Here is a 72089-nt window from a genome sequence, read left to right as displayed (position 1 = left end):
GCCTGTTTTTAAAGCCTGTTATGTCTGCTGCTTTAATGCAATGGCCAGAGGTAAGCAGGGAAAAGGAGGGCCACCGCAACTCGAGGGCCACTGCCTTGTGATTGCCCCCCAGGCTGAAAAGTGCCAGCCAGCCCCTGCTTGGGGCTCAGGCTGCTTGCCTGATTTGCAAGTGAATGAGGTAGAAGACAGATGCCCTTGAGCCGCAGTTGCAAAATACTTTTCCAGCAGGAGATTGGGTGAAAGACAAAGTAAATGAACTGGAGGCACTCTCAGATATTCAATCTAAAACCACCTCTACTTGTTCTGTCCTCACTATTTGTCCAGCAGTACTCTGGCCTACAAAATTACGCAGATCGGTCTGTCGCCTGTGTGCACTTGAAGAAGGTGTTTCATTTGGGTGCATAGTAGGCACAGATTGACCACATCCTCTCCCTGCAACAGCTACTCCACCACCACCAGCAGCACCACGACCATGTCCCCTACACTGTGTGCAGAATTATTAGGCAAGTTGTATTTTGATCACATGATACTTTTTATACATGTTGTCCTACTCCAAGCTGTTCAGGCTTGAGAGCCAACTACCAATTAAGTAAATCAGGTGATGTGCATCTCTGTAATGAGGAGGGGTGTTGTCTAATGACATCAAAGCCCTATATAAGGTGTGCTTAATTATTAGACAACTTCCTTTCTTTTGGCAAAATAGGTCAGAAGAGAGATTTGACGGGCTCTGAAAAGCCCAAAATTGTGAGTTGTCTTGCAGAGGGATGCAGCAGTCTTGAAATTGCCAAGCTTTTGAAGCTTGATCACCGAACAATCAAGCGTTTCATGGCAAATAGTCAACAGGGTCGCAAGAAGCGTGTTGTGCAAAAAAGGCGCAGAATAACTGCCCATGAATTGAGGAAATCGTGAAGCTGCCAAGATGCCATTTGCCACCAGTTTTGCCATATTTCAGAGCTGCAACGTTACTGGAGTAACAAAAAGCACAAGGTGTGCGATACTCGGGGAGGGACATGGCCAAGGTAAGGAAGGCTGAAAAACGACCACCTTTGAACAAGAAACATAAGATAAAATGTCAAGACTGGGCCAAGAAATATCTTAAGACTGACTTTTCAAAGGCTTTATGGACTCATGAAATGAGAGTGACTCTTGATGGGCCAGATGGATGGGCCAGAGGCTGGATCAGTAAAGGGCAGAGAGCTCCACTCCGACTCAGACGCCAGCAAGGTGGAGGTGGGGTACTGAAAAGGGCTGGTATCATCAAAGATGAACTTGTGGGACCTTTTCGGGTTGAGGATGGAATGAAGCTCAACTCCCAGACCTGCTGCAAGTTTCTGGAAGACAACTTCTTCAAGCAGTGGTACAAGAAGAAGTCAGTATCGTTCAAGAAAAACATGATTTTCATGCAGGACAATGCTCCATCACATGCCTCCAACTATGCCACAGCGTGGCTGGCCAAAGAAGAAAAAATAATGACATTGCCCCCTTGCTCATCTGATCTGAACCCCATAGAGAACCTGTGGTCCCTCATAAAATTTGAGATCTACAGGGAGGGAAAACAGTACACCTCTCGGAACAGTGTCTGGGAGGCTGTGGTGGTTGCTGCATGCAATGTTGATCATAAACAGATCAAGCAACTGACAGAATCTATGGATGGAAGGCTGTTGAGTGTCATTATAAAGAAAGGTGGCTATATTGGTCACTAATTTTTTGGAGTTTTGTTTTTGCATGTCAGAAATGTTTATTTCTAAATTTTGTGCAGTGATATTGGTTTAACTGGTGAAAATAAACAAGTGTTAGAGCCCAGGGACAGCAGGAGGAGCAGAGTGTAGGCCGAAGCCTGCACTGGAGGCAGTTTAATATCTGTTGTGTCTGCGTGGCGTTTGCAGGACACGTTGCCGGCTACACAGCAGGGGAACAGCTGTCATTACTGAACCCCACTGACACAGTGGCAAGTGTTTTCTCTGTGCAGCCAGCACTTCCGAGCACCAACTGGCAGTGTTAGAGCCCAGGGTGAGCAGGAGGAGCAGAGGAGCAGAGTATAGGCTGAAGCCTGCACTCTAGGCAGTTTAATATCTGTTGTGTCTGCGTGGCATTTGCAGGACACGTTGCCAGCTACACAGCAGGGGAACAGCTGGCATTACTGAACCCCACTGACACAGTGGCGGGTGTTTTTCTCTGTGCAGCCAGCACTTCTGAGCACCAACTGGCGGTGTTAGAGCCCAGGGTCAGCAGGAGGAGCAGAGGAGCAGAGTGTAGGCCGAAGCCTGCACTGGAGGCAGCTTAGTGTCCGTTGTGTCTGCGTGGCGTTTGCAGGACACATTGCCGGCTACACAGCAAGGGAACAGCTGGCATTACTGAACCCCACTGACACAGTGGTGGGTGTTTTTCTCTGTGCAGCCAGCACTTCCGAGCACCAACTGGCGGTGTTCGAGCCCAGGGAATCAAGGAGGAGCAGAGTGTAGGCCGAAGCCTGCACTGGAGGCAGTTTATATCTGTTGTGTCTGTGTGGCGTTTGGAGGACACGTTGCAGGCTACACAGCAGGGGAACAGCCGGCAGTGCATATCTTCACCTCTCACTCCCCTCCTTCCGGCTTCTTCAGACTGTGCGGCGTCACGGCCGTGGCATGCTATTAGGGATCAGCTGACGGCGCACAGTCTGAAGAAGGCGGAGGGAGATGAGTGAGAGCCTGAGGTGAAGATATGCACTGCGCAAGCCCATGGATTCCAGGCCCGCAGTATGATTAAATCAGAAGAGACTGCGAGGCAGGATCTCGGGCAGCGCAGCCGCACAGGCGCAGGCAGCCTGACAACAAATGATGTCAGAAGACGGGCGGCGCTAAATGCGCATGGCCAAGTGATAACATAACAGCGCAGGCTACAGGACAGATTCAAACAATGCTGAGGAGGTGGCGCACGGCGCCAAGGGGGTAGGAATGATGGCTGTGCTGCGTCCCATTACGAAGGAAAGTCCCACCTCCGGGACAGTTTCACGGTGTGAGGGGACACATTTCATAAGTGTTAGGTTCAGCGTGTGCAAGTAGCACAAAGAAAAGAGGCACCTTTTCCTTGTGCAGCATTGCTGCTGCACAAGGTGGCTTTTTCAGTAACAAAAGCCTGGGGGGACAGGTTCCCTTAAATTTCAGTAGTTGTGTCAGTGTGGCGGTCGCAGGACACATTGCCGCAACACAGCAGGGGAGCAGCTGGCGTTAACACAAATAACAGAGGAGCAACTGTTGACTGTGCAGACAGCACTTCCGGGCAGCAACTGGCGGTGTTGGAGCCCAGGGAATCAAGGAGGAGCAGAGTGTAGGCTGAAGCATGATTGGAAGAAGTTGAAAGGGAACCTTTAACCCCCCCAAGGCGTTTGTAGCTGAAAGAGCCATCTTGTGCAGCACTAAGGATGCAAAAGGAAAAGGTGGCTCTTTTAATTATGCTCCTTGCAAACGCAGAACTAAACACTTATAAAATGTGTCCCCTGATACCGTGAGACCGTCCCGGAGGTGGGACTTTCCTTTGTAATGGGACGCAGCACAGCTGTTATTCCTACCCCCTTGGTGCCATGCGCCACCTCCTCAGCATTGTTTGAATCTGTCCCGTAGCCTGCGCTGTTATGTTATCCCTTGGTCATGCGCACTTAGCGCTGCCCGTCTTCTGACATCATTTGGTGTCAGGCTGGCTGCTCCTGTGTGGCCGCTCTGCCCAAGATCCCACCTCGCAGTGTCGTCTAATGTAATCACACTGCAGGCCTGGGATCCATGGGCATGTGCAGTGCATATCTTTGCCTCTCACTCCCCTCCTTCCGGCTTCTTCAGACTGTGCAGCGTCACGGCCGTGGCATGCTATTAGGGATCAGCTGACGGCGCACAGTCTGAAGAAGGCGGAGGGAGATGAGTGAGAGCTTGAGGTGAAGATATGCACTGCGCATGCCCATGGATCCCAGGCCCGCAGTGTGATTAAATCAGAAGAGACTGCGAGGCGGAATCTCGGGCAGCGCGTCCGCACATGCGCAGGCAGCCTGACAACAAATGATATCAGAAGACAGGCAGTGGTAAGTGCGCATGGCCAAGTGATAACATAACAGCGCTGGCTACGGGACAGATTCAAACAACGCTGAGGAGGCGGCGCACGATGGCCAAGGGATAACATAACAGCGCTGGCTACGGGACAGATTCAAACAACGCTGAGGAGGCGGCGCACGGAACCAAGGGGGTAGGAATGATGGCTGTGCTGTGTCCCATTACGAAGAAAAGTCCCACCTCCGGGACGGTCTCACGGTATGAGGGTACACATTTTATAAGTGTTAAGTTCTGCTTGTGCAAGGAGATAAACTAAAAGAGCTACCTTTTCCTTGTGCAGCATTACTGCTGCACAAGGTGGCTCTTTCAGTAACAAACTCCTTGGGGGGCGGGACAGGTTCCCTTAAATTTCAGTAGTTGTGTCAGCGTGGCAGTCGCAGGACACATTGCCGGCTACACAGCTGGGGATCAGCTGACGTTACTGAAACCCAATAACACTGGGTCATGTGTTGACTGTGCAGACGGCACTTCTGAGCAGCAAACGACGGTGTTGGAGCCCAGGGATTACAGTTCAGGTGGTAGAAACATGAACACAACAGGAGACCTGGATACTGTAGCCAACCAATTATTTAATCTGGAAGAGGAGTGGCAAATTCCTGCGAGATCCAGGCCTTGTTCATTTTCAGAAAAGTAAGCCGGTCAACGTTATCGGAGGATAGTCGCATGCGACGGTCTGTTAGTACACCACCTGTGGCACTAAAGACGCGTTCCGATAATACACTAGCAGCAGGGCAAGCCAGCACCTCCAATGCATACTGGCTTAGCTCTGGCCATGTATCCAGCTTAGAGACCCAAAATTTGAAGGGGGAAGAGCCGTCTGGGAGTACAGTAAGAGGGCAAGACATGTAGTCTGTCACCATCTGACGGAAATGTTGCCTCCTGCTGACTGGAGCCATCTGTGATGGTGTAGACATGTGTGGCGGGCACACAAAACCATGCCACAGTTGGGCCATACTGGTCTTGCCTTGTGCTGAGGCACTGATTCTGCTCCAACTTTGTGCAGAGCTTCCTCCACTGCCTCGACGCACTGAGCTGCTTTGTAAAGCACTAGCAGCACTGCTCTCACTTGGACTGGAGAAGATGATGGAATTCACCAGTGTGTCTTGGTACTCCCGCATTTTACGCTCCCGGTTCAACAGTGTTATGAGGCTTTGTAAGTTGTCCCGGTAGCGAGGATCTAGGAGGGTGTACACCCAATAATCAGCCATGTTGAGAATGTGGGCGAGGCGGTGGTCATTTCTCAGGCACTGCAGCATGTAATCAGCCATGTGCTGCAGACTGCCAACTGGCCAATAAACGCAGTCCCCTGCATGAGGCGTGATCTCTGCCTGCTCTGCATCACCCCACCCTCGCTCTACACACTGACTACTGGAGAATTGTGTAACTCCCTCCTCTGGACCGATGTCTTCTTCCTCCATTGACTCCTCCTCATCCTCCTCACAAAGTGTCCCTTGCCTAGGCCTTTGTGAGGAACCACGTAGCGCTGACTGTCCAGAAGCTGATGGAATTGGTGACTCCTCACCTCCACCTCTTCCACAGCATCATCCCTTAGCGCTTGCAGTGTTTGTTGAAGCAGGCAGATAAGGGGGACAGTCATGCTGACTAGTGCATCATCTGCACTTGCCATCCGCGTGGAATCATCGAAGGAACGCAAAACCTGGCAGACGTCCTTCACAGTGGCCCACTCAGTGGTTGTGAAGTCTGAACGGCGCGGAGTGCGACTTTTTTGCGCCTGATGCAGCTGGTACTCCATTACTGCTGGCTGATGCTCACACAACCGCTCCAACATACAATGCCTACAAGTAGTATTCAACCCCCTGCAGATTTAGCAGGTTTAATAAGATGCAAATAAGTTAGAGCCTTCAAACTTCAAACAAGAGCAGGATTTATTAACAGATGCATAAATCTTACAAACCAAAAAAGTTTTGTTGCTCAGTTAAATTTTTATAAATTTTAAACATAAAAGTGTGGGTCAATTATTATTCAACCCCTAGGTTTAATATTTTGTGAAATAACCTTTGTTTGCAATTACAGCTAATAATCGTCTTTTATAAGACCTGATCAGGCCGGCACAGGTCTCTGGAGTTATCTTGGTCCACTCCTCCATGCAGATCTTCTCCAAGTTATCTAGGTTCTTTGGGTGTCTCATGTGGACTTTAATCTTGAGCTCCTTCCACAAGTTTTCAATTGGGTTAAGGTCAGGAGACTGACTAGGCCACTGCAACACCTTGATTTTTTGCCTCTTGAACCAGGCCTTGGTTTTCTTGGCTGTGTGCTTTGGGTCGTTGTCTTGTTGGAAGATGAAATGACGACCCATCTTAAGATCCTTGATGGAGGAGCGGAGGTTCTTGGCCAAAATCTCCAGGTAGGCCGTGCTATCCATCTTCCTATGGATGCGGACCAGATGGCCAGGCCCCTTGGCTGAGAAACAGCCCCATAGCATGATGCTGCCACCACCATGCTTGACTGTAGGGATGGTATTCTTGGGGTTGTATGTGCAGCGCCCCAGAGTCCTGTCGTTGCAGTAATGTCGCTCTGCCACTAAGGGGAGTGATGTTATGTCTGATTGCACTAAAGGAGTTCACCTGACCAGGTAACACTCACACTACACTTCACACTCCGGCCACCAGGGGGAGTGGTTCTATCTAGTAGGCCATTACTCACACTCTGGTAAAACTGGGGGTTGGACAGGAAGACAGAGAGAAGTAACTGGGAAGAGCCAGAGAGAGGACCTGTCAGGTATGGGATCCTGACAGATTCCTAAGAAAGGACAAGAAGCGAGGTTTATTGTGCTAAGTGAGAAAACGGGAATACAGGAAAGAGGCGATAGGACCAGAAGGAGTCGTGCTGTAAGATCAAGGCAGCATCCTTCTGAGGTGCAAAAAGTCGGTGGCCGGAACGCCGAGAAAGTAAGAGACTTTAAGCACTACTTCAAACCACGGCAGGGCAGCCAATTATAGGTTGGCTGTCTCACTTAAACACCTAAGCAGACAACGGAGGCAGCTGTGGGAGAGGGGCGACTCTAGAGTCCCGGAAAAACTCCAGGCCTACCCTGTCATACGGGTGTGTCCTAGCCATATCATCTGGGGGACGGAGAGAATGAACATCAGAGACAGACAGAATAAGTTGTGAGGACTATCCCGGGGTGCTCAGCAGGGAAGGACTACAACACACAGGCGCTAGAAGGTAGACACTGATTCCCACCTGAAAAGGGAACTCCGGATGTGCCGTTGGACCGGCCGGTCTCAGCCAGCCCAGTTAACAGAGCTCTGGATTGGGTACCTCCAAACCTTCAGTAAAAAGGTAAAGAGACTGCAACCTGGTGTCCTCGTTATTTACTGTGACCAGCACTGCAGCGCACTACCACCATCATCCACACCTTTCATTGGGCGCCCCTCAGCAGGGTCACGGACCGGGCCTAGCCACCGTGACAACCCCAGAGCAGAGACTCAGAGGCCCGGTACCGGGTACCCCTCGGCCCTGCGGCAGTGGGGGCGCTTCAACTTGGCGTCACGAACAGGATCTACTTAAGCCTGAAGAATCAGGTCATGTGTGCCTTGGAACTGTGATTTGTTGTGCTTGGACTGTGACTTATTGCAAAGACTGTGTATTGCCAATTGCTGCCAAGAGTTCCCGCCACAATTCGCCATTGCCGCGCACGGAGGGAGGAGCCTTAGCTTCGTGGGCAGAACCGGTCAAAAGAAGCGCGGAACGAGAAAGCGCGGTAAGGTGCCAACCCCGGAAGAGAAACTCCAACCTCCAGCAGGTTAGTGGGAGGAAGGGACAGCCATGTCCGAGTCAGGGGAAGCGGAGGCAGCGGTTGCAGCTGTGAACGCAGAGGCAGCTCCGGTCCCCTTAGCGGATGTAGCCGCGGCCCTAATATCAGCACCGGTGGCCGCAGAGCCCGCTGCCCCCATCAACCAGTTGGACACTGCCGCCACCACAAAGGCCATAATGCCCTTCTCTATGCCATACCTGCCCGGAGCGGCCTGGCTCCCGCAATACTCCGGGGAGTCGCACACATTAACTGATTTTAAAGAGGGAATCTGCAGCCTGCTCGAGTTCTATCCACTGACGGAGCCACAGAAGGTTCATATGATAATCGGCCAACTCTTCGGGGCGGCTTTGAGGGAAGTGAAGTCCTGGCCCGCCGCGGATAAGGGAACTGCGCAGCAGGTTTTTGCAAAGCTCAAAGCCACCTTTGATACCCGCACTGCTACAGAAATTAAACTGACTTTCTATGGATGCAAACAGAGACCGCAGGATAGCTTACGGGACTATGCCCTTAATCTCCAGGAGGCGCTGCGGGACATTAAGCAGAGTGACCCCAGCAGCATGCAAGATGAGGATAAACTCCTGAAAGAGCGGTTCATTGAGGGGCTCCTGTGCAGTCACCAAAGGGGCCAATTACACTTCCTGGCCATGCAGAATCCAGACTTGACTTTTGCGCAATTCAAGGATAAAGCTATCCAGGCACTGCAGTAGCGACAACCCAGCCGCACAATACCACCCAGGCATCCCACTCTCACATACCACCAGGAGGTGGCGTCGGATGCCCCAGTTGCCGCCGAGGCCGACGCCCAGAGCCTAGAGGACGACTCCCCTGCAGGACTCCGCCTCCAGATGCAGGAGCTGACCAAGAGCGTTGCTGCCCTGGCCCGGACGGTGCAGTCCCTACAGGAGGCCCCCAAGGAGAAGATCCAGCTGGCCTCCAAACCAAAAGATGTTCCCTGGATGCGACAGAGGAGGACTCCACCGACCAGAGGCCGGGACAACGATCGCTTCCATCAGGACGGACGACCCATCTGCCGCCGCTGTCACCAGGTGGGCCACCTTGCAAGGTACTGTCCTTTAAACGAGCAACCCCTGGGGCAAAGGGCCAACCCCCAGGAGTAGGACGATCAGGCCCGCAGCATTGGAGAGCCAAATACGTTGGAGGGTGACCAGTTCTTCCTGTTGTGATCGACGGTATCCCCATGAACGCTCTGCTGGACACCGGTTCTCAGGTGACAACTATGCCTTACGTGCTTTATAAACTGTATTGGGAGGACACCGATATTACTCGTGGCCCCGATGACGATTTCACCATCATAGCCAGTAATGGTCAGCCGTTGCCACAAGTGGGGTATAAAGAAGTCACCATCAAGGTGGGGCGGGTGGAACTGAAGGCCCAAGGGACTGTAATTGTTGATATTGACCGCCGTGAATGTAATCCCATGATGACCATCGGTACTAATGTTATAGAAAATTGTCTTGCAGAAGTTATTGTTTTGTTGCAACAGTTAGCAGAAACCACTGGCCATAGTGAACAACGCGCCCTGCAAAAAGAAATCAGAGCTCTGATGCAGAGACAGCAGGTAGAGCTGACTGGTGGTGAGATTGGTCGTGTCACTGTGAGTGACTCAAACCCCATCGCGATACCCCCCAGGAGTGCGATGTTAATATGGTGTCGGGCGGCCATAGGCCTCAGGGGTAAGGACTACCAGGCCTTGGTAGAACCCGTATACTCAGACAATAGGCCTACTATCCTGACAGCCCGGGGGGTGGTCGACGTCCGCCAAGGGAGGGTGCCCGTACATGTCCTCAATTGTGGGGTTGGAAAAGGTTCACCTCACCAAGTATGCCACGCTCGCCAAACTGTTCGTTGTCAATAATAGTGTGATACAGACACCTGAACCCTTGGTCCCGTCAAACGTGGCAGAGGACAACGGTTCTGCAGGGCACTCGAAAGATTGGTGTCAGGAATTGCATGTGGGCACTGACTCCACCCCAGCCCATCAGAAACAGGGGGCCTACAGGGTGGTTCACGAGTACGAGCAGGTATTCAGCAAACACCCCTTAGATTTTGGACAGGTGAAAGGGATCCAACATCACATCCCCACGGGAGATCACCGGCCCATAAAAGAGAGATACCGCCCTGTACCCCCAGCTCATTACCAGTGTGCCAAGGACATGTTGCGAGAAATGAAGGAGGCTGGGGTGGTGAGAGACAGTTGTAGCCCCAGGGCAGCTCCATTAGTCCTTGTTAAAAAGAAGGATGGTACAATGAGGATGTGTGTTGATTACAGGCAGTTGAATCGCATTACACATAAGGACGCATACCCACTGCCCAGGATAGAGGAGTCTCTGGCTGCCCTAAAATCTGCTAACTACTTCTCTACCTTAGATCTCACCAGTGGGTACTGGCAGGTTCCCGTGGCGGAGGCGGACAAAGAGAAGACGGCCTTCACGACACCGATGGGTCTCTGCGAATTTAACTACATGCCCTTCGGATTGTGCAATGCCCCAGGGACGTTCCAGAGGATGATGGAGTGCTGTCTGGGGCACAAGAACTTTGAAACCGTACTGCTGTATTTGGATGATGTCATTGTCTTCTCTAAGACCTACGAAGACCATCTGAAGCACCTGGCTGAGGTGTTTGAAGCCCTGTCCAACTTTGGCTTAAAAGTGAAACCGTCCAAATGTCATCTGCTGAAACCTAAAGTGCAGTACCTGGGCCATGTGGTGAGCGCCGAAGGAGTGGCCCCAGACCCCGACAAGGTCACGGTGATCCAGGACTGGCAAAAGTCCAGCAACCTCCACGAAGTCCGGCAGTTCCTCGGGCTGGTAGGCTATTACCGGAGGTTCATTAAGGACTTCACCAAGAAGGCCGCGCCCTTACAAGACCTGTTGGTGGGCCAATCGAAGAAGGGTAAGGGGAGGAACACCCCATTTGATTGGAACGAGGGGCTGAAGGGATCCTTCACTTGTTTAAAGTCGGCACTGACGGGAGAGGAGGTACTGGCCTACCCCGAATACGACCAACCGTTTGTGCTGTACACGGATGCCAGCAATGTAGGATTGGGGGCCGTGCTGTCCCAGGTCCAGAAAGGCCAGGAAAGGGTAATCGCTTACGCCAGCAGGAAGCTTCGTCCCACGGAAAGGAGCCCTGACAACTACAGTTCCTTTAAGCTGGAATTCCTTGCCATCGTCTGGGCAGTGACAGAGAGGTTCAAACACTACCTGGCCTCAGCGAAATTCACCGTCTTCACGGATAACAATCCGCTAACGCATCTGGATACCGCCAAACTCGGGGCCTTGGAACAGCGGTGGATGGCCCGAGTGTCCAACTACGACTTCACCATCAAGTACCGGGCAGGACGCAAGAATGCAAATGCCGATGCCCTGTCCAGAATGCCCAATTTGCCAGAAACGGGAGAAGACCCGGAGGCACTTGAAGAGGTGGAGCTGCCTGCATTCCATCGCCCCAAAGCCACTCAGAACTCCCATCATGTGAAGAACAGGCACAAGAACCAACCGGATGCCATGCTGAATCCCCTGCCCCACCACGGATGGGCGGAGACCCAGGATGGTGACCCCGCGATCCGTCGGGTGAAAGAGCTCTTGACGCAGGCAGGGTTGCATCCCGGCCCAGATGATCCACAGGAGACCCAACAGCTGTGGAAGGGGAGAAGTAAACTATTTCTCCATGATGGCAAGCTGTGCCGGAGAAGCATCGACCCACGTACTCACGAATTGGTATGGCAAATAGTAGTGCCAAGGCGAGATGCGCCCATGGTTCTGGGAGCCTACCACGATGGAGCCGGACACTTTGGATGGAAGAAGCTGGAAAGGCTACTCCGAGGGAGGTTCTATTGGATTGGCATGAAGAGAGCCATTGAGACGTGGTGTCGAGAGTGCGGTCCATGTAGCCTACGCAGGAGGGACCGTGGCAGCCAACGGGCTCCCTTGCAGCCTATCATAACCAAGCGGCCGTTCGAACTGGTCGCGCTGGATCATGTGAAGCTGACACCTAGCCGGTCAGGCTATGTCTACGCTCTTACCATCGTGGATCACTACTCCAGATTTTTGGTGGTTGTGCCTGTCAAGGACCTAACGGCCAGGACGGCCGCCAAGGCTTTCCAGCAGTACTTTTGTAGGCCCCATGGCTACCCGGAGAAGGTACTGACCGATCAGGGACCAGCATTCGAAGCGGAAGTGTTCCAGGAGTTCTGCCAATTGTACGGGTGTAAGAAGATCAGAACCACACCGTACCATCCCCAAACCAATGGGATGTGCGAAAAGATGAACCAGGTAGTGATCGACTTACTAAAGACCTTGCCCGTAGAGGAACGGAGCCTGTGGCCAACGAAGTTGCCTGACTTGGTGGACATATATAATCACTAGAGTTGAGCGACTTTCATTTTTTTAAGATCGAGTCGGGTTTTGTGAAACCCGATTTTGTCCAGAGTCGAGTCGAGTGCAGTCGGCCGATTATCGCTAAAAGTCGGGGATCGACCGAAACACGAAACCCAATGCAAGTCAATGGGGAAGCATAGTCGGCAGTGAGTGGAGGCCAGGAAAACACCTACAGTGCCCATTTTAATGCCAAAAACATCCATTCTTGTTTCTGAAGCTTGTCAATCTTAATTAACTTTATAATAATAGTTGGGCATAGGGAATTGGGGGTCATTTGGCAAAAGTTGTGGGGGGAGTAGGGCTGGCTCAAGTTTTTCGTGGGCCCAGGAAATGCGGACTACGTCACGGCGGTGTTGCAGGGAAAGGTAAGTATTTCAACGTTGCAATTGCTGTGATCCTGAGCAAGCAGGGGGGGCCCACTCGTTCGCATTGGCACTGGCACAGGGCCCCTCAAAGTACGGCGGTGTGTTTGCATGGCGGGGGCGCCTCCCACCAGCAGCGACACTTTTGCGTACTCTGAGGGGCCCTGTGCCAGTGACGTCACCAACGAGTATGCCCCCCCACCTGATGAAGGAACCTGCACTTTCATCTGCACCTTCCTCTCTGTCCCTGTGTAAGGTGGTATAACATGCGGGAAGGGGAACCTTACTTTCAGCAGGGTCAGATTCTGGCTGTGTAGAGTATAAGGGGAATGTAGTGGTCTAGGTCAATGTACCAGCAGACTCATCTAGCAGTGGCTGGGCAATGGGCAGGATGAGGAGGAAACAGATATAGGGCCAAAGAATAAAGTAGGCTAAATGCAGTTCAAAATTGGTAACAGGACTAAACAGGCGGCATTGCTTTGTTCAGTGGAGTAGCAAACCCAAGAGCAGCAGACACTGTTTCAAGGGCCTAACCACACTAGTAGGCCAAATGCAGTTTAATATCTGATAGTATAGGGCGAAAGCCAGAATGTGGAAGCTCAGCTTTGTTCAGTTGAGGACAACACCAGGCAGGGGCAGACAGACACCTTTAGTAGGCCGGAACAGCCAATTTTTTTAAAAAACAGCAGTTAATAAGAGGCAGAAGGTAGAAGCTCAGCTTTATTCAGTTGAGGACAACACCAGGCAGGGGCAGACCCCTTTAGTAGGCCGGAACAGCCAATTGCATTTTTAAAAATGGTAATTTGGAACAGAAGGTTGAACCACAGCTTTATTCAGTTGCAGCTTCTTGGCAATAATATAAAGAAGACGAGACAGGACAACACTCGTTGGATGCCATATCTGTGTTTTCACTGGAAAAAAAACTGTCAGTTAACTACTTGTAGGAGAAAGTTTTTGTAGCTGGAGGCCACTTTTTGTATTGTACCAGTTTTTTGTTGTATGTTTGGAACTGAAGGTTGAAGCTCAGCTTTATTCAGTTGAGGACAACACCAGGCAGGGGCAGACCCCTTTAGTAGGCCGGAACAGCCAATTGCATTTTTAAAAATGGTAATTTGGAACTGAAGGTTGAAGCTCAGCTTTATTCAGTTGAGGACAACACCAGGCAGGGGCAGACAGACACCTTTAGTAGGCCGGAACAGCCAATTGCATTTTTAAAAATGGTAATTTGGAACTGAAGGTTGAAGCTCAGCTTTATTCAGTTGAGGACAACACCAGGCAGGGGCAGACAGACACCTTTAGTAGGCCGGAACAGCCAATTGCATTTTTAAAAATGGTAATTTGGAACTGAAGGTTGAAGCTCAGCTTTATTCAGTTGAGGACAACACCAGGCAGGGGCAGACAGACACCTTTAGTAGGCCGGAACAGCCAATTGCATATTTAAAAATGGTAATTTGGAACAGAAGGTTGAAGCACAGCTTTATTCAGTTGCAGCTTCTTGGCAATAATATAAAGAAGACGAGACAGGACAACACTCGTTGGATGCCATATCTGTGTTTTCACTGGAAAAAAAACTGTCAGTTAACTACTTGTAGGAGAAAGTTTTTGTAGCTGGAGGCCACTTTTTGTATTGTACCAGTTTTTTGTTGTATGTTTGGAACTGAAGGTTGAAGCTCAGCTTTATTCAGTTGAGGACAACACCAGGCAGGGGCAGACAGACATCTTTAGTAGGCCGGAACAGCCAATTGCATTTTTAAAAATGGTAATTTGGAACAGAAGGTTGAAGCACAGCTTTATTCAGTTGCAGCTTCTTGGCAATAATATAAAGAAGACGAGACAGGACAACACTCGTTGGATGCCATATCTGTGTTTTCACTGGAAAAAAAACTGTCAGTTAACTACTTGTAGGAGAAAGTTTTTGTAGCTGGAGGCCACTTTTTGTATTGTACCAGTTTTTTGTTGTATGTTTGGAACTGAAGGTTGAAGCTCAGCTTTATTCAGTTGAGGACAACACCAGGCAGGGGCAGACACCTTTAGAAGGACGGAAAAGCCAATTTTTTTAAAAACAGCAGTTAATCAGAGCCAGAAGGTAGAAGCTCAGCTTTATTCAGTTGAGGCCAACTTGAATTAGGGACTGCAGACAGACTTTGCAGGCTGTCCCCTGTGTGGACCATGCATCCAATACATTAACCCATTGAGCCACAAAGGACACGTAACCTTCCGTGGCCAGGCCTACAGGTCCATGTGTCTGTTGTCAGGTATACCTTTGGACTGACAAATTGACAGAATGCAAGGACAATGCGGTCTTTAACATGCAGGTGGAGGGGTGGGATGGCTTTTCTCGCAAAAGAATTGTCAACTGGGTAGCTCATAGCGTGGTATATCGTAGTTCATCCTGGCTTTATTAATATTAAATTAAATTAAAAAATAGGCTCTATGCACTTTATAATTGGTTCCAGGGGTACACGGGCAGCAGTGGTCTGGTCAGTGGAGGCCTAGTGGAAGGAGGGAGCGCAGAAATGCTTCGAAGGCCTAACATAATTAAATTGGGCTGGCTGTAGGCACTTTATTATTAGTTACAGGGGTACACGGGCAGCAGTGGTCTGGTCAGTGGAGGCCTAGTGGAAGGAGGGACCGCAGACAGGCTTCAAAGGCCTAACATAATTAAATTGGGCTGGCTGTAGGCACTTTATTATTAGTTACAGGGGTACACGGGCAGCAGTGGTCTGGTCAGTGGAGGCCTTGTGGAAGGAGGGACCGCAGACAGGCTTCGAAGGCCTAATATAATTAAATTGGGCTGGCTGTAGGCACTTTATTATTAGTTACAGGGGTACACGGGCAGCAGTGGTCTGGTCAGTGGAGGCCTAGTGGAAGGAGGGACCGCAGACAGGCTTTGAAGGCCTAACATAATTAAATTGGGCTGGCTGTAGGCACTTTATTATTAGTTACAGGGGTACACGGGCAGCAGTGGTCTGGTCAGTGGAGGCCTAGTGGAAGGAGGGAGCGCAGAAAGGCTTCGAAGGCCTAACATAATTAAATTGGACTGGCTGTAGGCACTTTATTATTAGTTACAGGGGTACACGGGCAGCAGTGGTCTGGTCAGTGGAGGCGTAGTGGAAGGAGGGACCGCAGACAGGCTTCAAAGGCGTAACATAATTAAATTGGGCTGGCTGTAGGCACTTTATTATTAGTTACAGGGGTACACGGGCAGCAGTGGTCTGGTCAGTGGAGGCCTAGTGGAAGGAGGGACCGCAGACAGGCTTCGAAGGCCTAATATAATTAAATTGGGCTGGCTGTAGGCACTTTATTATTAGTTACAGGGGTACACGGGCAGCAGTGGTCTGGTCAGTGGAGGCCTAGTGGAAGGAGGGACCGCAGACAGGCTTCGAAGGCCTAACATAATTAAATTGGGCTGGCTGTAGGCACTTTATTATTAGTTACAGGGGTACACGGGCAGCAGTGGTCTGGTCAGTGGAGGCCTAGTGGAAGGAGGGAGCGCAGAAAGGCTTCGAAGGCCTAACATAATTAAATTGGGCTGGCTGTAGGCACTTTATTATTAGTTACAGGGGTACACGGGCAGCAGTGGTCTGGTCAGTGGAGGCCTAGTGGAAGGAGGCAGCGCAGAAAGGCTTTGAAGGCCTAACATAATTAAATTGGGCTGGCTGTAGGCACTTTATTATTAGTTACAGGGGTACACGGGCAGCAGTGGTCTGGTCAGTGGAGGCCTAGTGGAAGGAGGGACCGCAGACAGGCTTCAAAGGCCTAACATAATTAAATTGGGCTGGCTGTAGGCACTTTATTATTAGGTACAGGGGTACACGGGCAGCAGTGGTCTGGTCAGTGGAGGCCTAGTGGAAGGACGGACCGCAGACAGGCTTCGAAGGCCTAATATAATTAAATTGGGCTGGCTGTAGGCACTTTATTATTAGTTACAGGGGTACACGGGCAGCAGTGGTCTGGTCAGTGGAGGCCTAGTGGAAGGAGGGACCGCAGACAGGCTTCGAAGGCCTAACATAATGAAATTGGGCTGGCTGTAGGCACTTTATTATTAGTTACAGGGGTACACGGGCAGCAGTGGTCTGGTCAGTGGAGGCCTAGTGGAAGGAGGGAGCGCAGAAAGGCTTCGAAGGCCTAACATAATTAAATTGGGCTGGCTGTAGGCACTTTATTATTAGTTACAGGGGTACACGGGCAGCAGTGGTCTGGTCAGTGGAGGCGTAGTGGAAGGAGGGACCGCAGACAGGCTTCAAAGGCCTAACATAATTAAATTGGGCTGGCTGTAGGCACTTTATTATTAGTTACAGGGGTACACGGGCAGCAGTGGTCTGGTCAGTGGAGGCCTAGTGGAAGGAGGGACCGCAGACAGGCTTCGAAGGCCTAATATAATTAAATTGGGCTGGCTGTAGGCACTTTATTATTAGTTACAGGGGTACACGGGCAGCAGTGGTCTGGTCAGTGGAGGCCTAGTGGAAGGAGGGACCGCAGACAGGCTTTGAAGGCCTAACATAATTAAATTGGGCTGGCTGTAGGCACTTTATTATTAGTTACAGGGGTACACGGGCAGCAGTGGTCTGGTCAGTGGAGGCCTAGTGGAAGGAGGGAGCGCAGAAAGGCTTCGAAGGCCTAACATAATTAAATTGGGCTGGCTGTAGGCACTTTATTATTAGTTACAGGGGTACACGGGCAGCAGTGGTCTGGTCAGTGGAGGCCTAGTGGAAGGAGGGACCGCAGACAGGCTTCAAAGGCCTAACATAATTAAATTGGGCTGGCTGTAGGCACTTTATTATTAGTTACAGGGGTACACGGGCAGCAGTGGTCTGGTCAACGGAGGCCGATTGTAATGAGTGTCTGCCAGTTAGTAGTCCAAAACAACAACTAAATGTGAATGTCTCGCATTAAAACAAAACAAAAACACTAAAGGGTGCAATCATTAGGTTCAGGGGTGGGATCCTCTGCGTTGTTTCAGACCTACTAATTTTGCGCAAAGTATTTACTGTGGTAAATAGAGGACACTGCCCCTGACTATGTTAAGTACCATCATACATGTCAACACAATGGTATTGTCAGTGGCAGGTATGGAAGGATCTCAGCGCATAGACTTAACATTGGTGGAAGTGTGAGAGATAACTGTGGAAGTGGTAGAGCAATGTTTGACCTGGGGGTGGGTGAACTCTCTTGTGGCCGGCGTTACAGGCCCAAGGCCCCTCATGTTACAACAGTGTGTCTGACGTTGGGTGCGCACCACCACCGCCAGAGACACTTTATTGTACTATGAGGAACCCAGTAGCAATGCCGTCGACCAAAAGCGAGTACACCCACCTCTTCAGACAAACAGCAGTCTCACGGGTGCTTGCGCCAAGTCACGATACCACAGCCCCGTGTGGGGAGTTTGGCCATTTAGGGAGGTGTAAACATGTCGTATGCTGGACAATCAGCTGCAGCAAATTAGACATTAGAAAAGTAATTCACAGTAGTCCACAGGCAAGAGCTTTTCATAGGAAAGCTAGGTGTCGGCCGGGCAAGGTGGGGCAAAAGATTTCGAAATCCAGTTGTGGTTCATTTTAATGAATGTTAGATCGTCAACATTTTGGGTAGCCAGACGAGTCCTTTTTTCGGTTAATATTGAACCTGCAGCACTGAATACTCTTTCTGATAGGACACTTGCTGCCGGTCAAGCAAGCTCCTGCAATGCATATTCTGCCAATTCTGGCCAGGTGTCTAATTTTGATGCCCAGTAATCAAATGGGAATGACGGTTGAGGGAGAACATCGATAAGGGATGAAAAATAGTTAGTAACCATACTGGACAAATGTTGTCTCCTGTCACTTTCAATTGATGCAGCAGTACCTGTCCTGTCTGCGGTCATAGCAAAATCACTCCACAACCTGGTCAGAAAACCCCTCTGTCCAACGCCACTTCTGATGTGTGCACCCCTAACACTCCTAGTCTGTTGCCCCCTTGAGCTCGTGTGAGAACGATCACGTGCGCTGTGTGCTGGGAATGCCTGAAGCAAACGGTCAACAAGAGTTGATTGTTTGGTTGCTAATATTAGTTCCAAGTTCTCATGTGGCATAATATTTTGCAATTTGCCTTTATAGCGTGGATCAAGGAGGCAGGCCAACCAGTAATCGTCATCGTTCATCATTTTCGTAATGCGTGTGTCCCTTTTTAGGATACGTAAGGCATAATCCGCCATGTGGGCCAAAGTTCCAGTTGTCAAATCTCCGGTTGTGATTGGGTGAGGGGCAGTTGCAGGCAAATCTACGTCACTTGTGTCCCTCAAAAAACCAGAACCCGGCCTTGACACGCAACCAATTTCCAGTGCCCCCGGGAAAGGTTCCGCATTAAAAATATACTCATCCCCATCATCCTCCTCGTGCTCCACCTCCTCTTCGCCCGCTACCTCGTCCTGTACACTGCCCTGACCAGACAATGGCTGACTGTCATCAAGGCTTTCCTCTTCCTCTGGTGCAGACGCCTGCTCCTTTATGTGCGTCAAACTTTGCATCAGCAGACGCATTAGGGGGATGCTCATGCTTATTACGGCGTTGTCTGCACTAACCAGCCGTGTGCATTCCTCAAAACACTGAAGGACTTGACACATGTCTTGTATCTTCGACCACTGCACACCTGACAACTCCATGTCTGCCATCCTACTGCCTGCCCATGTATGTGTATCCTCCCACAAAAACATAACAGCCCGCCTCTGTTGGCACAGTCTCTGAAGCATGTGCAGTGTTGAGTTCCACCTTGTTGCAACGTCTATGATTAGGCGATGCTGGGGAAGGTTCAAAGACCGCTGATAGGTCTGCATATGGCTGGCGAACGTCGGATATGTGAGCAAAGTCCACGCACTTTGAGGAGCAGGTCGGAGAACCCAGGATAAGTTTTCAATAAGCACTGCACCACCAGGTTTAAGGTGTGAGCCAGGCAAGGAATGTGTTTCAGTTGGGAAAGGGAGATGGCAGCCATGAAATTCCTTCCGTTATCACTAACTACCTTGCCTGCCTCAAGATCTACTGTGCCCAGCCACGACTGCGTTTCTTGTTGCAAGAACTCGGACAGAACTTCCGCGGTGTGTCTGTTGTCGCCCAAACACTTCATAGCCAATACAGCCTGCTGACGCTTGCCAGTAGCTGGCCCATAATGGGACAACTGGTGTGCAACAGTGTCATCTGCCGATGGAGTGGTTGGCCGACTGCGGTCTGTGGAAGAGCTGTAGCTTCTGCAGGAGGACGAGGAGGAGGAGGAGGAGGGGGTGCGAACGCCTACAGCCAACTGTTTCCTAGACCGTGGGCTAGGCACAACTGTCCCTAAATTGATGTCCCCTGTGGACCCTGCATCCACCACATTCACCCAGTGTGCCGTGATGGACACATAACTTCCCTGGCCATGCCTACTGGTCCATGCATCTGTAGTCAGGTGCACCTTTGTACTCACAGATTGCCTGAGTGCATGGACGATGCGCTGTTTAACATGCTGGTGCAGGGCTGGGATGGCTTTTCTGGAAAAAAAGTGTCGACTGGGTAGCTCGTATCGTGGTTCAGCGTACTCCATCAGGGCTTTGAAAGCTTCGCTTTCAACTAACCGGTAGGGCATCATCTCTAACGAGATTAGTCTAGCTATGTGGGCGTTAAAACCCTGTGTACGCGGATGCGAGGATAAGTACTTCCTTTTTCTAACCAGAGTCTCATGTAGTGTGAGCTGAACTGGAGAGATGGAGATCGTGGAACTTGCGGGTGTGCCGGTGGACATGGCAGACTGAGAGACGGTTGGAGACGGTATTGTTTCCGCCGGTGCCCTAGATGCAATATTTCCGCCTACAAAACTGGTGATTCCCTGACCCTGACTGCTTTTGGCTGGCAAAGAAACCTGCACAGATACTGCCGGTGGTGCGGAAAATGGTGGCCTTACAGTGATGGAAGGGATGTTGCGTTGATGACTAGCTTCATTGGCCGAGGGTGCTACAACCTTAAGGGACGTTTGGTAGTCCAGGCTTGAAAATGCATGGTGGTTAAGTGTCTATGCATGCAACTAGTATTGAGACTTTTCAGATTCTGACCTCTGCTTAAGCTAGTAGAACATTTTTGACAGATGACTTTGCGCTGATCAATTGGATGTTGTTTAAAAAAATGCCAGACTGCACTCTTCCTAGCATCGGATCCCTTTTCAGGGATTGCAGACTGAGCTTTAACCGGATGGCAACGCTGTGCTCCAACAGGTTTTGGCTTTGACACGCGTTTTGGGCCAGATAGGGGCCCGGCAGATGGAACCTGTTGCGATGTTGATGCCTGCTGCGGCCCCTCCTCCACCTCCGCTTCTGAACTACTGCTGCCTGCACCCTGTTCCCCCAATGGCTGCCAATCGGGGTCAACAACCGAGTCATCTATTACCTCCTCTTCGAGCTCGTGTGCAACTTCGTCTGTGTCACTGTGTCGGTCTGTGGTATAGCGTTCGTGGCGGGGCAACATAGTCTCATCAGGGTCTGATTGTGGATCTGTACCCTGAGAGGGCAATGTGGTGGTCTGAGTCAAAGGAGCAGCATAGTACTCTGGCTGTGGCTGTGCATCAGTGCACTCCATGTCAGAATCTACTTGTAATGGGCATGGCCTGTTAAGTGTTTCACTTTCTAAGCCAGGGACGGTATGTGTAAAGAGCTCCATGGAGTGACCCGTTGTGTCGCCTGCTGCATCCTTCTCTCTTGTTGTAGTTTTTGCTGAGGAGGACAAGGAAGCGACTTGTCCCTGACCGTGAACATCCACAAGCGACGCGCTGCTTTTACATTTACCAGTTTCAGAAGAGGAGGCAAAAGAGCTAGAGGCTGAGTCTGCAATGTAAGCCAAAACTTGCTGTTGCTGCTCCGGCTTTAAAAGCGTTTTTCCTACTCCCAGAAAAGAGAGCGTTCGAGGCCTTGTGTAGCCAGACGACGAAACTGGCTCCACAGCTCCAGACTTAGGTGGAATATTTTTATCCCCACGACCACCTGATGCTCCACTACCACTACCATCATTACCAGCTGACAATGAACGCCCACGGCCACGACCTCTTGCACCAGACTTCCTCATTGTTTTAAAAAATTAACCAAAGTAACTTTATTTGTTGCTGTCAAACAACTTACACGGTGAGCTATAACTTCAGTATGATTTCTATATCCCTTAACAGGTTGGTGAGACCACAAGGAAAATCAGGCACAATGTTACACACTCTGTTTTCTGTGGCACAAAATCACAGAGATGACACACACGCAGGACTGTCACTCAAGCACTAATGTCAATATTATTCTCCCACCTAATTTTTTTTTTTTTTTCTCAGGGAGACTTTAGAAACCAAATAAGATAAAATGTTTTTTTCAGGGACAATTTAGAAACCAAATACTAATAAAAAAAAAAAAAAAAATATAGCCTTTCTATGGCCCACAATTAGAGAGAGAGAGAGGTGGCACACCCAGGAGTCAAGACTGGCACACAAGCTGAAAGGGCAATATTACTCTCCCACTGTTTTTTTATGTATTTTTTTTTTTTCACGGAGACTTTAGAAACCCAATAATATAAAAAAAAACAAAAAAATAAATAGGCTTTCTATGGCCCACAATTAGAGAGAGAGAGGTGGCACACCCAGGAGTCAAGACTGGCACACAAGCTAAAAGGGCAATATTACTCTCCCACTGTTTTTTTATGTATTTTTTTTTTCACGGAGACTTTAGAAACCCAATAATATTAAAAAAAACAAAAAAATAAATAGGCTTTGTATGGCCCACTGAATGAGAGATGGCACACACAGGAGTGGCACACAAGCCCTGTCTGAGGCCAATATTTTTCTCCCACTGATTGATGTAGTGTTTTTGTGTTGAGGTAGATTTTAGAACACAAATCTAGGAAAAAAATAAATAGGCTTTCTATGGCCCACAATTAGAGAGAGAGAGGTGGCACACCCAGGAGTCAAGACTGGCACACAAGCTGAAAGGGCAATATTACTCTCCCACTGTTTTTTTATGTATTTTTTTTTTTCAGGGAGACTTTAGAAACCAAATAATATTAAAAAAAGCAAAAAAATAAATAGGCTTTCTATGGCCCACAATTAGAGAGAGAGAGGTGGCACACCCAGGAGTCAAGACTGGCACACAAGCTGAAAGGGCAATATTACTCTCCCACTGTTTTTTTATGTATTTTTTTTTCACGGAGACTTTAGAAACCCAATAATATAAAAAAAAACAAAAAAATAAATAGGCTTTGTATGGCCCACTGAATGAGAGATGGCACACACAGGAGTGGCACACAAGCCCTGACTGAGGCCAATATTTTTCTCCCACTGATTGATGTAGTGTTTTTGTGTTGAGGTAGATTTTAGAACACAAATCTAGGAAAAAAATAAATAGGCTTTCTATGGCCCACAATTAGAGAGAGAGAGGTGGCACACCCAGGAGTCAAGACTGGCACACAAGCTGAAAGGGCAATATTACTCTCCCACTGTTTTTTTATGTATTTTTTTTTTTCAGGGAGACTTTAGAAACCAAATAATATTAAAAAAAGCAAAAAAATAAATAGGCTTTCTATGGCCCACAATTAGAGAGAGAGAGGTGGCACACCCAGGAGTCAAGACTGGCACACAAGCTGAAAGGGCAATATTACTCTCCCACTGTTTTTTTATGTATTTTTTTTTTTTCAGGGAGACTTTAGAAACCCAATAATATTAAAAAAAACAAAAAAATAAATAGGCTTTGTATGGGCCACTGAATGAGAGATGGCACACACAGGAGTGGCACACAAGCCCTGTGAGGCCAATATTTTTCTCCCACTGACTGATGTAGTGTTTTTGTGTTGAGGTAGATTTTAGAACACAAATCTAGGAAAAAAATAAATAGGCTTTCTATGGCCCACAATTAGAGAGAGAGAGGTGGCACACCCAGGAGTCAAGACTGGCACACAAGCTGAAAGGGCAATATTACTCTCCCACTGTTTTTTTATGTATTTTTTTTTTTCACGGAGACTTTAGAAACCCAATAATATTAAAAAAAAAAAATAAATAAATAGGCTTTCTATGGCCCACAATTAGAGAGAGAGAGGTGGCACACCCAGGAGTCAAGACTGGCACACAAGCTGAAAGGGCAATATTACTCTCCCACTGTTTTTTTATGTATTTTTTTTTTTCAGGGAGACTTTAGAAACCCAATAATATTAAAAAAAGCAAAAAAATAAATAGGCTTTCTATGGCCCACAATTAGAGAGAGAGAGGTGGCACACCCAGGAGTCAAGACTGGCACACAAGCTGAAAGGGCAATATTACTCTCCCACTGTTTTTTTATGTTTTTTTTTTTTTTCAGGGAGACTTTAGAAACCCAATAATATTAAAAAAAACAAAAAAATAAATAGGCTTTGTATGGGCCACTGAATGAGAGATGGCACACACAGGAGTGGCACACAAGCCCTGACTGAGGCCAATATTTTTCTCCCACTGATTGATGTAGTGTTTTTGTGTTGAGGTAGATTTTAGAACACAAATCTAGGAAAAAAATAAATAGGCTTTCTATGGCCCACAATTAGAGAGAGAGAGGTGGCACACCCAGGAGTCAAGACTGGCACACAAGCTGAAAGGGCAATATTACTCTCCCACTGTTTTTTTATGTATTTTTTTTTTTTTTTCAGGGAGACTTTAGAAACCCAATAATATTAAAAAAAGCAAAAAAATAAATAGGCTTTCTATGGCCCACAATTAGAGAGAGAGAGGTGGCACACCCAGGAGTCAAGACTGGCACACAAGCTGAAAGGGCAATATTACTCTCCCACTGTTTTTTTATGTATTTTTTTTTTTTCACGGAGACTTTAGAAACCCAATAATATTAAAAAAAACAAAAAAATAAATAGGCTTTCTATGGCCCACAATTAGAGAGAGAGAGGTGGCACACCCAGGAGTCAAGACTGGCACACAAGCTGAAAGGGCAATATTACTCTCCCACTGTTTTTTTATGTATTTTTTTTTTTTTCACGGAGACTTTAGAAACCCAATAATATTAAAAAAAACAAAAAAATAAATAGGCTTTCTATGGCCCACAATTAGAGAGAGAGAGGTGGCACACCCAGGAGTCAAGACTGGCACACAAGCTGAAAGGGCAATATTACTCTCCCACTGTTTTTTTATGTATTTTTTTTTTCACGGAGACTTTAGAAACCCAATAATATAAAAAAATAAAAAAAAATAAATAGGCTTTGTATGGCCCACTGAATGAGAGATGGCACACACAGGAGTGGCACACAAGCCCTGACTGAGGCCAATATTTTTCTCCCACTGATTGATGTAATGTTTTTGTGTTGAGGTAGATTTTAGAACACAAATCTAGGAAAAAAATAAATAGGCTTTCTATGGCCCACAATTAGAGAGAGAGAGGTGGCACACCCAGGAGTCAAGACTGGCACACAAGCTGAAAGGGCAATATTACTCTCCCACTGTTTTTTTATGTATTTTTTTTTTTCAGGGAGACTTTAGAAACCAAATAATATTAAAAAAAGCAAAAAAAATAAATAGGCTTTCTATGGCCCACAATTAGAGAGAGAGAGGTGGCACACCCAGGAGTCAAGACTGGCACACAAGCTGAAAGGGCAATATTACTCTCCCACTGTTTTTTTATGTATTTTTTTTTTCAGGGAGACTTTAGAAACCCAATAATATTAAAAAAAACAAAAAAATAAATAGGCTTTGTATGGGCCACTGAATGAGAGATGGCACACACAGGAGTGGCACACAAGCCCTGACTGAGGCCAATATTTTTCTCCCACTGATTGATGTAGTGTTTTTGTGTTGAGGTAGATTTTAGAACACAAATCTAGGAAAAAAATAAATAGGCTTTCTATGGCCCACAATTAGAGAGAGAGAGGTGGCACACCCAGGAGTCAAGACTGGCACACAAGCTGAAAGGGCAATATTACTCTCCCACTGTTTTTTTATGTATTTTTTTTTTCAGGGAGACTTTAGAAACCCAATAATATTAAAAAAAGCAAAAAAATAAATAGGCTTTCTATGGCCCACAATTAGAGAGAGAGAGGTGGCACACCCAGGAGTCAAGACTGGCACACAAGCTGAAAGGGCAATATTACTCTCCCACTGTTTTTTTATGTATTTTTTTTTTTTTCACGGAGACTTTAGAAACCCAATAATATTAAAAAAAACAAAAAAATAAATAGGCTTTCTATGGCCCACAATTAGAGAGAGAGAGGTGGCACACCCAGGAGTCAAGACTGGCACACAAGCTGAAAGGGCAATATTACTCTCCCACTGTTTTTTTATGTATTTTTTTTTTCAGGGAGACTTTAGAAACCCAATAATATTAAAAAAGCAAAAAAATAAATAGGCTTTCTATGGCCCACAATTAGAGAGAGAGAGGTGGCACACCCAGGAGTCAAGACTGGCACACAAGCTGAAAGGGCAATATTACTCTCCCACTGTTTTTTTATGTATTTTTTTTTTCAGGGAGACTTTAGAAACCCAATAATATTAAAAAAAACAAAAAAATAAATAGGCTTTGTATGGGCCACTGAATGAGAGATGGCACACACAGGAGTGGCACACAAGCCCTGACTGAGGCCAATATTTTTCTCCCACTGATTGATGTAGTGTTTTTGTGTTGAGGTAGATTTTAGAACACAAATCTAGGAAAAAAATAAATAGGCTTTCTATGGCCCACAATTAGAGAGAGAGAGGTGGCACACCCAGGAGTCAAGACTGGCACACAAGCTGAAAGGGCAATATTACTCTCCCACTGTTTTTTTATGTATTTTTTTTTTTCAGGGAGACTTTAGAAACCAAATAATATTAAAAAAAGCAAAAAAATAAATAGGCTTTCTATGGCCCACAATTAGAGAGAGAGAGGTGGCACACCCAGGAGTCAAGACTGGCACACAAGCTGAAAGGGCAATATTACTCTCCCACTGTTTTTTTATGTATTTTTTTTTTCAGGGAGACTTTAGAAACCCAATAATATTAAAAAAAACAAAAAAATAAATAGGCTTTGTATGGGCCACTGAATGAGAGATGGCACACACAGGAGTGGCACACAAGCCCTGACTGAGGCCAATATTTTTCTCCCACTGATTGATGTAGTGTTTTTGTGTTGAGGTAGATTTTAGAACACAAATCTAGGAAAAAAATAAATAGGCTTTCTATGGCCCACAATTAGAGAGAGAGAGGTGGCACACCCAGGAGTCAAGACTGGCACACAAGCTGAAAGGGCAATATTACTCTCCCACTGTTTTTTATGTATTTTTTTTTTTCACGGAGACTTTAGAAACCCAATAATATTAAAAAAAACAAAAAAATAAATAGGCTTTCTATGGCCCACAATTAGAGAGAGAGAGAGGTGGCACACCCAGGAGTCAAGACTGGCACACAAGCTGAAAGGGCAATATTACTCTCCCACTGTTTTTTTATGTATTTTTTTTTTTCAGGGAGACTTTAGAAACCCAATAATATTAAAAAAGCAAAAAAATAAATAGGCTTTCTATGGCCCACAATTAGAGAGAGAGAGGTGGCACACCCAGGAGTCAAGACTGGCACACAAGCTGAAAGGGCAATATTACTCTCCCACTGTTTTTTTATGTATTTTTTTTTTTCAGGGAGACTTTAGAAACCCAATAATATTAAAAAAAACAAAAAAATAAATAGGCTTTGTATGGGCCACTGAATGAGAGATGGCACACACAGGAGTGGCACACAAGCCCTGACTGAGGCCAATATTTTTCTCCCACTGATTGATGTAGTGTTTTTGTGTTGAGGTAGATTTTAGAACACAAATCTAGGAAAAAAATAAATAGGCTTTCTATGGCCCACAATTAGAGAGAGAGAGGTGGCACACCCAGGAGTCAAGACTGGCACACAAGCTGAAAGGGCAATATTACTCTCCCACTGTTTTTTTATGTATTTTTTTTTTTCAGGGAGACTTTAGAAACCAAATAATATTAAAAAAAGCAAAAAAATAAATAGGCTTTCTATGGCCCACAATTAGAGAGAGAGAGGTGGCACACCCAGGAGTCAAGACTGGCACACAAGCTGAAAGGGCAATATTACTCTCCCACTGTTTTTTTATGTATTTTTTTTTTTCAGGGAGACTTTAGAAACCCAATAATATTAAAAAAAACAAAAAAATAAATAGGCTTTGTATGGGCCACTGAATGAGAGATGGCACACACAGGAGTGGCACACAAGCCCTGACTGAGGCCAATATTTTTCTCCCACTGATTGATGTAGTGTTTTTGTGTTGAGGTAGATTTTAGAACACAAATCTAGGAAAAAAATAAATAGGCTTTCTATGGCCCACAATTAGAGAGAGAGAGGTGGCACACCCAGGAGTCAAGACTGGCACACAAGCTGAAAGGGCAATATTACTCTCCCACTGTTTTTTTATGTATTTTTTTTTTTTCAGGGAGACTTTAGAAACCAAATAATATTAAAAAAGCAAAAAAATAAATAGGCTTTCTATGGCCCACAATTAGAGAGAGAGAGGTGGCACACCCAGGAGTCAAGACTGGCACACAAGCTGAAAGGGCAATATTACTCTCCCACTGTTTTTTTATGTATTTTTTTTTTTTCACGGAGACTTTAGAAACCCAATAATATTAAAAAAAACAAAAAAATAAATAGGCTTTGTATGGCCCACTGAATGAGAGATGGCACACACAGGAGTGGCACACAAGCCCTGACTGAGGCCAATATTTTTCTCCCACTGATTGATGTAGTGTTTTTGTGTTGAGGTAGATTTTAGAACACAAATCAAGGAAAAAAATAAATAGGCTTTCTATGGCCCACTCAGTGAGAGATGGCACACACAGGGATGGCACTGTAGCAAAAATGCCAATCTTAATCTTCCACAAAAAAAACAAAAAACAAAACAGGGACTGTCCTACAATTACTATCTCCCTGCAGTAATGTAAGCCAGGTATGGCAGGCAGCAATAGGAGTGGACTGATGCACAAATTAAATAAAAAGTGTGGACAAACAAAAAAGATAGCTGTGCAGAAAGGAAGGAACAAGAGGATATGTGCTTTGAAAAAAGCAGTTGGTTTCCACAGTGGTGTACACACAGCAATACAGCTATCACGGAGCCTTCTAGGGCAGCCCAATGAGCTACAGCGCTGAGGGAAAAAAAAAAAAAATAGCTTCCACTGTCCCTGCACACCGAAGGTGGTGTTGGACAGTGGAAATCGCTACAGCACAAGCGGTTTGGTGGTTAGTGGACCCTGCCTAATGCTATCCCTGCTTCTGACGAAGCGGCAGCAACCTCTCCCTAAGCTCAGATCAGCAGCAGTAAGATGGCGGTCGGCGGGAACACCCCTTTATAGCCCCTGTGACGCCGCAGACAGCAAGCCAATCACTGCAATGCCCTTCTCTAAGATGGTGGGGACCAGGACCTATGTCATCACGCTGCCCACACTCTGCGTTCACCTTCATTGGCTGAGAAATGGCGCTTTTCGCGTCATTGAAACGCGACTTTGGCGCGAAAGTCGCGTACCGCATGGCCGACAAGCACAGGGGTCGGATCGGGTTTCATGAGACGCCGACTTAGCCAAAAGTCGGCGACTTTTGAAAATGAACGACCCGTTTCGCTCAACCCTAATAATCACATCCCAGTAAATTCCACCAACTGCACTCCAGCGTACCTGATGCGAGGAAGGTCTAGCAAGTTACCCGTTGATCTGGACATGGGGGTCCTAACCCCCGAAGATACCTCGCCGGATGCCGATTGGGATGCCGAGAGGCGGCAAAGATACCGCAAGGTACAGGAGTGCGTGAAAAGAAGCCTTGCTCAGGCCAAGCAAAAACAGGAAAGGGACTACAACCAGCATGCCCCTGCAATTCCCTTGCCACCTGGTGAGCACGTACTCAAACGAAAGAGGAGGCTACACAAACTCGACGACCAATGGGAAGCGGAACCGTATACTGTCCTGCCATCCGATTTCGACAACACGAAGGTTTGCCTCATCAGCAAGGATGGAGGGGAGACCTCAACGGTGATATCCAGGGACCACCTTAAAGCCTGCCCTGATAAGCTGAGAGCGAGGGAAATTAATCCAGGAACCTCCCCACCTGTAGAAAAGGAGGAGATGATCCACACTGTCCTTGGTGACTTTCCCCAGTCCTGGACTCAGATAAATCAGGCCATCGTGGTACCTGTTCTAACGTTCCACCAGCCGAACCTACCAGAACCAGTGGTGGTGCCAGATCATCCGGCCCCGCAACCTCAACAAGCCCTACCTGAAGATGCCGTGCCGACCATTGAACTAGCAAATTCTCCCTCTGCTATCGGCGAACTTGCCATGCCCACTGTTGGTAGCAGCAGCCCTGAGAGCTCCAGCCTGCCAGTGCTACCCAGACTCACTAGAAGTGTAGCTAGAAGGCAGTGCACTACACCAGCGGTAGCAAGCATAGCGGGCCCTGTTAGGCCAGTAGCAACCCCTGCGCTGCGAAGGTCTACGCGCAGCACTCAGAATCAAACTCCCCTCCGCTACAAAACTTGGAGGTATTAATGAGGGCTGCTATTTAGTTGAAAATGTTTGTGTGCATATCTTTTGTTCCAGGTTTTAAAATGGACAACGGAGTAATGGACAGTAAATTGCTCCAAAAACTTCTAAAAGGGGACCCCTTTGTTTACCCGGGGTCCCCGCTGTTTCAACCACTGAACTGAGAGTCATAAACTGTGCATGACCTAACTTTCGCAACGTTCAAGAGTCCTCACCTCCCATAAAGGGAAGCACTGTTATGTTTAATTGTTTATGATATTTCAAAATTTTGTGTGTTTTCTGTTGACATGTATTGTTGTTCTTGTTTTCCCAGTCTGGGAGTACTGGATTTAACCGGGGGGGAGTGCAGCGCCCCAGAGTCCTGGTCGTTGCAGTAATGTCGTTCTGCCACTAAGGGGAGTGATGTTACGTCTGATTGCACTAAAGGAGTTCACCTGACCAGGTAACACTCACACTACACTTCACACTCCGGCCACCAGGGGGAGTGGTTCTATCTAGTAGGCCACTACTCACACTCTGGTAAAACTGGGGGTTGGACAGGAAGACAGAGAGAAGTAACTGGGAAGAGCCAGAGAGAGGACCTGTCAGGGATGGGATCCTGACAGATTCCTAAGAAAGGACAAGAAGCGAGGTTTATTGTGCTAAGTGAGAAAACGGGAATACAGCAAAGAGGCGATAGGACCAGAAGGATTCGTGCTGTAAGATCAAGGCAGCATCCTTCTGAGGCAGCTGTGGGAGAGGGGCGACTCTAGAGTCCCGGAAGAACTCCAGGCCTACCCCGTCATACGGGTGCGTCCTAGCCATATCATCTGGGGGACGGAGAGAATGAACATCAGAGACAGACAGAATAAGTTGTGAGGACTATCCCAGGGTGCTCAGCAGGGAAGGGCTACAACACACAGGCGCTAGAAGGTAGACACTGATTCCCACCTGAAAAGGGAACTCCGGATGTGCCGTTGGACCGGCCGGTCTCAGCCAGCCCAGTTAACAGAGCTCTGGATTGGGTACCTCCAAACCTTCAGTAAAAAGGTAAAGAGACTGCAACCTGGTGTCCTCATTATTTACTGTGACCAGCACTGCACCGCACTACCACCATCATCCACACCTTTCATTGGGCGCCCCTCAGCAGGGTCACGGACCGGGCCTAGCCACCGTGACAACCCCAGAGCAGAGACTCAGAGGCCCGGTACCGGGTACCCCTCGGCCCTGCGGCAGTGGGGGCGCTTCATATGCAGTGCCATCCAGTCTCCAAACGTCACGTGTGTGGTTGGCACCAAAGATCTCGATCTTGGTCTCATCAGACCAGAGAACCTTGAACCAGTCAGTCTCAGAGTCCTCCAAGTGATCATGAGCAAACTGTAGACGAGCCTTGACATGACGCTTTGAAAGTAAAGGTACCTTACGGGCTCGTCTGGAATGGAGACCATTGCGGTGGAGTACGTTACTTATGGTATTGACTGAAACCAATGTCCCCACTGCCATGAGATCTTCCCGGAGCTCCTTCCTTGTTGTCCTTGGGTTAGCCTTGACTCTTCGGACAAGCCTGGCCTCAGCACGGGAGGAAACTTTCAAAGGCTGTCCAGGCCGTGGAAGGCTAACAGTAGTTCCATAAGCCTTCCACTTCCGGATGATGCTCCCAACAGTGGAGACAGGTAGGCCCAACTCCTTGGAAAGGGTTTTGTACCCCTTGCCAGCCTTGTGACCTTCCACAATCTTGTCTCTGATGGCCTTGGAATGCTCCTTTGTCTTTCTCATGTTAACCATGTATGAGTGCTGTTCACAAGTTTGGGGAGGGTCTTAAATAGTCAGAAAAGGCTGGAAAAAGAGATAATTAATCCAAACATGTGAAGCTCATTGTTCTTTGTGCCTGAACTACTTCTTAATACTTTAGGGGAACCAAACAGAATTCTGGTGGGTTGAGGGGTTGAATAATAAATGACCCTCTGAAAAGACTTTTCACAATTTAAAAAAAAAATAAACAAAGAAATAACATTCTTTTTTGCTGCAGTGCATTTCACACTTCCAGGCTGATCTACAGTCCAAATGTCACAATGCCAAGTTAATTCCAAATGTGTAAACCTGCTAAATCTGCAGGGGGTTGAATACTACTTGTAGGCACTGTATGTAACGTGGAATTCCACCTGGTGGGGAAGTCACATATGATGCGATGTTCCGGAAGACAGAATCGGCGCTGCAGATTTGCAGTGCGCGATCTAGCCATGCTGGAACGCCGCAAGTGAGCACACTCAAGGCGGACCTTGTGCAGCAGTGCATCAAGATCCGGATAGTCCCTCATAAAACTCTGCACAACCAAATTGAGCACATGTGCCAGACATGGGATGTGAGTGAGGTTGCCAAGGGCCAGAGCTGCCACCAGATTTCGGCCATTGTCACACACTACCATGCCTGTCTGGAGAATCGCTGGCGCAAACCACTTGTCGCTCTCAGAATTGATGGCATGCTAGAGCTCCTGCGCTGTGTGGCTTCGATTCCCCAAAGAAATTAATTTAAGTACGGCCTGTTGACGTTTGGCCACAGCTGTGCTCATATCGGTTGTAACAGGTAAGCGTTCATGGGTCAAGGTGGAGGTAGACCGTGACGGCTCCTTCAGCAATGATTCTGAGGAACTGGAGTATGAGGCGGAGTCAATGTGCACAGACTGGATTCCTGCAATCCTTGGCGTTGGCAGTACATGTACAGCGCCACTCGCCATGTCTGTACCCGGCTCCACAACATTGACCCAATGGGCAGTGAGGGAAAGGTGTCGTCCCTGTCCATGGTGACTGGTCCACGCATCGGTGGTGAAGTGGACCTTGTTACTAACGGCATTTAGTAGCGCATGTTTGATGTTTGCATCCACATGCTTTTGCAGGGCAGGGACGGCTTGCCTGCTGAAATAAAAGTGGCTGGGCACATTGTATTGTGGGACTGCCAATGCCATCAAGTTACGGAAGCTGTCAGTCTCCACCAGCCTGAATGAGAGCATTTCCAGTGACAGAAGTTTGGCAATGCCTGCATTCAGAGCCTGTGCTCGTGGGTGGTTTGCCGAGAATGCCCGCCTTTTCTCCCATACCTGTGCTACTGATGGCTGTAGACTGGGCAGGGAGTGTGACGATGACTGGGAATGTGGTGCTGTGGGTGAAATTACACTGGGTCTCTGGACAACAGTGCCAGAGGTTCTTCCATGGCGATCCTGTGAGGAAGCCGAACCAGCAGTGTGTGGGCGGGAGGAAGAGGCAACAACATGAGCTGAAGAGGTGGTAGGTGCCGCTGTAGGTTGGCCTAGGTCTTCAGTGTGTTTTTGTAACTCCACCGCGTGCTTGGTCCACACATGTTTCCACATGTTTGAGGTATTGAGGTTACTGACATTTCTACCTCATTTGATTTTCTGACTACACAGCTTGCATTTGACAAGCAAATGTCATCTGCAACTGTGTCAAAAAAGGACCAGGCACTGCAACTCTTGGGAGCGCCCGCTTTGGCTTTTGGAAGAGGCATGCTCCTAACCTGTGCCGAAGTGGAGGCTCCAGGCGGCGCAGTCTTCCCCCTCCCTCTCCCAGCCGTTCGGGGAATCTCTCCTCAGAGCTGCTCCCACCACCTTCTTGTTCCTCACGCCATGATGGATCGAGGACCTCATCATCTACGCTACCTTTGCCACCAACTGCTTCTCCTGGGTAGTCTCGGCAGCACAGTACACACCAGAAACTGGCACCTGAGTCTCGTCATCTGATGCGTACTGAGAAGTTGTAACCGGAGGCACTGGCCCACCCACCTCTTATGATTCAGAGAGACAAAGCTGTTGGGCATCACTGCATACAGCCTCTTCTTCTGATTCTCTAATACTGCTTGGCTGGCCCCCTGTTTCCAAGCCAAGAGATTCAGAGAATAGAAGTAGAGATGGCTCCTGTCCTGGGCTCTCTGACTGCCTGGGCAATTTGGCAGGTGCTGAAGAGACAGATGGGTGCTCTCCAGTGCTCTGTGTCTGAGAGGATGTGGCTCTAATTGAAGTTGATGCGTTAGCTGCCATCCATCCGACAACGGCTTCAATTTGTTCGTCCCGCAGCAGCGGGGTACGGCGAGCTCCGACAAAGCTGCGCATGAAGGTCTACTCCCTGCTGAAACTGGGGGATGATGAGTCACCGGTGCCCGCAGCTGGCGCAGAATCCCCACATCCTCTCCCTGCTCCACGCCCACGCCCACGTGCCTTACTCCCTGCCTTCTTCATCGTGATAGACTGAGTGATAAAGATAGGCAGAAAAGTACTAACGGCTTAGTGTGCTTATTCCTGAACAGCTGCTAACAGGTATAAGAAACACTTATTTTATGGAGTGTGGACTAGACTTTATTATGAGATTATGTGGCCTACACAACAGTAAAGTGGAGTGTTTGGTGAACTTTGGGTTTGTTTCGCAGAACAGAAACTACAAAGTGAGTGCAGTACTCACACACAGACCGTGCAGACAGCCGTGAACGGCGATGCAAGGCCAAGAAAAGCTCCTCTATCTAATCCTATATAGTGTTTTTCCACAATCTAGTGGGATACGTATGGAAAGACAGTAATAGGATATTATTGAAAAAAGGTGCAGCTGGCTGCACTAATTGCAAAAAAAAAAAAAAAAAAGGATTTAGCAGGATGAGGCAGTGACGCACTCTGAGCTGAACACAACCGGCTGTGGCTGCGGACAGACTGCAGAGTGAGCTGCACTCACACAGACTGTGCAGACAGCCGCGAACGGCGCTGCAAGGCCAAACAAAGCTACTCTATCTAATCCTATATAGTGATTTTCCACAATCTAGCAGGATACAGATGGAAAGCCACTAATATAGGATATATTTGAAAAAATGTGCAGCTGGCTGCACTAATTGCAAAAAAAAAAAAGGATTTAGAAGTATGAGACAGTGAAGCACCCTGAGCTGACCAAAACTGGCTGTGGCTATGGACAGACAGCAGAGTGAGCTGCACTCACACACAGACCTTGCAGACAGCTGTGAACAGCGCTGCAAGGCAAAAGCAAGGTGAACACACAGCGGTTGCTGATTTAGCCTGGATTAAGCACAATGAAGCAAATCACAATCTCTAAACTGGCCCTCAGTCAGAACACAGCGTCCTGTCCCTGACTGAATTCACAGCAGAGTGAGCACAAAATGGCGGCGGCGACTTTTAAAGGGCGTCGTGACATCATTTCAGCAGCCAATCACAGCCATGCCAGTAGTTACGTGCCCACCATGCAGAACAGGATGTGCCCACACTTCAAATCATTCCTCATTGGCTGATTCATAAAAAACCGGGAGTTTGCATGATGGGAATTTCCGATTCCGGTTTCCGATACACTGAAAGTATCGGAACTCGGTATCGGAATTCCGATACCGTGAATATCGGCCGATACTCGATACTTGCGGTATCGGAATGCTCAACACTAATCATTAGGCATTTAGGACAACATTGGATCATTCAGAGATCCACAATGAACGTCTGGAGTGAGTTTACTGCACTGAAAGGGGCTGAATAATAATCTTTATTTTTTATATAGCGCTAACATATTCCGCAGCGCTTTACACACATTATCATCGCTGTCCCCGATGGGGCTCACAATCTAAATTCCCTATCAGTATGTCTTTGGAATGTGGGAGGAAACCGGAGAACCCGGAGGAAACCCACGCAAACACGGAGAGAACATACAAACTCTTTGCAGATGTTGTCCTTGGTGGGGTTTGATCCCAGGACTCCAGCGCTGCAAGGCTGCTGTGCTAACCACTGCACCACCATGCTGCCCAGAATAATATTTCACGCCCCACTTTTCAGTTTTTGAATTTCCCCAAAAATTTAAAATAACCAATACATTTCATTCAACTTCACAATTGTGTTCCACTTGTTGTTGATTCTTCACCAAAAATTTACATTTGGTATCTTTATGTTTGAAGCATGATATGTGGGGAAAGGTTGAAAAGTTCCAGGGAGCCGAATACTTTCGCAAGGCACTGTACATAAATAAATGTTTCCCATTCCATTTCTAAGTTTTTGACTCCCTCTGTTCTCTATACAGTTTTTTGTCATTTGTTTTTGCTAGAGACATATTTCCTGGTAAATACAAGAACATGCTTGGAATCTGTTATTGCTTAAATAGGATGGCACGCATCTCAGAGCTAATCTCTCTTGAATTAAAGCTTTGTATGTCCCACTGTAGAATCATTACCCAGCTACACACATCCCCCCTTTTTAGCAGCTGTTATAAAATGCCCACTCTGTGCTTGTGAATTTGGAACATTATAAAACAGTATTCAATTGTTTTAAGATGCATCAATGGCCAACTAAGTAGCTGCAGAGGAAAATAAAATGAAGTAAAAGATGCATGCACTGTTGTGCAAGAGGTTTTTGTTACTTCAGCATTAAATGGCAGAAACAATATGTTAACTAGTGATGGGTGAGAAAAAAAATGCTCACTCGATTCAAGAAAATCGAGCAAATTTCGAGTAATGAGCATAATGGAAGTCAATGGGAAACTCAAGCATTTTTCCAGCAGACTCTTCAAGGAGATCTGGGGAAGGGGGCAGAAAATCACTGAAATGGATGAAAACACAGCTGAAATGGAATGGGAACCACATGGAAAGACTTCTGGACACATCTCTGACTCCAAGGTCGCTGCTGGGAGTATTTGCCACTCTTACGGGCTGGAAATAAAATATACAAAACCGACGATAAAATGGATATTACAGGAAAAATGTTAGGAAACATTATTTATTGTATAATGTCTTGGACTTAAGGCAAGAAAAGAGAAGAAATAACCCGCCATCTCTCATCTTATTTTCCTGTTGTAATGAGCCATAAATAAATAGTTTTAAAAAATGACTTTTAGCCCCCCATTTTTAACAACCAGCTAAGGCAAAGCAGACAGCTGTGGTCTGATATTATAAGGCTGGTAAAGGCCATGGTTATTGGCCCCTTCCCAGCCTAAGAATACAAGTCCACAGCTGCCCCATAATTGGCACATCAAAGATGTGCCAATTCTGGAGCCCTTTCTCAGCTCTTCCTGATTGCCTTGGTGCTGTGATAATCGGGAGAGTAGGATTTGGGGTTGATGACAGCTGTGATTTGTCAAAAATCACATCTGTCATCAACCCCTGGGGTTAGTATTTGAGATAATTGTAAAATTTGTCCTGGTCATGAAGGTGAAAACAGGCTCGAGGAGAAGGGCTAAAGTTACTGGAGTTCCCAACTGCCGGAACACCTGGAGGCTGTGAACTCTGATAATCTTAGTTGACAACCTGCAAGTGTCCCAGAGGCTGGAAACTTCAGTAACCTTAAAGTCTATGTGCACATATTGCTCTTCTGCCATGCTTTCGATTGCAGTTTTTATCTGCATTTTTGTACAGCAATGAATTCTGTTGAAAGCTATTTGAAAAAAAAGGCTTAGCTAAAGAGATATATAGAGGTGTACATATTTAGATAGATAGATACTGTAGATAGAGAGACATAGATAGATGGATAGATAGAAAGATAGTATGATGCTAGTCACAACTCATGGACATGCCATGAGGCAAAGAAGTCAGATGTTCTGAGGTAGTTAACTAGAGAAACAGATGAAGGTTTAAATTAGGTTACAGTCAGGGGTCAGAATACCAGAGCTATAGCGAATCTAAGTAAGGGGCCAACAACAAATGGGTAGTCACAACATGTTCCAAAGGTCAGGCAGCAGTAGATGAGAACTCACAGCACAGGAATCAGTGAAACACACACGAGAGAGCAGAATCTTTGACTGGTGGTAAACTGGGTCAAACAGCTGACCTAAATAGCAGGGCAATTACTAATGTAGGGTGGTACTTACTTGGGTGTATCAGGAGAAAGACAAGAGGCTTGTTCCATTAATAGTTTGGGTGGTTTTATTGCTTCATAAACCCAGAAGCAAAACAGAAAACAAACAACCTTAATATCAGGCAAACAAAACATACATGTCGATAGCAGTGCTCTGCTCCACCAGGCCTGTGGGCACACAGGTAGTGTCCAGTATTCAGGCTCGGTCTGGAGACAAACACACACACAGGAGGCCTTCTCCCTCCCAACATACAGACTAGGGTTGAGCGAAACGGATCGGACAAATTCAAAAATCACAGACTTTCGGCAAAGTCGGGTTTCATGAAACCCGACCCGATCCTAGTGTGGGATCGGCCACGAGGTCGGTGATCTTCGCACCAAAGTCGCGTTTCGTATGACGCGTTCAGTGCCATTTTTCAGCCAATGAAGGAGGACGCAGAGTGTGGGCAGCGTGATGACATAGGTCTCGGTCCCCACCATCTTAGAGAAGGGCATGACAGTGATTGGCTTGCTTTCTGCGGCGTCACAGGGGGTATAAAGCGGCGTGCATGCCGACCGCCATCTTACTTCTGCCGATCGTAGCATAGGGAGAGATTGCTGCAGCTTCATCAGAAGAAGGGATATAGTTCGGGAGGGAAGATTAACCCCCAAACTGCTTGTGCTGTAGCGATTTCCACTGTCCAACACCACCTTTGTTTTGCAGGGACAGTGGAGGCTATATTTTTGTGCATCAGCTCTGTAGCTTATTAGGCTGCCTTATAAGGCTCCCTGATAGCTGCATTGCTGTTTGCACCGCTGCTGTGCAAGCCAACTGCTTTTTTAAAAGCAAAAATCCTGTTGCTCCTTTCTGCACAGTTATCTTGTTTATTTGTCCACACTTTTGTGTGCAGCAGTCCTTTTTATTGTTGCCATGCTTGTCCTGAGATCATTGTAGGGAGATTGAAATTGTACTACATTCCTTGTATTTTTTCATATATCAGCCAGCCACTTTCAGCCACTTACATTGTGTTGTGTTATACACTGGGCCTGAGTTTTGGTTCAGTCTCCCCCCCAAAAAAAGAGATTCAAATTCTCACAAAGTGGATATACTTCAGTCCTGTTAGTTTGTCGTATAGCAGCCAGCCACTTTCTGCCACTTACATTGTGTTGTTTTATACACTGGGCCTGAGTTTTGGTTCAGTCTCCCCCCAAAAAAAAGTGAGATTCAAATTCTCACAAAGTGGATAAACTTCAGTCCTGTTAGTTTGTCGTATATCAGCCAGCCACTTTCTGCCACGCACATTGTGTTGTGTTATACACTGGGCCTGAGTTTTGGTGCAGTCTCCCCCCCCCAAAAAGGGAGATTCAAATTGTCATCAAGTTTATATACACCTTCTACCTTGTTTTACAGTACCATATAACGGTTGTTATTTTGGTTAGATTTTCCCAAAAATTAGGAAGTCTGTTGGAAGAGGCCGTGGGCGGTCGTTGCCAGCTGGTACTGATGGTGGTGGTGGAGCATCTGGTGGTAGTGGGAAAAGCAAAATAGCACCTAAGGCTGGAGGTGTTGAGCCAGCATCATCGTCTGGCTACACAAGGCCTCGAAGGCTCCCTTATCTTGGAGTAGGAAAACCGCTTTTAAAGCCAGAGCAGCAGGAAAAAGTTTTGGCTTTTCTTGCTGACTCAGCCTCTAGCTCTTTCACCTCCTCTTCAGAAAGTTCAAAATATATAAGCAGCGAGTCGTCAGTGGATGCTCCCGGTCAGGAACAAGATGTTTCCTTGTGTCCTTCACCCAAACCAAAAGTGAAGGATGCATCAGGCGACACTACAGGTTACTCCATGGAGCTCTTCTCTTTACATATACCGTGCCTGGATCTAACCTTATTAAAATGAACCAATCATGGATTTCAAATTATTTTGCCCCACCTTCCCCTGCTGACACGTAGCTTGCCTGAAAAATGTCTTGCTTTTGGCCTCCTCTTACTGACAGCTTCAATTCCTCCATTTGCAGCTGATGAATATCCACCAGAGGCCATTTTTATACCTCCCTAAATGGGCTGACTTCCCCCACAGGGCCGTGGTTACCACCTGGTGTAAGCACCCGTGCGATTGCCGTTTGCCTGGACAGGTGGGTGTGCACACTCTTGGGCGACGGCACTGGCACAGGGTCCCTCATAGTACAATGAAGTGTCTCTGATGGTCATGGTGCACAACCAACGTCAGACACACCATCGTAATATGAGGGGCCCTGTGCCAGTACCGCCGCCCACGAGAGAGTGTTCATTTATTATTTGGGCCTACTAACTATGTCTGCCACTCCTTACAGTTGTCCTCCGCTGAACAAAGCAATGCCGCCTGTTTAGTCCTGTTACCACATTTGAACTGCATTTAGCCAACTTTAATATTTGGGCCTACTAACTGTGTCTGCCACTCCTTACAGTTGTCCTCCACTGAACAAAGCAGTGCCGCCTGTTTAGTCCTGTTACCACATTTGAACTGCATTTAGCCCACTTTATTATTTGGGCCTACTAACTGTGTCTGCCACTCCTTACAGTTGTCCTCCGCTGAACAAAGCAATGCCACCTGTTTAGTCCTGTTACCAATTTTGAACTGCATTTAGCCTACTTTATTATTTGGGCCTATATCTGTATTTCCTCCTCATCCTGCCCATTGCCCAGTCACTGCTAGATGAGTCTGCTGGTACATTGACCCAGACCACTACATTCCCCTTGCACTCTACACAGCCAGAATCTGACCCTGCTGAAAGTCAGGTTCCCCTTCCCGCATACTATACCAACTTACATGGGGACAAAGAGGAAGGTGCAGATGAAAGTGCAGGTTCCTTCATCAGGTAGGGGGGGGGGCATACTCGTTGGCGACGTCACTGGCACAGGGCCCCTCATAGTACGCAAAAGTGTCTCTGCCGGTGGGAGGCGCCACCCGCCGTCAAACACACCGCCGTATTATGAGGGGCCCTGTGCCAGTGCCAATACCAACGAGTGGGCCCCCTGCTTGCTCAGGATCACAGCACTTGCAAAGTTGAAATACTGACCTCTCCCTGCTCCACCGCCGTGACGTATTCCGCGTTTTCTGGGCCCACGAAAATCTTTAGCCAGCCCCCCCACAACTTTAGCCAAATGACCCCAGTTTTCAATGCCTAACGATTATTATAAAGTAATAATAATAATAATAATAATCTTTATTTATATAGTGCCAACATATTCCACAGCACTTTACAATTAAGCGGGGACATATACAGACAAATTCAATACAAGTTAAGACAATTTAAACAGTGACATTAGGAGTGAGGTCCCTGCTCGCAAGCTTACAATCTACAAGGAAATGGGGGGACACAATAGGTGAAAAGTGCTTGTTATTTCAGGTCTGGCAATCATAATACATAGGGATTTTCATACAAAGCTGCATGATCTGGTCATCAGCCCGTGTGTTTAAGTGTAATAGTCAAGTATCAAGTGCAGTTATCATGTGCATGGAGGGTGTGGAAACAGATGAATAGTAGGGTGCAGATTTAGAATAATATTTGGAAGGAGGGAACAGGGCAAAGTTAGTTTACTGAGTTGTTGATGTGGTAGGCTTGTTTGAATAGATGGGTTTTTAGAGCGCGCTTGAATAGGTCGGGGCTAGGTATCAGTCTGATCGTCTGGGGAAGTGCATTCCAGGGAGCTGGCGCAGCACGAGAGAAGTCTTGTAGACGGAGGTGCGAGGTTCGGATTATGGGGGATGTTAGCCTTAGGTCATTTGTAGAACGGAGGGCACGTGTAGGGCGATAGACAGAGATGAGAGAGGAGATATAAGGCGGTGCAGAACTGTGGAGGGCTTTGTGGGTGAGAGAGATGAGTTTATACTGGACTTGTAACGAATGGGTAGCCAGTGTAATGACTGGCACAAGATGGAGGCATCGGTGAAGCGGTTAGAGAGGAATTTGACCCTGGCTGCCGCATTCAAGATGGATTGGAGAGGAGAAAGTTTGGTAAGAGGGAGACCGATCAGAAGAGAGTTGCAGTAGTCCAGACGAGAATGAATAAGAGCGACAGTAAGAGTCTTAGCAGTTTCAAAGGTGAGAAAAGGTCGGATTCTGGAGATGTTTTTAAGATGCAGGTGACAAGAGCGAGTGAGTGATCGGATATAGGGAGTAAAGGAAAGTTCGGTGTCGAATATGACCCCAAGACAGCGGGCATGCTGCTTGGGAGTTATGGTTGAACCCTCCAGGGTAATTTCGATGTTGGGTAGAGAGAGGTTAGTAGAAGGGAGAAACACAAGAAGTTCCGTTTTGGAGAGGTTTAGTTTCAGATAGAGGGAGGACATGATGTTAGAGACAGCAGACAGACAATCCTTGGTATTTTGAATTAGGGTAGGGGTGATGACAGGGGAAGAAGTGTATAATTGGGTGTCATCAGCATAGAGATGATACTGGAACCCAAATCTGCTGATTGTTTGTCCAATAGGGGCCGTGTATAGAGAGAAGAGGAGGGGGCCTAGGACTGAGCCCTGCGGAACCCCGATAGTAAGGGGACGAGGAGAGGAAGAGGAGCCGGCAAAGGATATAGTGAAGGAGCGGTCAGAGAGGTAGGAGGAGATCCAGGAGAGGGCTGTGTCCTTGAGGCCTATGGAGCGGAGCATAGTGAGAAGGAGCTGGTGATCCACAGTGTCAAATGCGGAAGAGAGATCCAGGAGAATCAGCAGAGAGTAAATTAAGATTGACAAGCTTCAGTAATAAGAATTGATGTTTTTGGCATTAAAATGGGCACTGTAGGTGTTTTCCTGTCCGCCACTCACTGCCGACTTTGATTCCCCATTGACTTGCATTGGGTTTCGTGTTTCAGTCAGCCCCCGACTTCACCCGACCCGACTTTTAAAAAAGTCGGGTTTCGCGAAACCCAACTCGATCCGAAAAAAGTAAAAGTCGCTCAACTCTAATACAGACAATGTGCCAAACAGCAGCTTCCATTACATAGGCTGTTATCCACACCCAGAGGTGAGGTATGTCGGTATCTAGACCCATCCATCTCTCACATCTATCCGTAACCTGGTCCCAGGTGCAACAAATGAACCTTAGTGCTTTCATGCACTAGAGAAAATACTCTGGGTTACATCACAGAGAAAAGCCATCTCTGTGACACATACCTCCCATCGACTACACGACCATTAGCCACACTGCATTAAGAACAGGGACCACCTGGGGAATTCTCTGTACAACCCAGTCTCAGATAGGTCAAATGAGCTGTCAATCAAAGCACTTACAGTTCAGAATGCCCCAGCACTTGATAGGATGACAGATCGATAAATGGATAGATAAATAGATAGATAGATAGGATAGATTGATTGATTTTGCTTTCACTTTCTAGGTATTTTTACGGTAATGAATAAATAATTAATTTAATAAAACGATGTGGGGTGCCTCACATCTACTATATAATTGTCTAAGGGTCACTTCCGTCTGTCTGTCTGTCTGTCGCGGATATTCATTGGTTGCGGCCTCTGTCTGTCATGGAAATCCAAGTCGCTGATTGGTCGCGGCAAAACGACCACGACCAATCAGCGACGGGCACAGTCCCGCGGCAAAATGGCCGCTCCTTCCTCCCCGCAGTCAGTGCCCGCTTCATACTCCCCTCCACTCAGCACTCACACAGGGTTAATGGCAGTGGTAACGAACTGTGTTATGCCGGGGGTAACGCACTCTGTTACCGCTGCTATTAACCCTGTGTGGCCAACTTTTTACTATTGATGCTGCCTATGCCTAATGTTAAAAATAATTAAAAAAATAAAAAATAGTTATATACTCACCGTCCGTCGGCCCCTCGGATCCAGAACCGGCCTTTCCCGCTCCTCGTGACGCCCCGGTGACCGCTCCATGCATTGCGGTCTCGCGAGATGATTACGTAGCGGTCATACACTACATGGGCTGTGTTATACACTACGTGGCCTGTGTTCTACACTACATGGGCTGTGTTATACACTACATGGGCTGTGTTATACACTATGTGGGCTGTGTTATATACTGTGTGCGTGGGCTGCTATATACTACGTGAGCTGTGTTATATGCTACGTGGGCTGTTATACACTCCGTGGGCTGTGCTATATACTATGTGGCTGTGCTATATACTCCATCGGCTGTGTTATATACTACGTGGCTGTGCTATGTACTCCGTGGGCTGTGCTATATACTCTGTGGGCTGTGCTATATACTACGTGGCTGTGCTATATACTATGTGGCTATGCTATATACTATGTGGCTGTGCAATATACTATGTGGCTGTGCAATATACAACGTGGCTGTGCTGTTTACTACGTGGGCTGTTATATACCACATGGCCGGCCGCGAACAATCAGCGACAGGTGCAGTGGGGCCCTGAATTGGCGCGGGTTTTGAACCACGCTTCGCTAATTGGTCGCGGCCGGCCAAATCCTGTGTATTCAATGTATTATTCTAAAATCTTCATAAATAAACTACATACATATTCTAGAATACCCGATGCGTTAAAATCGGGCTACCATCTAGTTTTTAATAACCAGCTAGTGACAAGCAAGCAGCTGCAGGTTATATTAATAGGCTGGAAATGCCCATGGTTATTGTGCCCTTCCCGGCATAAAAGTACCCTCAGCCGTCACAGAATTGGTGCATTATATTTGTTGCACCAATTCTGGCATTTAGTCTTGGCTCTTCCTCATTGTCACCATTCCAGTGCTATTGGAGTAATTGTTATTGGGGTTGATGTTGGCAGCAGCTTCTGACACCAATTCCAGTGGTTAGTAATGGAGTAGCATTTGTCAGACACCCCCCAATAATAGCCCAGTGAGTAAAAAGATAACACGCACATAGGAAAGTCCTTTTTTAAAAAAATAAATACTCCCAGACAAATCCCCCTTTTCACCAATTTATTTTCCAACAAAACACTCCACTGCAGGTCCACCGTGGTCCACATCAAGGTCCCACAACGATCCATGACTTTACTAGCTCCGGCAGCTGTGTCAGGAAGGTTACCGCTGGTTACACTGAGGGCAGGATGGGAACTGAAGATTGTGACCAGCGGTAACCTTCCTAAAGTCACCGTTTATCACAGCAGCTGGCTCCAGCACTGTCCTCAGCATGAGATCTTGCAGTGGCTACTACCGCGTATCAAGCTTTGTTCTGTGAATGAGGCTTCATACACTGTGGATGTCCTGAGTGGTGATCGTGGTATCATGGACTAATTCATACCTGTGCAGAACTTTTAGTTTTGTAACGCTCGTGCGTGGATCATGGACCTGCGGTGCCATGGTTCGGGGAGAGCCTGGAGGGGTGTGGCTAGGCAAACACCTGACTCTTCGCTAGATAGAAAATGTTAAAAGGGGGAATGAATGTTGTATAGCTGGTAGAAACAAAGACACGGAAGGTACTTGCAGGTGTAAGCAGAACAGGTTCATCACCAGGTACATCTGTATGGATAGAAACCAGTTCAGACAGGATGGATAGGTACAGATTCAGAAAGAACTAGGTCACTGGCCTGAGAAGTATAGGAGTGCAGGTACAAACAGACAAGGAACCACAGATGCGGACAGGAACGGTACCGCAGATGCAGTCAGGCAGGCAACCACAGGTGAGGACAGGCAGGAAACTGCAGGTGAGGAAAGGCAGAGTACTATAGGTTCACACAGAACAGGCAGAACCAGGTTCACAAAGGACAAGCATAAGGACAAGTACACACAGGCCAGTGAGGGTCAGATATACACAGGACAATCACAAACACAGGTACACACAGGACAGACAGGACTAGTTTCACACAGGGCAGACTGGATACTTGCAATGAAGTAGCAAGAGTTAACACTGATCACTAATGAAGCTCAGGCATAGCAGATAGGTACTGATTCAGACACAGCTGGTTTAGGAAAATGTACTGCTTCTGATGCAGCAGATTTGGAGGTAGATACTGATTCAGATACTGCAGGTTTGGGAAAGGGCACTGTTCTGACAGCAGATTTAGAGGTAGATACTGATTCTGATTCTGACACTGCTGGTTTAGTACTGATTAAGGCCTCTTTCACACTTCAGTCTTTTGGCGTCAGTTTGAATCCGCCGTTTTCGTCAAATAGCGGATCCGCCATTTTTTTTTGGCGGATCCGCTATTTTCCCATAGACTTGCATTAGCGACGGATTGTGGTGGATGGTCGTCCGTTCCATCCGCCATGTGACGGATCCATCGAGATTTGGCGGACGTCGTCTAGACATTGACTGACATTGCAACGTTGTTTGTCTGCGCCGAAATGGCGGTTCACGGCAGATCCGTCGCGTCCGCCATTTCCTAGAATGGCCACCTATGGGCGACGGATCCGTCGCGATCCGTCATTATGCGGATCCGTCGCCCCAATCTGTTTTTTGTCAATTGAGCATGCTCCAAAAAGTAGATACTTTTCCCAGACAACCCCAAAACTATATAAACAGGACAGGTGGCCTTCATTCTTTAATGTGCCATCAAGCAGAGAAGAAGTAGAGAGAGAACACAGTGCCAGCCAGCAAGACAGACCCTGCCAGCAGCCAGCAAGACAGACTCTGCCAGCAATTTTTCAGGATTTTCCCTCAATTCAATATACAGTGTGGAATAAACGCAACGGGTCATGCACTGGGCTGTGATAGGATGGATCCACAGTAGTGTTGAGCGATACCGTCCGATACTTGAAAGTATCGGTATCGGAAAGTATCGGCCGATACCGTCACAGTATCGGAATCCAATCCGATACCGATACCCGATACCAATACAAGTCAATGGGACTCATGTATCGGACGGTATCCCTGATGGTTCCCAGGGTCTGAAGGAGAGGAAACTCTCCTTCAGGCCCTGGGAACCATATAAATGTGTAAAAGAAAGAATTAAAATAAAAAATATCGCTATACTCACCTGTCCGACGCAGCCGGGACTTCAGCGAGGGAACCGGCAGCGTTGTTTGTTTAAAAATCGCGCTATTACTTGGTTACGTGAATTCCCGGCTTGTGATTGGTCAGGTCGGCCATGTTGCCGGGACGCGGACCAATCACAGCAAGCCGTGACGAAATTACGTCACGGCTTGCTGTGATTGGTCCGCGTCCCGGCAATATGGCCGCCCTGACCAATCACAAGCCGGGACGTCACGGGAGGCTGGACACGCGCTCATTTTAAAATGGGCGCGTGTCCAGCCTCCCGTGACGTCACGGCTTGTGATTGGTTGCGCCGCGATCAACCAATCACAAGCCGGGAGGCTGGACGCGCTCATTTTGAAATGGGCGCGTGTCCAGCCTCCCGTGACGTCACGGCTTGTGATTGGTTGCGCCGCGATCAACCAATCACAAGCCGGGAGGCTGGACGCGCTCATTTTGAAATGGGCGCGTGTCCAGCCTCCCGGCTTGTGATTGGTTGACCGCGACGCAACCAATCACAAGCCGTGACGTCACGGGAGGCTGGACACGCGCCCTTTTTAAAATGAGCGCGTTTCCAGCCTCCCGTGACGTCACGGCTTGTGATTGGTTAATGGCGGCCATGTTGCCGGGACGCGGACCAATCACAGCAAGCCGTGACGTATTTTCGTCACGGCTTGCTGTGATTGGTCCGCGGCCCGGCAACATGGCCGCCCTGACCAATCACAAGCCGGGACTTCGCGTAACCATGTAAAAGCGGGAATTTTAAACAAACAACGCTGCCGGTTCCTGCGCTGAGGTCCCGGCTGCGTCGGACAGGTGAGTATAGCGATATTTTTTATTTTAATTCTCTATTTTACACATTTTAACATTAATGTTGTTCCGATACCCGATACCCGATACCACAAGAGTATCGGAATCCCGGTATCGGAATTCCGATACAGCAAGTATCGGCAGATACCCGATACTTGCAGCATCGGAATGCTCAACACTAATCCACAGCCTTCTCTTCCGTCGCTGCCGCAGGATGCGCAGTCTCTCTTCCTCCTTGTCCCGAATGATACTGCCAACCGATTAGCCTCAAAAGTGAAATCCGCACATATCTTCACAATATTCGCCAGTACTCCTTCCATCTCTGCCACTTTCTCTACAACCTTTCAAAGATGTGGTGTAAATACACTGTATATATAGTTCTCCAGTAGTTTCCAGTAGCCAGTCACATTTCCAAGTACTTTGTATTAGCCAATCACATTGAAATCCTCGGATTTTAAAAAACAGATCCGTCAAAAAACGGTTCCAACGGATGTAAAAAACGGTCACAACTGTTCTAACAGATCCGTTTTTTTGACGCATCCGTGTAACGGATCCGTCAAAAAAATGGATCTGTTAGAACCATTTTCTCAACAATTTTGACAGATCCGTCGATCCGTTACTATGTCGGAGCAGACTGACGCCAAACAACTGAAGTGTGAAAGAAGCCTAAGGCTACTTTCACACTAGCGTTAACTGCAATACGTTAAAATGCATCGTTTTGCAGAAAAAACGCATCCTGCAAAAGTGTTTGCAGGATGCGTTTTTTCCCCATAGACTTGTATTGGCGACGCATTGCGACAGATTGTCATACGTCGTGTCCGTCGTACGACGTATGCGTCGAAATTTGGCGACACGTCGTCGGCAAAAAACGTTGATTGTAACGTTTTTTGTCTCCGCCTACGACGTACGACGCAATGCAGCGCTGCAATACGTTTTTTTACACTGAGCATGCTCAGAAGCTGGATTTTGTTGCCAATTGGTCAGACACCCCCAAATCTATATAAACCTGGCCTGGGCCTTCAACCCCACATATGCCAGCAAGACACAGAGAAGCAAAGAAGCCTGCCAGCAAGAGCCAGCCTGCCACAAGACTCCAGCCAGCCTGCCACAAGACTCCAGCCAGCCTGCCACAAGAAGCCAGCCTGCCACAAGACTCCAGCCATCCTGCCACAAGACTCCAGCCATCCTGCCACAAGACTCCAGGCAGCCTGCCACAAGACTCCAGCCACCATAGAGCCAGTGTGTTGTGAATTAGACTTTTTGGCTCCCTCTTGTGGTCACTAGTGGTATGACTCTGGGATTGTCTTTTTTCTGTTTGGCACTCACCTGGGTCGTTAGTCCAGGGGTGTCGCTATATTAACTTCCTGGATACTTAGTCCAGTGCCTGGCATCGTTGTAATCAGATCCTTCTGTTGCTCCTGTCTGCTGGTCCTGGCTCTTGCAAAATTAAGCTAAGTCTTGCTTCTTTGTTTTTTGAATTACTTGCTTTGCTACTATTTTTGTCCAGCTTGTACTAAATGTGATTTCTGACCTTGCTGGAAGCTCTAGGGGGCTGGTGTTCTCCCCCCGGCCGTTAGACGGTTCGGGGGTTCTTGAATATCCAGCGTGGAAATTTTGATAGGGTTTTTGCTGACCATATAAGTCATCTTACTATATTCTGCTATTAGCTAGCGGGCCTCTCTTTGCTAAATACCTAGCTCATTCTTATGTTTGTCTTTTCCTCTTACCTCACAGTTATTATTTGTTGGGGGCTTGTATCCAACTTTTGGGGTCTTTTCTCTGGAGGCAAGAAAGGTCTTTCTTTTCCCTTCTAGGGTTAGTTAGTTCTCCGGCTGGCGCGAGACGTCTAGAACCAACGTAGGCACGTTCCCCGGCTACTTCTATTTGTGGTGCTAGGATTAGATATATGGTCAGCCCAGTTACCACTGCCCTATGAGCTGGTTTTTTGTGTTTGCAGACTTGGTATTGATTCCTGAGACCCTCTGCCATTGGGGTCATAACAGTATGCCAGGCCAACATTGAATGTTTAATGCATTGCAGAAGTGGGATATAAGAAAGGAAATTCTGAATTTTTTTTTTTCCCTCTCTTCCTCCCCTTTACCTCTGAGTGGCTTGAGCTTGCTGCAGACATGAATGTCCAGACCTTGATTACAAGTGTGGACCAGCTTGCTGCTCGTGTGCAAAGCATACAAGATTTTGTTACCAGTAGTCCTATGTCTGAACCTAAAATACCTATTCCTGAACTGTTTTCTGGAGACCGATTTAAGTTTAGGAATTTCAGGGATAATTGTAAATTGTTTCTATTTCTGAGACCCCGTTCATCTGGAGACTCAGTTCAGCAAGTTAAAATTGTTATCTCTTTTTTACGGGGCGACCCTCAGGATTGGGCTTTCTCGCTAGCACCAGGAGATCCGGCATTGGCAAATATTGATGCGTTTTTTCTGGCGCTCGGATTGCTTTACGAGGAACCCAATCTTGAGGTTCAGGCAGAAAAAGCCTTGCTGGCTATTTCTCAGGGCCAGGATGAAGCTGAAGTGTATTGCCAAAAATTTCGGAAATGGTCCGTGCTTACTCAGTGGAATGAGTGTGCTCTGGCCGCAAACTTCAGAAATGGCCTTTCTGAAGCCATTAAGAATGTGATGGTGGGTTTCTCCATTCCTACAAGTCTGAATGATTCCATGGCGCTTGCTATTCAAATTGACCGGCGTTTGCGGGAGCGCAAAACCGCTAATCCTCTGGTGGTGTTGTCTAAACAAACACCTGATTTGATGCAATGTGATAGAATTCAGACCAGAAATGAGCGGAAAAATCATAGACGTCAGAATGGGTTGTGTTTTTACTGTGGTGATTCTATACATGTTATATCAGCATGCTCTAAACGCCTAACAAGGGTTGTTAGTCCTGTCGCTATTGGTAATTTGCAACCTAAATTTATTTTGTCTGTGACTTTAATTTGCTCATTGTCCTCTTACCCTGTTATGGCGTTTGTGGATTCAGGTGCTGCCCTGAGTCTTATGGATCTGTCATTTGCCAAGCGCTGTGGTTTTGTTCTTGAGCCGTTGGTTAATCCTATCCCTCTGAGGGGTATTGATGCTACGCCATTGGCGGAAAATAAACCGCAGTTTTGGACACAGGTAACCATGTGCATGACTCCTGAACATCGGGAGGTGATTCGTTTTCTTGTTCTGCATAAAATGCATGATTTGGTCGTTTTGGGTTTGCCATGGTTACAGACTCATAATCCAGTCTTGGATTGGAAGGCAATGTCTGTGTCAAGTTGGGGCTGTCAGGGTATTCATGGTGATTCCCCGCCGGTGTCTATTGCTTCCTCTACTCCTTCGGAAGTTCCTGAGTATTTGTCTGATTATCAGGATGTGTTCAGCGAGTCCAGGTCCAGTGTTCTGCCTCCTCATAGGGACTGTGACTGTGCCATAGATTTGATTCCAGGTAGCAAATTTCCTAAGGGAAGACTATTTAATCTGTCTGTACCTGAGCATACCGCAATGCGTTCGTATATCAAGGAATCTCTGGAGAAGGGGCATATCCGTCCTTCCTCTTCCCCTCTTGGTGCGGGATTCTTTTTTGTGGCCAAGAAGGACGGATCTTTGAGACCTTGTATTGACTATCGGCTTTTGAATAAAATCACTGTTAAATTTCAGTATCCTTTGCCTCTGTTGTCAGACTTGTTTGCCCGAATTAAAGGTGCCAAGTGGTTTACCAAGATAGATCTTCGTGGTGCGTAGGGTTGAGCGACTTTCATTTTTTTAAGATCGAGTAGGGTTTTGGGAAACCCGATTTTGTCCAGAGTCGAGTCGAGTGCAGTCGGCCGATTATCGCTAAAAGTCGGGGATCGACCGAAACACGAAACCCAATGCAAGTCAATGGGGAAGCATAGTCGGCAGTGAGTGGAGGCCAGGAAAACACCTACAGTGCCCATTTTAATGCCAAAAACATCCATTCTTGTTTCTGAAGCTTGCCAATCTTAATTAACTGTATAATAATAGTTGGGCATAGGGAATTGGGGGAAAGTTGTGGGGGGAGTAGGGCTGGCTCAAGTTTTTCGTGGGCCCAGGAAATGCGGACTACGTCACGGCGGTGTTGCAGGGAAAGGTAAGTATTTAAAAGTTGCAAGTGCTGTGATCCTGAGCAAGCAGGGGGGGCCCACTCGTTCGCATTGCCACTGGCACAGGGCCCCTCAAAGTACGGCGGTGTGTTTGCATGGCGGGGGCGCCTCCCACCAGCAGCGACACTTTTGCGTACTCTGAGGGGCCCTGTGCCAGTGACGTCGCCAACGAGTATGCCCCCCCACCTGATGAAGGAACCTGCACTTTCATCTGCACCTTCCTCTTTGTCCCTGTGTAAGGTGGTATAACATGCGGGAAGGGGAACCTTACTTTCAGCAGGGACAGATTCTGGCTGTGTAGAGTACAAGGGGAATGTAGTGGTCTAGGTCAATGTACCAGCAGACTCATTTAGCAGTGGCTGGGCAATGGGCAGGATGAGGAGGAAACAGATATAGGGCCAAAGAATAAAGTAGGCTACATGCAGTTCAAAATTGGTAACAGGACTAAACAGGCGGCATTGCTTTGTTCAGTGGAGTAGCAAACCCAAGAGCAGCAGACACTGTTTCAAGGGCCTAACCACACTAGTAGGCCAAATGCAGTTTAATATCTGATAGTATAGGGCGAAAGCCAGAATGTGGAAGCTCAGCTTTGTTCAGTTGAGGACAACACCAGGGAGGGGCAGACACCTTTAGTAGGCCGGAAAAGCCTATTGCATTTTTTAAAATGGTAATTTGGAGCAGAAGGTTGAAGCTCAGCTTTATTTAGTTGAGGGCAACACCAGGGAGGGGCAGAAGCCGTTAGTAGGCCCTAACCACCATTTTTTTTTTTTTTAAAACCACTTAATGAGAGCCGGAAGGTTGAAGCTCAGCTTTATTTAGTTGAGGACAACACCAGGGAGGGGCAGAAGCCGTTAGTAGGCCCTAACCACCATTTTTTTTTTTTTTAAAACCACTTAATGAGAGCCGGAAGGTTGAAGCTCAGCTTTATTTAGTTGAGGACAACACCAGGGAGGGGCAGAAGCCGTTAGTAGGCCCTAACCACCATTTTTTTTTTTTTTAAAACCACTTAATGAGAGCCGGAAGGTTGAAGCTCAGCTTTATTTAGTTGAGGACAACACCAGGGAGGGGCAGAAGCCGTTAGTAGGCCCTAACCACCATTTTTTTTTTAAAACCACTTAATGAGAGCCGGAAGGTTGAAGCTCAGCTTTATTTAGTTGAGGACAACACCAGGGAGGGGCAGAAGCCGTTAGTAGGCCCTAACCACCATTTTTTTTTTTTAAACCACATAATGAGAGCCGGAAGGTTGAAGCTCAGCTTTATTTAGTTGAGGACAACACCAGGGAGGGGCAGAAGCCGTTAGTAGGCCCTAACCACCATTTTTTTTTTTTTTAAAACCACTTAATGAGAGCCGGAAGGTTGAAGCTCAGCTTTATTTAGTTGAGGACAACACCAGGGAGGGGCAGAAGCCGTTAGTAGGCCCTAACCACCATTTTTTTTTAAAAACCACTTAATGAGAGCCGGAAGGTTGAAGCTCAGCTTTATTTAGTTGAGGACAACACCAGGGAGGGGCAGAAGCCGTTAGTAGGCCCTAACCACCATTTTTTTTTTTAAAACCACATAATGAGAGCCGGAAGGTTGAAGCTCAGCTTTATTTAGTTGAGGACAACACCAGGGAGGGGCAGAAGCCGTTAGTAGGCCCTAACCAAAGTTGAAGGCCAAATGCAGTTTAATTTCTGATACTATAGGCCGAAAGCCAGAAGGTGGAAGTTCCGATTTAGACAGTGGAGGACAATTTGAATTAGGGACTGCAGACAGACTTAGTAGGCTGTCCCCTGTGGACCATGCATCCACCACATTAACCCATTGCGCCGTAATGGACACGTAATCTTCCGTGGCCATGCCTACAGGTCCATGCGTCTGTTGTCAGGTGCACCTTTGTACTCACAGATTGCCAGAGTGCATGGACAATGCGGTCTTCTACATGCTGGTGGAGGGTTGGGATGGCTTTTCTCGCAAAAGAAGTGTCGACTGGTTAGCTTGTAGCGTGGTACAGCGTAGTCCATCATGGCCTTATTAATAGTAAATAAAATATATAACTAGGCTCTATGAACTTTTAAATAGGTTCCAGGGGTACACGGGCAGCATTGGTGTGGTCAGTGGAGGAGTATTGCAAGTAGGGGCTGCAGACAGGCTATCAAAGGCCTAAAATAACAAACAGTAGGCAGTCATGGCAGTTTTACATCGGTTACATGGATACACAGGCAGGCACTCCAGGCAGCATTGTGCTCAGTGGAGGAGTATTGCAAGTAGGGGCCGCAGACAGGCTATCAAAGGCCTAAAATAACAAACAGTAGGCAGTCATGGCAGTTTTACATCGGTTACATGGATACACAGGCAGGCACTCCAGGCAGCATTGTGGTCAGTGGAGGAGTATTGCAAGTAGGGGCCGCAGACAGGCTATCAAAGGCCTAAAATAACAAACAGTAGGCAGTCATGGCAGTTTTACATCGGTTACATGGATACACAGGCAGCTAGGTGGTGAGTGGAGGAGTATTTAAAGTAAGGACCGCAGACAGGCTATCAAAGGCCTAACATAACAAACAATAGGCTCATGGCAGTTTTACAGCGGTTACATGGATACACGGGCAGGCAGCTTGGTGGTGGTGAGTGGAGGAGTATTTAAAGTAGGGACCGCAGACAGGCTATCAAAGGCCTAACATAACAAACAATAGGCTCATGGCAGTTTTACAGCGGTTACATGGATACACGGGCAGGCAGCTTGGTGGTGAGTGGAGGAGTATTTAAAGTATGGACCGCAGACAGGCTTCGAAGGCCTAACACAATAAAATGGGCTGGCTGTAGGCACTTTAAAATTGGTTCCAGGGGTACACGGGCAGCAGTGGTCTGGTCAGTGGAGGCCTAGTGGAAGTATGGACCGCAGACAGGCTTCGAAGGCCTAACACAATAAAATGGGCTGGCTGTAGGCACTTTAAAATTGGTTCCAGGGGTACACGGGCAGCAGTGGTCTGGTCAGTGGAGGACTAGTGGAAGGAGGGAGCGCAGACAGGCTTCGAAGGCCTAACACAATAAAATGGGCTGGCTGTAGGCACTTTAAAATTGGTTCCAGGGGTACACGGGCAGCAGTGGTCTGGTCAGTGGAGGCCTAGTGGAAGTATGGACCGCAGACAGGCTTCGAAGGCCTAACACAATAAAATGGGCTGGCTGTAGGCACTTTAAAATTGGTTCCAGGGGTACACGGGCAGCAGTGGTCTGGTCAGTGGAGGACTAGTGGAAGGAGGGAGCGCAGACAGGCTTCGAAGGCCTAACACAATAAAATGGGCTGGCTGTAGGCACTTTAAAATTGGTTCCAGGGGTACACGGGCAGCAGTGGTCTGGTCAGTGGAGGACTAGTGGAAGGAGGGAGCGCAGAAAGGCTTCAAAGGCCTAAAATAACAAACAATAGGCTCATGGCAGTTTTACAGCGGTTACATGGATACACGGGCAGGCAGCTTGGTGGTGGTGAGTGGAGGAGTATTTAAAGTAGGGACCGCAGACAGGCTATCAAAGGCCTAACATAAAAAAACAATAGGCTCATGGCAGTTTCACAGCGGTTACATGGATACACGGGCAGGCAGCTTGGTGGTGGTGAGTGGAGGAGTATTTAAAGTAGGGACCGCAGACAGGCTATCAAAGGCCTAACATAACAAACAATAGGCTCATGGCAGTTTTACAGCGGTTACATGGATACACGGGCAGGCAGCTTGGTGGTGAGTGGAGGAGTATTTAAAGTATGGACCGCAGACAGGCTTCGAAGGCCTAACACAATAAAATGGGCTGGCTGTAGGCACTTTAAAATTGGTTCCAGGGGTACACGGGCAGCAGTGGTCTGGTCAGTGGAGGCCTAGTGGAAGTATGGACCGCAGACAGGCTTCGAAGGCCTAACACAATAAAATGGGCTGGCTGTAGGCACTTTAAAATTGGTTCCAGGGGTACACGGGCAGCAGTGGTCTGGTCAGTGGAGGACTAGTGGAAGGAGGGAGCGCAGACAGGCTTCGAAGGCCTAACACAATAAAATGGGCTGGCTGTAGGCACTTTAAAATTGGTTCCAGGGGTACACGGGCAGCAGTGGTCTGGTCAGTGGAGGACTAGTGGAAGGAGGGAGCGCAGAAAGGCTTCAAAGGCCTAAAATAACAAACAATAGGCTCATGGCAGTTTTACAGCGGTTACATGGATACACGGGCAGGCAGCTTGGTGGTGGTGAGTGGAGGAGTATTTAAAGTAGGGACCGCAGACAGGCTATCAAAGGCCTAACATAAAAAAACAATAGGCTCATGGCAGTTTCACAGCGGTTACATGGATACACGGGCAGGCAGCTTGGTGGTGGTGAGTGGAGGAGTATTTAAAGTAGGGACCGCAGACAGGCTATCAAAGGCCTAACATAACAAACAATAGGCTCATGGCAGTTTTACAGCGGTTACATGGATACACGGGCAGGCAGCTTGGTGGTGAGTGGAGGAGTATTTAAAGTATGGACCGCAGACAGGCTTCGAAGGCCTAACACAATAAAATGGGCTGGCTGTAGGCACTTTAAAATTGGTTCCAGGGGTACACGGGCAGCAGTGGTCTGGTCAGTGGAGGCCTAGTGGAAGGAGGGACCGCAGACAGGCTTCGAAGGCCTAACACAATAAAATGGGCTGGCTGTAGGCACTTTAAAATTGGTTCCAGGGGTACACGGGCAGCAGTGGTCTGGTCAGTGGAGGCCTAGTGGAAGTATGGACCGCAGACAGGCTTCGAAGGCCTAACACAATAAAATGGGCTGGCTGTAGGCACTTTAAAATTGGTTCCAGGGGTACACGGGCAGCAGTGGTCTGGTCAGTGGAGGCCTAGTGGAAGGAGGGACCGCAGACAGGCTTCGAAGGCCTAACACAATAAAATGGGCTGGCTGTAGGCACTTTAAAATTGGTTCCAGGGGTACACGGGCAGCAGTGGTCTGGTCAGTGGAGGCCTAGTGGAAGGAGGGACCGCAGACAGGCTTCGAAGGCCTAACACAATAAAATGGGCTGGCTGTAGGCACTTTAAAATTGGTTCCAGGGGTACACGGGCAGCAGTGGTCTGGTCAGTGGAGGCCTAGTGGAAGTATGGACCGCAGACAGGCTTCGAAGGCCTAACACAATAAAATGGGCTGGCTGTAGGCACTTTAAAATTGGTTCCAGGGGTACACGGGCAGCAGTGGTCTGGTCAGTGGAGGCCTAGTGGAAGTATGGACCGCAGACAGGCTTCGAAGGCCTAACACAATAAAATGGGCTGGCTGTAGGCACTTTAAAATTGGTTCCAGGGGTACACGGGCAGCAGTGGTCTGGTCAGTGGAGGACTAGTGGAAGTATGGACCGCAGACAGGCTTCGAAGGCCTAACACAATAAAATGGGCTGGCTGTAGGCACTTTAAAATTGGTTCCAGGGGTACACGGGCAGCAGTGGTCTGGTCAGTGGAGGACTAGTGGAAGGAGGGAGCGCAGAAAGGCTTCAAAGGCCTAAAATAACAAACAATAGGCTCATGGCAGTTTTACAGCGGTTACATGGATACACGGGCAGGCAGCTTGGTGGTCAGTGGAGGAGTAGGGACCGCAGACAGGCTATCAAAGGCCTAAAATAACAAACAATAGGCTCATGGCAGTTTTACAGCGGTTACATGGATACACGGGCAGGCAGCTTGGTGCTGAGTGGAGGAGTAGTGCAAGGAGTGTCTGTCCCAGTACTCCCAAAATATAAATAGATGTTAATGTCTCGCAAAACAACCAAAACAAAAAAAAAGATGGCATACTTAGGTACAGGGGTGGGCTCATCTGCTGTGTTTCTGACATAGTAATTTGGCAGTAACTATTTAATGGTGCCAATATAGGACACAGACACAGACTACTTTAAGTTGCATCATAGATGTCTACAAATTTGTATTGTCAGTGCCAGACATTGAATGATGTCAGCGAATAGACTAAAGATTGGTGGAGCTGTGCGACATAATTTTGCACGTAGTAGAGCCCAGTTTGAGCTGGGGTAGGGGGGAACTCTCTTGAGGCCGGCGGGACCGCCCCAGGGCCACTCATGTTACAACGGTGTGTCTGACGTTGGGTGCGCACCACCACCGCCAGAGACACTACATTGTACTATGAGGGACCCAGTAGCAATGCCGTCAACCAAAAGCGAGCACACCCACCTCTTCAGACAAACAGCAGTCTCACGGGTGCTTGCGCCAAGTCGCGATACCACGGCCCCGTGTGGGGAGTTTGGCCATTTAGGGAGGTGTAAACATGTCGTATGCTGTACAATCTGCAGCAGCAAATTAGACATTAGAAAAGTAATTCACAGGCAAGAGCTTTTCATAGGAAAGCTAGGTGTCGGCCGGGCAAGGTGGGGCAAAAGATTTTGAAATCCAGTTGTGGTTCATTTTAATGAATGTTAGATCGTCAACATTTTGGGTAGCCAGACGAGTCCTTTTTTCGGTTAATATTGACCCTGCAGCACTGAATACTCTTTCTGATAGGACACTTGCTGCCGGGCAAGCAAGCTCCTGCAATGCATATTCTGCCAATTCTGGCCAGGTGTCTAATTTGGAGGCCCAGTAATCAAATGGGAATGACGGTTGAGGGAGAACATCGATAAGGGATGAAAAATAGTTAGTAACCATACTGGACAAATGTTGTCTCCTGTCACTTTCAATTGATGCAGCAGTACCTGTCCTGTCTGCGGTCATAGCAAAATCACTCCACAACCTGGTCAGAAAACCCCTCTGTCCAACGCCACTTCTGATGTGTGCACCCCTAACACTCCTAGTCTGCTGCCCCCTGGAGCTCGTGTGAGAACGATCACGTGCGCTGTGTGCTGGGAATGCCTGAAGCAAACGGTCAACAAGAGTTGATTGTTTGGTTGCTAATATTAGTTCCAAGTTCTCATGTGGCATAATATTTTGCAATTTGCCTTTATAGCGTGGATCAAGGAGGCAGGCCAACCAGTAATCGTCATCGTTCATCATTTTCGTAATGCGTGTGTCCCTTTGTAGGATACGTAAGGCATAATCCGCCATGTGGGCCAAAGTTCCACTTGTCAAATCTCCGGTTGTGATTGGTTGAGGGGCAGTTGCAGGCAAATCTACGTCACTTGTGTCCCTCAAAAAACCAGAACCCGGCCGTGACACGCAACCAATTTCCTGTGCCCCCGTGAAAGTTTCCGCATTAAAAATATACTCATCCCCATCATCCTCCTCGTCCTCCACCTCCTCTTCGCCCGCTACCTCGTCCTGTACACTGCCCTGACCAGACAATGGCTGACTGTCATCAAGGCTTCCCTCTTCCTCTGGTGCAGACGCCTGCTCCTTTATGTGCGTCAAACTTTGCATCAGCAGACGCATTAGGGGGATGCTCATGCTTATTACGGCGTTGTCTGCACTAACCAGCCGTGTGCATTCCTCAAAACACTGAAGGACTTGACACATGTCTTGTATCTTCGACCACTGCACACCTGACAACTCCATGTCTGCCATCCTACTGCCTGCCCGTGTATCCTCCCACAAATAAATAACAGCACGCCTCTGTTCGCACAGTCTCTGAAGCATGTGCAGTGTTGAGTTCCACCTTGTTGCAACGTCTATGATTAGGCGATGCTGGGGAAGGTTCAAAGACCGCTGATAGGTCTGCATACGGCTGGCGTGTACAGGCGAACGTCGGATATGTGAGCAAAGTGCACGCACTTTGAGGAGCAGGTCGGAGAACCCAGGATAAGTTTTCAATAAGCACTGCACCACCAGGTTTAAGGTGTGAGCCAGGCAAGGAATGTGTTTCAGTTGGGAAAGGGAGATGGCAGCCATGAAATTCCTTCCGTTATCACTCACTACCTTGCCTGCCTCAAGATCTACTGTGCCCAGCCACGACTGCGTTTCTTGTTGCAAGAACTCGGACAGAACTTCCGCGGTGTGTCTGTTGTCGCCCAAACACTTCATAGCCAATACAGCCTGCTGACGCTTGGCAGTAGCTGGCCCATAATGGGACAACTGGTGTGCAACAGTGTCATCTGCCGATGGAGTGGTTGGCCGACTGCGTTCTGTGGAAGAGCTGTAGCTTCTGCAGGAGGACGAGGAGGAGGAGGAGGGGGTGCGAACGCCTACAGCCAACTGTTTCCTAGACCGTGGGCTAGGCACAACTGTCCCTAAATTGATGTCGCCTGTGGACCCTGCATCCACCACATTCACCCAGTGTGCCGTGATGGACACATAACGTCCCTGGCCATGCCTACTGGTCCATGCATCTGTAGTCAGGTGCACCTTTGTACTCACAGATTGCCTGAGTGCATGGACGATGCGCTGTTTAACATGCTGGTGCAGGGCTGGGATGGCTTTTCTGGAAAAAAAGTGTCGACTGGGTAGCTCGTATCGTGGTTCAGCGTACTCCATCAGGGCTTTGAAAGCTTCGCTTTCAACTAACCGGTAGGGCATCATCTCTAACGAGATTAGTCTAGCTATGTGGGCGTTAAAACCCTGTGTACGCGGATGCGAGGATAAGTACTTCCTTTTTCTAACCAGAGTCTCATGTAGGGTGAGCTGGACTGGAGAGCTGTAGATCGTGGAACTTTCGGGTGTGCCGGTGGACATGGCAGACTGAGAGACGGTTGGAGACGGTATTGTTTCCGCCGGTGCCCTACATGCAATATTTCCTCCTACAAAACTGGTGATTCCCTGACCCTGACTGCTTTTGGCTGGCAAAGAAACCTGCACAGATACTGCCGGTGGTGCGGAAAATGGTGGCCTTACAGTGACGGAAGGGATGTTGCGTTGCTGACTAGCTTCATTGGCCGAGGGTGCTACAACCTTGAGGGACGTTTGGTAGTTAGTCCAGGCTTGAGAATGCATGGTGGTTAAGTGTCTATGCATGCAACTAGTATTTAGACTTTTCAGATTCTGACCTCTGCTTAAGCTAGTTGAACATTTTTGACAGATGACTTTGCGCTGATCAGTTGGATGTTGTTTAAAAAAATGCCAGACTGCACTCTTCCTAGACTCTGATCCCTTTTCAGGGATTGCAGACTGAGCTTTAACCGGATGGCAACGCTGTGCTCCAACAGGTTTTGGCTTTGACACGCGTTTTGGTCCAGATACGGGCCCGGCAGATGGAACCTGTTGCGATGTTGATGCCTGCTGCGGCCCCTCCTCCACCTCCGCTTCTGAACTACTGCCGCCTGCACCCTGTTCCCCCAATGGCTGCCAATCGGGGTCAATAACTGGGTCATCTATTACCTCCTCTTCGAGCTCGTGTGCAACTTCGTCTGTGTCACTGTGTCGGTCGGTGGTATAGCGTTCGTGGCGGGGCAACATAGTCTCATCAGGGTCTGATTGTGGATCTGTACCCTGAGAGGGCAATGTGGTGGTCTGAGTCAAAGGAGCAGCATAGTACTCTGGCTGTGGCTGTGCATCAGTGCACTCCATGTCAGAATATACTTGTAATGGGCATGGCCTGTTAAATGTTTCACTTTCTAAGCCAGGGACGGTATGTGTAAAGAGCTCCATGGAGTGACCCGTTGTGTCGCCTGCTGCATCCTTCTCTCTTGTTGTAGTTTTTGCTGAGGAGGACAAGGAAGCGACTTGTCCCTGACCGTGAACATCCACAAGCGACGCGCTGCTTTTACATTTACCAGTTTCGGAAGAGGAGGCAAAAGAGCTAGAGGCTGAGTCTGCAATGTAAGCCAAAACTTGCTGTTGCTGCTCCGCCTTTAAAAGCGGTTTTCCTACTCCCAGAAAAGAGAGCGTTCGAGGCCTTGTGTAGCCTGACGACGAAACTGGCTCCACAGCTCCAGACTTAGGTGGAATATTTTTATCCCCACGACCACCTGATGCTCCACTACCACTACCATCATTACCAGCTGACAATGAACGCCCACGACGACCTCTTGCACCAGACTTCCTCATTGTTTTAAAATCTTAACCAAAGTAACTTTATTTGTTGCTATCAAACAACTTACACGGTGAGCTATAACTTCAGTATGATTTCAATATCCCTTAACAGGTTGGTGAGACCACAAGGAAAATCAGGCACAATGTTACACACTCTGTTTTCTGTGGCACAAAATCACAGAGATGACACACACGCAGGACTGTCACTCAAGCACTAATGTCAATATTAATCTCCCACCTAATTTATTTATTTTTTTTTCTCAGGGAGACTTTAGAAACCAAATAATATTAAAAAAAAAAAAAAAAAAGGCTTTCTATGGCCCACAATTAGAGAGAGAGAGGTGGCACAACCAGGAGTCAAGACTGGCGCACAAGCTGAAAGGGCAATATTACTCTCCCACTGTTTTTTATGTTTTTTTTGTTTTTTTCAGGGAGACTTTAGAAACCAAATAATATTAAAAAAACCAAAAAAAAAAAAGGCTTTCTATGGCCCACTGAATGAGAGGGAGAGAGGTGGCACACCCAGGAGTCAAGACTGGCACACAAGCTGAAAGGGCAATATTACTCTCCCACTGTTTTTTTATGTATTTTTTGTTTTTTCAGGGAGACTTTAGAAACCCAATAATATTTAAAAAAAAAAATAAATAGGCTTTCTATGGCCCACTGAATGAGAGGGAGAGAGGTGACACACCCAGGAGTCAAGACTGGCACACAAGCTGAAAGGGCAATATTACTCTCCCACTGTTTTTTTAGGTTTTTTTTTTTTTTTCAGGGAGAATTAGAAACCAAATAATATTAAAAAAAAAAAAAAAATAGGCTTTCTATGGCCCACTGAATGAAAGGGAGAGAGGTGGCACACCCAGGAGTCAAGACTGGCACACAAGCTGAAAGGGCAATATTACTCTCCCACTGTTTTTTTATGTATTTTTTGTTTTTTCAGGGAGACTTTAGAAACCCAATAATATTTAAAAAAAAAAATAAATAGGCTTTCTATGGCCCACTGAATGAGAGGGAGAGAGGTGACACACCCAGGAGTCAAGACTGGCACACAAGCTGAAAGGGCAATATTACTCTCCCACTGTTTTTTTAGGTTTTTTTTTTTTTTTCAGGGAGAATTAGAAACCAAATAATATTAAAAAAAAAAAAAATATAGGCTTTCTATGGCCCACTGAATGAAAGGGAGAGAGGTGGCACACCCAGGAGTCAAGACTGGCACACAAGCTGAAAGGGCAATATTACTCTCCCACTGTTTTTTTATGTATTTTTTGTTTTTTCAGGGAGACTTTAGAAACCCAATAATATTTAAAAAAAAAAATAAATAGGCTTTCTATGGCCCACTGAATGAAAGGGAGAGAGGTGGCACACCCAGGAGTCAAGACTGGCACACAAGCTGAAAGGGCAATATTACTCTCCCACTGTTTTTTTATGTATTTTTTGTTTTTTTCAGGGAGACTTTAGAAACCCAATAATATTTAAAAAAAAAAATAAATAGGCTTTCTATGGCCCACTGAATGAGAGGGAGAGAGGTGGCACACCCAGGAGTCAAGACTGGCACACAAGCTGAAAGGGCAATATTACTCTCCCACTGTTTTTTTAGGTTTTTTTTTTTTTTTCAGGGAGAATTAGAAACCAAATAATATTAAAAAAAAAAAAAATAGGCTTTCTATGGCCCACTGAATGAAAGGGAGAGAGGTGGCACACCCAGGAGTCAAGACTGGCACACAAGCTGAAAGGGCAATATTACTCTCCCACTGTTTTTTTATGTATTTTTTGTTTTTTCAGGGAGACTTTAGAAACCCAATAATATTTAAAAAAAAAAATAAATAGGCTTTCTATGGCCCACTGAATGAGAGGGAGAGAGGTGGCACACCCAGGAGTCAAGACTGGCACACAAGCTGAAAGGGCAATATTACTCTCCCACTGTTTTTTTAGGTTTTTTTTTTTTTTCAGGGAGACTTTAGAAACCAAATAATATTAAAAAAAAAAAAAAAAAAAAAAAAAATAGGCTTGCTATAGCCCACTGAATGAGAGATAGCACACACAGCAGTGGCACACAAGCCCTGACTGAGGCCAATATTTTTCTCCCACTGATTGATGTAGTGTTTTTGTGTTGAGGTAGAATTTAGAACACAAATCACGGAAAAAATAAATAGGCTTTCTATGGCCCACTGAATGAAAGGGAGAGAGGTGGCACACCCAGGAGTCAAGACTGGCACACAAGCTGAAAGGGCAATATTACTCTCCCACTGTTTTTTTATGTATTTTTTGTTTTTTCAGGGAGACTTTAGAAACCCAATAATATTTTAAAAAAAAAAAAAGGCTTTCTATGGCCCACAATTAGAGAGAGAGAGGTGGCACAACCAGGAGTCAAGACTGGCGCACAAGCTGAAAGGGCAATATTACTCTCCCACTGTTTTTTATGTTTTTTTTGTTTTTTTCAGGGAGACTTTAGAAACCAAATAATATTAAAAAAAGCAAAAAAAAAAAAGGCTTTCTATGGCCCACTGAATGAGAGGGAGAGAGGTGGCACACCCAGGAGTCAAGACTGGCACACAAGCTGAAAGGGCAATATTACTCTCCCACTGTTTTTTTATGTATTTTTTGTTTTTTTCAGGGAGACTTTAGAAACCCAATAATATTTAAAAAAAAAAATAAATAGGCTTTCTATGGCCCACTGAATGAGAGGGAGAGAGGTGGCACACCCAGGAGTCAAGACTGGCACACAAGCTGAAAGGGCAATATTACTCTCCCACTGTTTTTTTAGTTTTTTTTTTTTTTTCAGGGAGACTTTTGAAACCAAATAATATTAAAAAAAAAAAAAAAAAAAAAATATAGGCTTGCTATAGCCCACTGAATGAGAGATAGCGCACACACAGCAGTGGCACACAAGCCCTGACTGAGGCCAATATTTTTCTCCCACTGATTGATGTAGTGTTTCTGTGTTGAGGTAGATTTTAGAACACAAATCACGGAAAAAATAAATAGGCTTTCTATGGCCCACTCAGTGAGAGATGGCACACACAGGGATGGCACTGTAGCAGAAATGCCAATCTTAATCTCCCACAAAAAAAAAACAAAAAAAAAAAAAAAACTGTCCTACAATTACTATCTCCCTGCAGTAATGTAAGCCAGGTATGGCAGGCAGCAATAGGAGTGGACTGATGCACAAATTAAATAAAAAGTGTGGACAAACAAAAAAGATAGCTGTGCAGAAAGGAAGGAACAAGAGGATATGTGCTTTGAAAAAAGCAGTTGGTTTCCACAGTGGCGTACACACAGCAATACAGCTATCACGGAGCCTTCTAGGGCAGCCCAATGAGCTACAGCGCTGAGGGGAAAAAAAAAAAAAAATAGCTTCCACTGTTCCTGCACACCGAAGGTGGTGTTGGACAGTGGAAATCGCTGCAGCACAAGCGGTTTGGTGGTTAGTGGACCCTGCCTAACGCTCTCCCTGCTTCTGATGAAGCGGCAGCAACCTGTCCCTAAGCTCAGATCAGCAGCAGTAAGATGGCGGTCGGCGGGAACGCCCCTTTATAGCCCCTGTGACGCCGCAGACAGCAAGCCAATCACTGCAATGCCCTTCTCTAAGATGGTGGGGACCAGGATCTATGTCATCACGCTGCCCACACTCTGCGTTCACCTTCATTGGCTGAGAAATGGCGCTTTTCGCGTCATTGAAACGCGACTTTGGCGCGAAAGTCGCGTACCGCATGGCCGACAAGCACAGGGGTCGGATCGGGTTTCATGAGACGCCGACTTAGCCAAAAGTCGGCGACTTTTGAAAATGATCGACCCGTTTCGCTCAACCCTAGTGGTGCGTACAACCTTGTGCGCATTAAGCGAGGAGATGAATGGAAAACCGCGTTTAATACGCCCGAAGGTCATTTTGAGTACTTGGTGATGCCTTTTGGGCTCTCTAATGCTCCTTCAGTGTTTCAGTCCTTTATGCATGATATTTTCCGGAAGTATCTGGATAAATTTATGATCGTTTATCTGGATGATATTCTATTTTTTTCTGATGACTGGGACTCGCATGTAGAGCAGGTCAGGATGGTGTTTCAGGTTTTGCGTGAGAATGCTTTATTTGTTAAGGGCTCAAAGTGTCTCTTTGGAGTACAGAAGGTTCCCTTTTTGGGGTTTATTTTTTCCCCTTCTGCGGTGGAGATGGACCCAGTCAAGGTCCGTTCTATTCATGATTGGACTCAACCCACGTCAGTTAAGAGTCTTCAGAAGTTCTTGGGTTTTGCTAACTTCTACCGTCGTTTTATTGCTAATTTTTCTAGCATTGCTAAACCTTTGACGGATATGACCAAGAAAGGTTCTGATGTTGCTAACTGGGCTCCTGCAGCCGTGGAGGCTTTCCAGGAGTTGAAGCGCCGGTTTACTTCGGCGCCTGTTTTGTGCCAGCCTGATGTCTCACTTCTAGTGTTGAGCATTCCGATACCGCAAGTATCGGGTATCGGCCGATATTTGCTGTATCGGAATTCCGATACCGAGATCTGATACTTTTGTGGTATCGGGTATCGGTATCGAAACAACATTAATGTGTAAAATAAAGAATTAAAATAAAAAATATTGCTATACTCACCTCTCCGACGCAGCCTGGACTTCAGCGAGGGAACCGGCAGCGTTGTTTGCTTAAAATTCGCGCTTTAACTTCCTTACTTGAAGTCCCGGCTTGTGATTGGTCGCGCGCCGCCCATGTGACCGCGACGCGACCAATCACAGCGAGCCGTGACGTAATTTTAGGTCCTTCGGGATTTTAAAATTACGTTCCGGCGTTGTGATTGGTTGCGTCGCGGTCACATGGGCGACGCGACCAATCACAAGCCGTGACGTCACGGGAGGCTGGACACGCGCGCATTTTAAAATGCGCGCGTCTCCTGCCTCCCGTGACGTCACGGCTTGTGATTGGTCGCGTCGCCCATGTGACCGCGACGCAACCAATCACAACGCCGGAACGTAATTTTAAAATCCCGAAGGACCTAAAATTACGTCACAGCTTGCTGTGATTGGTCGCGTCGCGGTCACATGGGCGGCGCGCGACCAATCACAAGCCGGGACTTCAAGTAAGGAAGTTAAAGCGCGAATTTTAAGCAAACAACGCTGCCGGTTCCCTCGCTGAAGTCCAGGCTGCGTCGGAGAGGTGAGTATAGCAATATTTTTTATTTTAATTCTTTATTTTACACATTAATATGGTTCCCAGGGCCTGAAGGAGAGTTTCCTCTCCTTCAGACCCTGGGAACCATCAGGAATACCGTCCGATACATGAGTCCCATTGACTTGTATTGGTATCGGGTATCGGTATCGGATTAGATCCGATACTTTGCCGGTATCGGCCGATACTTTCCGATACCGATACTTTCAAGTATCGGACGGTATCGCTCAACACTACCTTCCCTTTCAGGTTGAAGTGGATGCTTCTGAGATTGGGGCAGGGGCCGTTTTGTCGCAGAGAGGCCCTGGTTGCTCTGTGATGAGACCTTGTGCCTTTTTCTCGAGGAAGTTTTCGCCCGCTGAGCGGAATTATGATGTTGGCAATCGGGAGTTGTTGGCCATGAAGTGGGCATTTGAGGAGTGGCGTCATTGGCTCGAGGGTGCTAAGCATCGTGTGATGGTCTTGACTGATCACAAAAATCTGATGTATCTCGAGTCTGCTAAACGCCTGAATCCTAGACAGGCCCGCTGGTCATTGTTTTTCTCCCGTTTTGACTTTGTGGTCTCATATTTACCAGGTTCAAAGAATGTGAAGGCTGATGCTCTTTCAAGGAGCTTTGTGCCTGACTCTCCGGGAGTCGCAGAACCAGTTGGTATTCTTAAAGAGGGAGTTATCTTGTCAGCCATTTCTCCGGATTTGCGACGTGTGTTGCAGAGATTTCAGGCTGGTAGACCTGACTCTTGTCCACCTGACAGACTGTTTGTTCCTGATAAGTGGACCAGCAGAGTCATTTCCAAGGTTCATTCCTCCGTGTTGGCAGGGCATCCGGGAATTTTTGGCACCAAAGATCTGGTGGCTAGGTCCTTTTGGTGGCCTTCCTTGTCACGGGATGTGCGGTCGTTTGTGCAGTCCTGTGGGACTTGTGCTCGAGCTAAGCCTTGCTGTTCGCGTGCCAGCGGGTTGCTCTTGCCCTTGCCTGTCCCGAAGAGGCCTTGGACACACATTTCCATGGATTTCATTTCAGATCTCCCGGTGTCTCAGGGCATGTCTGTCATCTGGGTGGTATGTGATCGCTTTTCTAAGATGGTCCATTTGGTACCTTTGCCTAAGCTGCCTTCCTCTTCCGATCTGGTTCCTGTGTTCTTTCAGAATGTGGTTCGTTTACACGGCATTCCTGAGAATATTGTGTCTGACAGAGGATCCCAGTTTGTTTCCAGGTTCTGGCGATCCTTTTGTGCTAGGATGGGCATTGAGTTGTCGTTTTCGTCTGCCTTTCATCCTCAGACTAATGGACAAACGGAGCGAACTAATCAGACTCTGGAGGCTTATTTGAGGTGTTTTGTTTCTGCGGATCAGGATGATTGGGTGACCTTCTTGCCGTTGGCTGAGTTTGCCCTTAATAATCGGGCTAGTTCCGCTACATTGGTTTCGCCATTTTTCTGCAACTCTGGTTTCCATCCTCGTTTTTCCTCGGGACATGTGGAGCCTTCTGACTGTCCTGGGGTAGATTCTGTGGTGGATAGGTTGCAGCAGATCTGGAATCATGTGGTGGACAACTTAAAGTTGTCACAAGAGAAGGCTCAGCGTTTTGCCAACCGCCGCCGCGGTGTGGGTCCCCGACTTCGTGTTGGGGATTTGGTATGGCTGTCTTCTCGATTTGTTCCTATGAAGGTCTCCTCTCCTAAATTTAAGCCTCGCTTCATCGGTCCTTACAAGATATTGGAAATCCTTAATCCTGTGTCCTTTCGCTTGGATCTTCCTGTGTCGTTTGCCATTCACAACGTGTTCCATAGGTCTTTGTTGCGGCGGTACGTTGTACCTATGGTTCCTTCTGTTGAGCCTCCTGCTCCGGTGTTGGTTGAGGGCGAGTTGGAGTACGTGGTGGAGAAGATCTTGGATTCTCGTCTCTCCAGGCGGAGGCTTCAGTATCTGGTCAAGTGGAAGGGCTATGGTCAGAAGGATAATTCCTGGGTGGTTGCCTCTGATGTGCATGCGGCCGATTTAGTTCGTGCCTTTCACGCTGCTCATCCTGATCGCCCTGGTGGTCTTGGTGAGGGTTCGGTGACCCCTCCTTAAGGGGGGGTACTGTTGTGAATTAGACTTTTTGGCTCCCTCTTGTGGTCACTAGTGGTATGACTCTGGGATTGTCTTTTTTCTGTTTGGCACTCACCTGGGTCGTTAGTCCAGGGGTGTCGCTATATTAACTTCCTAGATCCTTAGTCCAGTGCCTGGCATCGTTGTAATCAGATCCTTCTGTTGCTCCTGTCTGCTGGTCCTGGCTCTTGCAAAATTAAGCTAAGTCTTGCTTCTTTGTTTTTTGAATTACTTGCTTTGCTACTATTTTTGTCCAGCTTGTACTAAATGTGATTTCTGACCTTGCTGGAAGCTCTAGGGGGCTGGTGTTCTCCCCCCGGCCGTTAGACGGTTCGGGGGTTCTTGAATATCCAGCGTGGAAATTTTGATAGGGTTTTTGCTGACCATATAAGTCATCTTACTATATTCTGCTATTAGCTAGTGGGCCTCTCTTTGCTAAATACCTAGCTCATTCTTATGTTTGTCTTTTCCTCTTACCTCACAGTTATTATTTGTTGGGGGCTTGTATCCAACTTTTGGGGTCTTTTCTCTGGAGGCAAGAAAGGTCTTTCTTTTCCCTTCTAGGGTTAGTTAGTTCTCCGGCTGGCGCGAGACGTCTAGAACCAACGTAGGCACGTTCCCCGGCTACTTCTATTTGTGGTGCTAGGATTAGATATATGGTCAGCCCAGTTACCACTGCCCTATGAGCTGGTTTTTTGTGTTTGCAGACTTGGTATTGATTCCTGAGACCCTCTGCCATTGGGGTCATAACACAGTGTGAGTATTGCAATTTTTGTGTGCATCTGTGTGCCTGTGCATTTTTGTGTGTATGAGGTACTGACTACAGCAAGAGCTTAAAACCTGAAGAGAACCAGAGGCCTGCCATCGTCCTGCAACAGCCAGTGCCATGCTAGAGTCCAGATCCACCCTGATGTCAGCCACTGTGAAGACATCCAGCCGGAGGACTGCTAGCCTTTTTTACGTGTATGTGTGTATGTGTGTGCGTATGCATCTTCTGTTTGGGTCCACCTTTGTGCCTTTGTTGTACATATGTGTATTTGCATAAAGCTTATGTGATTTTGTGTGTGTGTGTGTGTGTGTGTGTGTATTTTTGTACGGCTGTGTGCTTTTGTATGTATGTCTTCATGTGCCTGCACCTTATTATGCCTTCGCCAATCTTATGCCTGTTCATGTGGGAGGGTATGTGTCCATGTTCAGAATTGCATCAGGATTTGGTCAGGATTTTACATCAGTATTTGTAAGCCAAAACCAGGAGTGGGTGTAAAATGCAGAAGTGGTGCATGTTTTTTTATTATACTTTTCCTAATTGTTACACTCCTGGTTTTGGATTACAAAACTGCTGGAAAATCCTGACCAAATCCTGATGCAATCCTGAACGTGGACACATACCAGGCATGTTTGTGTGCGTCTTGTTGATTGCATGTGCATTTGTCTATGCCTTAATTGGTTAATTGCCTTTTTTTGATGTATTTACTAAGTATAGTGGTCTGTGCAGCATGTGGTTTAAATGTGTTTTTTTTTTTTTTTAAATCAATTTTTTTTTGTTTAAATCGGATGTATTTTTGCAGAGTCTAGTGGTTTGCAGCTTGTGGTTTGAATGTGTGAGCGTGCTTTTTTTTTTTCTTTTTTTCTATTTTAAAGTGTTGATTTTATTATTACTGTTGAAACCATTCGCAGTTGATGTACTTGTATTTAAAATAAAGAGCATTTCAGCTCCTAATTGTGATGTTAAAAAAAATAAAGAAAGAAAAAAAAAAAAAAAGAAAATAATAAAATGTTTGTTAAAAAAATGTCCGTAGTAATGTAGCGCCCCCACTGCCGCAGGGCCGAGGGGTACCCGGTACCGGGCCTCTGAGTCTCTGCTCTGGGGTTGTCACGGTGGCTAGACCCGGTCCGTGACCCTGCTGAGGGGCGTACAATAATAGATGTGGATGGTGGTGGAGGTGCGGTGCAGTAAATAACGAAGACACCAGGTTGCAGTCTCTTTACCTCTTTACTGAAGGCTTCTGAGTCCTCAATCCGGAATATGGTTAACAGGGCTGCGCAAGTCCGGCCGGTCCGATGGCACCTCCAGAGTTCCCTTTGCAGGTGGAAATCTGTGCCTACCTTCCTGCGCTTGTGTTGTGGTCCTCCCCTGCTGTGCTTACGGGATAGTACCCCACAACTGTTGTGTCTGTTTCTCGTGTTCCCTCACAACTCGATTCTCATGTTCTCCCTCTACGTCCCCCTGATCTTACGGTTAGGACGCACCCGTATGACGGGAGGCTCGGAGCTCTTCCGGGACTCTTGCGTCGCCCCACTCCTGTTGTTACCCCCCTGTGTCTTCCTGGGTCTGGGTGAGACAGCCCGCCTGTAACTGACTGTCCTGCCGTGTGTTTGAAGTTTGGCTTGGAGCTCTATACTTCCTCGGCGTTCCGGCCACCGGTTATGCGCCTCAATAGGATGTTGCCTCGTCATACAGCACGACTCCTACTGGTATTCTCCTTGTTGCGTTGATCTCGTTTCTCACTCAGCACAATAAATCTCGCTTCTTATCCTTTCTTGGGGTACCGCCGCTATATCGTGCAGGCGCGGTCCCGTAACGTTCTCTCTGTTCGCTAGGCCTCTGTCAGGATCCCACCCCTGACAGGGACCCCTCTGAATCTTCCCCTACAACACCCTCTGCCACAAGGTGTTGCTTGGTTCCAACTTAGCCAGCTTTCTCTCTAACTTCCTGCCTAACCCCCAGTTTTACCAGACTGTGAGGAGTGGCCTAATAAATAGAACCCTTAGCTCCCCCTGGAGGCCAGACTGTGAAATGTATTGGTGTCTGTGATACCTGGTCAGATGAACTTCTTCAGTGCCATCAGACGTACCATAGCCCCCCTTAGCGGCGGAGCCACAGTACTGCAACGACCAGGACTCTGGGGCGCTGCAGTAACATTTCAGAAAGGAAAATTTAAAACTGGTGTATGTACCAATGGTTACACATGCAATACAGAGTTGGTTGAGGGCTCTTTTTTTAATAAAGGTTACACTTAAAGGTTTTTTGGGGGAGGTGATTTTTGAAAATAAAATGTGGTAAATATATTTTTACATGGTGGGTTCACATTTAAAAATATTTTTTTTGGGACATGGAAATGAATGGTATAACGTGCACCTGTTTTTGGGTTTTGGTGTTCACCTTTAATGAATTTTTCTCACATCATTTTAGCAGGGTGTTTATTAAAACATTACCTAGTTCAGGGGGTGGTCT

This window comes from Ranitomeya variabilis, chromosome 1 (assembly GCF_051348905.1).
Source record: "Ranitomeya variabilis isolate aRanVar5 chromosome 1, aRanVar5.hap1, whole genome shotgun sequence".
Lineage (NCBI taxonomy): Eukaryota > Metazoa > Chordata > Amphibia > Anura > Dendrobatidae > Ranitomeya > Ranitomeya variabilis.
Note: the sequence above shows the minus strand (reverse complement) of the source record.